This window comes from Acartia tonsa, chromosome 15 (genome assembly GCF_053477335.1).
Source record: "Acartia tonsa isolate MP-2025a chromosome 15, ASM5347733v1, whole genome shotgun sequence".
NCBI lineage: Eukaryota > Metazoa > Arthropoda > Copepoda > Calanoida > Acartiidae > Acartia > Acartia tonsa.
Genome location: NC_137274.1, coordinates 15796253 through 15868341, shown reverse-complemented (window position 1 = coordinate 15868341; position 72089 = coordinate 15796253). Strand labels below are relative to the sequence as shown.

The 72089-nt window shown below is 33.0% G+C and overlaps 2 protein-coding genes and 1 long non-coding RNA gene across 3 annotated transcripts; all 3 read left to right on the top strand.

The window, feature by feature from the left end:
* The first annotated feature begins 27237 nt into the window (after positions 1-27237).
* Positions 27238-30166, top strand: LOC145306946 (uncharacterized). The gene is made up of 3 exons (XR_013875259.1): positions 27238-27298; positions 27752-27877; positions 30084-30166. It is a non-coding gene; the product is annotated as an uncharacterized LOC145306946 (long non-coding RNA).
* Positions 30167-30830: 664 nt separating this feature from the next.
* LOC145306945 (transient receptor potential cation channel protein painless-like) lies at positions 30831-39077 on the top strand. The gene is made up of 9 exons (XM_080149285.1): positions 30831-30838; positions 31303-31438; positions 32089-32225; positions 32592-32633; positions 35077-35187; positions 35504-35582; positions 36642-36722; positions 37830-37912; positions 38551-39077. The coding sequence occupies exons 1-9, from the start codon at positions 30831-30833 to the stop codon at positions 38675-38677; spliced, it is 804 nt and encodes a 267-aa protein (XP_080005411.1). The 3' UTR covers positions 38678-39077.
* Positions 39078-39318: 241 nt separating this feature from the next.
* On the top strand, positions 39319-60980 carry LOC145306944 (transient receptor potential cation channel protein painless-like). Its single transcript, XM_080149284.1, has 13 exons — positions 39319-39392; positions 41263-41400; positions 41815-41905; positions 42244-42314; positions 46290-46340; positions 47147-47186; positions 55012-55123; positions 55742-55856; positions 56115-56197; positions 57608-57722; positions 58078-58173; positions 58860-58934; positions 60713-60980. The coding sequence occupies exons 1-13, from the start codon at positions 39319-39321 to the stop codon at positions 60978-60980; spliced, it is 1329 nt and encodes a 442-aa protein (XP_080005410.1).
* Positions 60981-72089: the final 11109 nt, after the last annotated feature.

The window sequence follows — 72089 nt, the reverse complement described above, 5'->3', positions numbered from 1 at the left end:
AGATTTATTTACATACATATTTGACATTTTAACATATTTTCTGTTGTCGAAATCTCCCGGGAGGGAGAACTATTCTTTAAACAATAAGAATCTGAATTTACAAGTTTCTTCAAAATCATCTTACAATCTGAATATTCATCAAAAGAAACAGACAGATGAACAGGCATTGTTCTACTTTTTAAAGGCGTAGCTTTTCTATAATTAGGATTGGTCCGTCTGTTTGGACCTGCAGGATTATACCTGGAACCTGAAATGGACTTGAACACCTGTATTTAATACAAGGATGTACTACTGGAGGTTATTTTAGTATTTTGGTAAGATAAAATGCTTTGTTTAAGTCAAAACATATTTTTGCTTTTTTCCTGGATGACCCTGCCAGGTTTGCTGGCATCCTGTGCCCGCCAGGATAAAAAAGATCTAACTCTCAGTTATGTGTTATACCCTTACTTAAAAAGTCACGCAGTTTGGGCTTTTTATCTTTCACACACAGAAAATGATATAGAAAAAACCGGAGAGGGGGGGGGGGGCGTTCAACGAATTAGAAAGCTCAGAAACTTTATAATAGTTACCAGAAAGTCCATACGTCCATTTTTTACTTTTTTGACATGAACTTTTTTTATATTAAAATTATCCGATTCATCTATTTTTGGTATATTGATTCCTATTACAACAAGGTACAATGTTATAAGAGAAGCATATCCATAAACAAGTCCAAAAATGTATGTATGTCCCTAAACAGTATCATGTATTTAACCTAAAATTTTGTTTAGATTTATGCAATAAATTCCGCTTATTCAGTTCTGACAATCTATAATCTTAATCTTAACTTTAAGACATACATAACAAGGATGACAACATCCATAAAAGCAAAGCTCTGAAACGGTTGGACAAATGAACATTAACACTTGTAGAGTGTCAGAACTGAATAATATGAATGAAAATGTATAAAAGTCGAAACAAAATTGTAAGTAAATTTGTAGAAAACTGTCTAAATACAGTATATTGTTTAAGGTCATACTTCAATTTTTAAGACTTTATAACATTGTTTTTTGTTGTCTTAGGAATCAGTATTCCAAAAATCAGATTAAAATCACCAAAAATTAGTTGTTAAAATCAACGTGTTTAAAATGGACGTACGGACATTTTGATAATAATTATAGAGTTGGTATGCTTTTTAAATTGTACCCAACTACTACAGGAATCACCATACAAAGTTTGGAATATATAGGACAATTTAAACCTGTTTAAATTGTCCAAAAAAAAGGTAACTGTTTGTGACATATCTAATTATAGAAAAAATCGCTTTTAAAATATATACCTTAGCTTATTTTTGACTCAATACCTTATCAATCAATTAATATTAAAAGTTAAAGCTTGAAAAAAATGATATCAACACTTGCTGAAATTTATTGGGTGTGGAACTAATTTCTACAAATAAAATTTTGATAAGAAATTATCAAAAATTTTAAAAGCAAAGCTTTTCTATAATTAGGGTCATTCTGTTCGTACGTCCGTTAAAGTTAGCTCTGTTTGTTAATTTAAGCAGGTTAGAATTGTTTTTCAAATTCCTATAACAGTTAGGTACGACTTAGAAAGGGCAGCAACTCTATAATTGTCACCAGAAAATACGCCCCTAGAGACATCTAAGGGCACTTGAAGTTGGGTAAGTTGGGTAAGTAACTCCCCATTTTCAATTTTAGTTTTAAAGAACTGAATTTTTTAAATTTTTTTGGTGGGGGGGTTATTTTTTCTAGAGGCAAGTTCTCTTGGGAGGGTGGTGGTACCCTTCCCAAAAATAGTTGAAAACCTTCCCAGGACGTATGATAAGCTACCCTGTAAAGGATAACAATATCGGTTCAGCGGTTAGCGTGATTCTCCGATACAGACAGACAGATAGACAAACAGATTGACATCAAGTTACTTTACTATAAGTATAACAACCGACTGGTTTTACTCAACTGAAACTAAATTTAAAATCCAAGATGAAAGGGGACAATGGGCTGTTTATTACACTAGTCCCCAAAGTTTAAAAATATGTGTTATTACTCGTTGGCTTAAGAACTTAAGATAATTTTAAATGATTGGTTCATAAAGTTAAGTGTTCAAACGTTTTAACCACTATTTTTTATCTACAGAAGGGGTAATATTCTGTATCATCCTTGGGGATGTACATCAATTTATCGGCCATTGTCTTATCCCTTTAGATTGCTGATAAAAATGATTGTTATTGGACTAAATCGTCGCTATTCTATTATTTGTAAAATATGAAAGGAAGTATAATTCTTATCAATTATAATTTTATTCATATTTTTTAATTCTCTCTATGTCTCTTTCTCTCTCTCTCTCTCTCTCTCTCTCTCTCTCTCTCTCTCTCTCTCTCTCACACACATGCACACACACATTCTCTTTCAACCATTCTCTCTAATCACTCTTTATTTATCGATCTATCTCTCTTTCTTTCTTTCTCTTTCTCTCTCTCTCTCTCTCTCTCTCTCTCTCTCTCTCTCTCTCTCTCTCTCTCTCCCTCTTTCTCTCTCTCTTTATCTTAATCTCTCTAATCACTCTCTATTTATTTATCTATCTCTCTTTCTCTCTCTCTCTCGCTCTCACTCTCTCTCTCTCTCTCCCTCTTTCTCTCTCTCTCTCGCTCTCACTCTCTCTCTCTCTCTCCCTCTTTCTCTCTCTCTTTCTCTTAAGCTCTCTAATCACTCTCTATTTATATATCTATCTCTCTTTCTCTCTCTTTCTCTTAATCTCTTTAATCACTCTCTATTTATTTATCTATCTCTTTCTCGCATTCTCTCTTTCTTTCTCTCTCTCTCTCTCTCTCTCTCTCTCTCTCTCTTTCTCTGTCTCATACTCGCGTACACTAAACCCAGGAATAAGGTATAACCAACAAGCGAAATAAATCTAAAATAATATTTGGGGGGCAGATGTAAAGGTTGTCAAGATATGTTGGCCCCCAAACAGCTAAAATAGACGTTTATATTTCGTGTTTTTATTCCAATTAACTTCGCTGTATAAGCTAACCAAAGACCAATTTACTGCAAAGCTGTGTCAAAAATCATCAATGTGACGTCATAATAATGAGTGATTATTTATCTCTTTTTTAGGGGTTTTCTTTCCCACTTCTCTTCTCATCTCCCTCATTTTTATGACGTCACATGGATGATTTTCTTTACATAATGTGGTCTTTGACGTATAAGCTGCGCTATACCAGGTAAATGTCTCCTAGTGGTTTGTTGGCTGCTATGGCCACAACTATGTCTTACATGGATCAATTTTACTAAGGTTCAAGTTTTCTAAAAATCCGCGCTACTCTCTCTCTCTCTCTCTCTCTCTCTCTCTCTCTATCTATCTATCTATCTCTCTCTATCTTTCCCTCATTCTCTTTTTCTCTCATTAATTTATCATGCGCTTTGTTATCTTTCATTTTTATTTTTCTTAATAAATAAAACTAAAGGGTTTCCAAAAAAGAGATGCGTTCATTTTTTTATCAATTATAATTTTATTCATATATTTTTCTCTTTGTCTATTTCTTTATCTCTATGTCTCTTTCTTTATCTCTCTCTCTCTCTCTCTCTCTCATTCTCTCTCTCTCTCTCTCTCTCACACTCTCTCTCTCTCTCTCTCTCTCTCTCTCTCTCTCTCTCTCTCTCTCTCTCTCTCTCTCTCTCTCTCTCTCTCTCTCTCTCTCTCTCTCTCTCTCTCTCTCTCTCTCTCTCTCTCTCTCTCTCTCTCTCTGTCTCTGTCTCTGTCTCTCTCTCTCTCTCTCTCTCTCTCTCTGTCTCTCTCTCTCTCTCTCTCTCTCTCTCTCTCTCTCTCATTAACTCTCTTTTTTTATTCATTCTATTTCTATCTTTTTCTTTCTCTCCTTTATATACATATACAGGGTGCGCCACATAAATCCGGACTTTTTTCAAACAGCCATAGCACCAAAACTACTTGACCAATCATGACGTTTGACCACACTATAAAAAGCTTGGGTAATTACCTTTTTGCCCATAAAAATTTTTAGACGATGGAGGACGTGTTCTCCGAGCTGGCAGCGCTTATGTTCAACATGGCAGAATCGAAACGCGCAGATAGTTTACCCTGGATTCTTGACTAGGGCCCACTAAATGTGACCTCAGCCCATCTGTAGGTGAGGTAGAGTTATGCAACTTGCTGGGGATACTGTTAGATACACAAGTAAGACACTAGAAAAGACTAGAGCTCTCTATCTGAAATGGCTTGGCCGTAGTACTCCATCAAAGTGAAACGTGGCAGATTTTGAGATGTCAAAAACGTCAAAAATCGTGAAAATTCGTGAAAATTTCTCGGTTCTCGACTACATGGGCCCATTTGTAACCTTAAAACTCGTTTTAGACTATGTGTTGCGATGATAACCCTAACTTAATCTTCATGCCATTTCCAAAAAAGTATTGAACGTTGTTCTAGCTTAATTGTGGCCCAAATGAGAGCCGCCGTGTCGAAGAGTAGCTTGAAAGATGGGTGAATTTGGATCCTGCAGTTACTCACGTCCCTAAGGAGATATGGCCTCCCAGCAGCCCCGATCTTCATCCAATTGACTTTTGGGCCTGGAGCGCCATTAAAGCATGAACCAATAGACGCGCCCATACCACAAAGACCTCCCTCATTGCCACTATGAAGGAGAACTTCGCCAGCTTGGACAGGGACATGGTGACCAGGGTCTGGGGGCGGTTCAGGGGGCGGGTAGAGGCGGTGATTGAGGCTGGCGGCGATTTTATTGAATAATCTAATAGTCATATAGCTAGTTTGCTTCCCAGTTTTTAAAATTCAATAAAATCTTTAAAATTGACGATTTTATGTTCATTTTTTTAAAAATAAGAAAAAGTCCGGATTTATGTGGCGCACCCTGTATACTAGCGGCTGCGCCCCTAGCCTCTAGGCGCACTGTATTCGAAAAAGTATAGATTGGATTCAAAACATCTTTAAACAATCCCGATACTTAAATCTGAAAATAGAAGAACCACCACATGAGCTATATAAATCTTACCTTAAAAAGAAAACTTAACTAATTTGGTTTAGTAGTTATTCAGATCTTAAGTTTTAGCTTTTTCTAAATCGTTATTGGAATCATCATGTAAAGTTTGAAATTGAAAGGACAATTCTACCATGTACAGGTGATTCCTGTAGTAGTTTGTACGATTTAGAAAGCATAATATCTCTATAATCATTACACCAAAATGTCCGTACGTCCCAGGGATAAGGGATGGGAAACCTGGCCGAAAATTAGGTCTCAGCCTCCTTTTAAAAGTGATGGGGCAACTTTTCTTTTTTGCCTATAAAATCAACTCATTTTCGCCAGTTCCTCATTGGCTGTAGGCCAATATCCAATAACCTGAAACTTGCTTTTAGCATTAACCAATTATTAATAACAAACGCGTCCCCCAGTTCATTATTGGCTAAATTAATTCAAGCAAACATAAATTTCTGCTATTAGAAAGACAACAATGGAAAGTTTCTGCTATCAGAAGGACAACAATATATATGACGTTCAATCACATCAACTTATTATTAAACCTACACATTAATAAATGTCCATATAGCAAAACATAAATTGAGAGATCGTTTTTTGAAGACTGAGTAGGATTCAACATTTTATACTTTAGAACAATGTGAAAAACTCTATTTAAAAGTTACATTTCATGTGGAATTGATAACCCACCTAAATGATTACAAATACAAAACTAGTTCAATATGTAAATAAAAGTGTACTGTGTTTTGTTAAAAAAAAATTTTCATTAATTTTGGTAAAAATTAATGCACACTTAATTGAACTTTTCTGTTAATATTTAACGTAAAATTAATTTTTTTTTAAATTCTTAATTTATATGTATGCTATGGAACAATTTGTTGATAGAATGTTACCCATGTACTTATTCAAATCTACTTAATTTATTTATTAAAGCTGGGGGGCTAAAGCGGTGTTCATTTCTAAATACAAATTTTGGGGTGAAGTAGATCCCTCCTTAAAATGTTTGAAAATAAATCAGATTTAACCATCTCAAAAAAAACTTTTTTTTAAATGGGGGGGGGGTTGGCGAAGTAATAACGGGATTCTACTTAAAGCCACTAACATATTGGTTCTTTGGAAAATTTTTATTATATTTTATGATTGGTGAAATCAACTACCTGAATTCTATTCTATACTTTTTTTCTTTGCATTCATATAATAGCTATTTCATCATTGTTCATAGTTTTCAAATCTAACTACTGCGTCATCCCGAAACTAGTTTTTTAGGCCTAGTTGGAAAATAGGCCTGGAATAATATTTTCTTACGTTTCCCATCCCTTATCCCTGGTACGTCCATTTTAGATTTTTTACTTTTTTTAACATCAAACTTTTATGTGATAAAATTATATGATTTAACTGATTTTTTGAATACTGATTCTTAGGACAACAAAGTACAATGTTACAAGCAAAGCATCTTTGTAATCAAGTCCTAAAAATATAAGTAAGTCCATAAACATTATCCTGTATCTAAGCAGTTTTCTCAGGCTATGCTTGGGTTTACTTTCAGTGACTTCCCTCATATCAAATCTGGAGCAAATAACACCCTCCCAAGGCCATGACAACAATGGATATATAGAACATATGTGGATATTATGATAGCGGAAAAAATATCGTCAATTCAGGTTGCTAACATCATTTATTGGTCAGTTCATTCATCCAGTATGAGGGGAGGGAAGGGGTAAAGAGTGTAGATGGGGGGAATCGTTATTTAAAGCAGTATATGATAATCTGGTAAAAGATCCAAGTAATAAAAATCCATTATAATAGCAAAGCAAAAAAAATTAAGATATTAATAAAACAAAGGATATGATTCAGTGGCGGAACAATTATCGTCAATTCAAGTTACTAACATCATTTATTGGTCAGTTCATCTTTTAAAAGAATTTAAATCATACCCATAACAAAACAAAAATGTGTAAATATATAAACAAGGATGACAGCATCTTTAAAAGCGAAGCTCTAAAACAAAAGGACAAACGAACATTAACACTTGAAGAGTTTCAGAACTGAATAAACTAAATATTACTGTATAAGAGTCAATAAAAAATTGTAAATAAATACCGACGTTTCTAGGACTTGATTATAGAGATGCTTTGCTTAGACGAAGCCCAATCTGTCCTACTTTTGATTCCTGTGACGTCATAAAAATGAGGGATTATCCATCTCCTTTCTCACTTCTCCTCTCATCTCCCTCATTTTTTTGACGTCACATGAATAAAAAATAGGACAGTTTGGGCTTCGCAGTCCTTCGTTTATATCAAATGAATAGGATAATTTTATCATACAAAATGTACCGTCAAAAAAGTAAAAAAGCAGTTTGTTTCAAATGGACGTTCGGACTTTCTGGCAACGATTATAGAGTTGCTGCGTTTTCTAAGCCGTACCTAACTGTTATAGGAATCAGCATGCAAAGTTTGAAATCGATAGGACAATTCTAATCTGTTTAAATGAAAGAAAAGATCTAATTGTCACGGACGAACGGACGGACGTACGGACCGACCCTGATCATAGAAAAGCTTTGCATTTAAAAATATCAAAATTGGTATCTTGAATAGAAGCCAAGCAAATTCGAACATTCCTTTTCTTACCAACATATCAAATTATAGAGTAGCTTCGCTACTATAAAGTAATAGTGAAACTGAATGAATGGATGTAGGATATATGTGGATACATTGACGGGGGAAAATTTGTCGTCAATTTTGCTATTATCAACCCATTTATAGGTTAGATCTTTCATCTAGTAGGAGGGGAGGGTGTGGATAGGGGGGGGGGGTATTATTATTTCAGCCAGCTGCTAGTATCACTGTATTAGCGTACACAAAAAATCTGGTGCAACATCCAAGTAATAATATATCCAGTACTAAACCTTATCTCTATATTTTTAAAATTAAAGATAAAAAAATTTAAACATTAAATAGTATTGCTTTACATTTAATATTGTTAAAGGTGAAAAAAAACATAAAATTTGTGAAACATATATTCTAATAAGAGTCTGTCTGGTGCCTGTCTGTCTTTTTGTCTGTAATGCACAGATGAGTTATAAAGTGAGAAAACTAAAATTTTATTATTTCCACTTTTACTTTTATGATATAATTATCGTTATCAAAGTGAAAATAAAATTAGTGAAAAATATGTTTTAATAACAGTCTCTCTGTCTGTCTGTCTGTCTATCTGTCTTTCAGTCTTTATGTCTGTCTGCCTGTCTATCTGTAATGCAAAAATATGTTATAAAGTGAGAAAACTAAAATTTTATTATCTTCAATTGTTTACCTTTAAATCAAAACTATTGTTATTAAAAGCGAAGCTGTTTATAATTAGGGTCTGTACGTTCGTCCGTACGTAACAGTTCTTTTTGTTAATTTAGACGTTCTTATCAATTCAAACTTTGAATGATGATTCATATGACAATTAGGTATTAGGATTTAGAAAGCTTAGACAATTTAAAATTGTTACCATTTAAAAGATGCTGATTTTTTACTTTATAGACATCAATTATTTGTATAATATCATTATCCTATTCTTCTTATATTGGGAATAATGATTCCTAGGATCACAACAAGATACAATACCTTAAGCAAAATATCTCTGTAATAAAGGCATAAAAATGTGAGTATATCCTTAAATAGAATCCTGTATTTACGTATTTTTGTAACAAGTTTACCTACAATAATGTTTATATTCTGCTTTTTCAGTTATTACATTCTAAAAGTGTTAATGTTCGTTTTCCCTAGTGTTTCAGAGCTTCGCTTTTATTAATGTTGTCATCCTTGTTTACAAGTTTATATACATTATACAATTTTGTTTAAACTTTAAAATTAACTAGTGATATCGCTCCTAGCCTCTAGGGGCTGCCCCAAAAGGTATTGGGATGTCCTCTTCCTAAATAGAATTACTAGTTCGTAATTTGTTATAAAGAAGGAATTTTTTTTTTGGGGGGGGGTTATATTTTTTCTTTTTGGGGGGTTAGAAGTGTCCCAACTCCCAAGACAAAAGCCTAAAACCATCACAGGACCAGAAGTTATATTCCCTGAAGAATAGAACCAAATCGGTTCAGCGTATACCAAGATCTTAAGCTTCTGACAGACGGACGGACAGACATCGTTTTACTTTATATTATAGATACTAGTTACTTTGCCATTGCCTTTAGGGGAGGGCAGAGGAGGTAAAGAAAATAGCTTAAAATTATCCAAAATATTTGTTGCCAGAAAGCTTGCCTGAAAAGTGCAACCAATTAGGACCAGCATTTTCCGAGGTCTTTATCTTCAGACAAATCGGAATATATTATCGAATTATTGTTATTCAGTTTATACCAACAACGAAATTAATTAGAAAAAAATCTATACGTGGATTTCTGCTGTCATTGCATTGGGGGGCAACACAAAGAAAAATTGACGACATTTCCATCTGCCACACAAATATTATATTAATTCGCAAGTTGATTATATCTTGTTCTTCTGATTGTTATTAAGTGTTCATGTTCTTTTCTTTTTACTTTTTAAAAACGAAGCTTTTCTATAATTATTATAGGTCCGTCCATACGCCCGTATCGGTTAGCTCTCTTCATTAATTTAGAAATTACAAACTTTGCATGGGGATTACTATATCTTTTAGGTACAATTAAGAAAGCGTAGAAACTCTATAATCGTTACCAGAAAGTCAGTTAGTCCGTTTAAAACATGCTGATTTCTAAAAAAAATTGACAACTTTTTTTGTATGATAAAATTATCCTATCCATCTGATTTTTAAAAAAGAAGCTTTTCTATAATTAAGGTCGGTCCGTAGATAACTACTGAACTGATTGATTTCTCTATTTTATGGAATCTTCTTATAGGATGGTTTAATGCTACTTAGTTTATATTTCTAAGTTTAGTTTTAGGCTATTTTCTACCTTTGTATTACTACTTCGAAAACACAGCTTCTAGATGCTAGGAGCTCAACCGCTAGTCCTTATAATAAAGGATCTCCCTAAACGCTGAACCGATTTGGTTCTCTTTGGCAGGGTAGCTTTTCATTGGTCCTGGGAAAGTTTATAACTAATTTGGGGGAGGGTATCACCACCCTCCAAAGAGAAATCGCCGAAAAATACAAAAAAAAATGAAATTTTCTCACAGACGTCGCCAGTATCGTAGAAACATAATGTGGAAAAAAAGGCATTTCTCCATTATTTGAATATATACATATCCCTGTCCACATTTCTCTAGCTCTCCAACTGAGTTAGACCCACACTGATGATCCCGCCACCTTGCCCTGTCCTGCTGATTCCAGAGCCAGTTGATTATTACAGGCCCTTGTGTGAATACCTCACCTTCTGTCTGTATTCGGTTGGTTGCAAGCCTATATGCCTAGGCCGTCGGCAACCATAACTCCCTAGTGTTCGAGTACGTCGTTTCTTGCCTGCCAAGAAACGAGACGCCCTAGCTTTTATTGGCTAACCATTGCTCCTTATCCTATTAATAATACATATATTCAATAACCAGTTCTGCTTTATTTTTTATGTAAATAAACCCTTTTTTTATGTGTTAGATTATTGATATTATATTGCGTCGAAGCTACTCTATACTCGTATTCCGGTCTGTCCGTACATCCCCTCATACGTCAATAATTATACATTTTAAATTAAGTACGGAGGTGGTAACATTATAGAGTTGCTACGCTTTCTAAATTGTACCTAACTATTATAGGAACCATCGTGCAAGGTTTGAAATTAATAGGATGTTTCAAACATGTCTATTTAAACAATCATATCCTACAAAAAAATCCTTTTAAAAAAAGTAAAAAATCAGCATGTCTTAAATGGACGTACGGACATTCGGGTAACGATTATAGTATTGCAATGTTTCATAAATAAATTTGTGGCAGCGATTCTAGCATTTAGGGGTTCTGTATTTGAAGATTGATAAAAGTAGCCTAAAGCCATCCCATGATATCTAAAGATAAAATACATAGTCATGCTTTTTACATCTTACCAAATTACTTTAGGAATCACCATGCAAAGTTTGAAATCAATATGACAATTCTAACATGTCTAACTTAACAAAAAGTGCAAACACCAACAGAAGGACGGACCGACCCTAATTATAGAAAAGCTTCGCTTATAAAAAGTTTGAGATACTAGATTGGTTACTAGCACCTACGCCCCTAGAGGCCTCTAGGGACACGTAAAAATGTTTCTTTTCAATCGATTTTAAAATCAGATATTTACAAAAAATATTTTTTTCGCCAATATATGGTATAGTTAAGTTTTTAATCGCAAAAATGTCCGCAGGGCGGCGTTTTTTTCGATTTCTCTGGGGAGGGTGGTGGAACCTTCCCCAAAATAGTAATAAACCTTCCCAGGACCTATGAAAATATACCATGTTAAGGAAAACCCGATCGGTTCAGCGGTTAGCGAGATCCTGCAGTACAAACATATAAACACACACACAGACAAACTCACAGACATCCTGTTACTTTATCATTGTGATAACAAGTAATTGTACATCAAGACTTTCAATATTCATTCAATTCATAAGAAATACATTTTCCAGTATGGCTTCAAAACTGATTAATATCTGCTGGATTAGAACTGGTTCTCATTCATACGAAAAAACTATTTCGGGTCTAAAAAAGATGGTTTAAATCCTAGAATTGTACATTTTACATTCGTGGAAAGCTGTTTATAATGCGATGCAAGAAATTGCTATTCTAGTATGGCTGGATTAGATTTAGTTCTGAGCCATACTGAAAAATCATGTATCTCATAGTGTAGTAGACAATTTTCCACGAATATTTAAATAACAAGGATGACAAAATCCATAAAAGCAAAGCTCTTGAATCAAAAGGAAGGACATTAGAACAATAAATCTGTCAGTGTCAGTACTTAACAATAAGAACATCAATTAATGAAACTGAACGAAATTGTAAATAAATTTGTTGCTTAGCTTATAATACGTTACCTTGTTGTACCAAGAATCATTATTCTGAACGTCAGATAAATTGGATAATCATATCATACAAAAAATGTTTCACTTTTAGTATTTGATTATAGAGATGCTCTTCTTTTAATATTGTACCTTGTTTTCAAGATGATTCAAGTCCCTCAACAGATTATGACGTCATACGATAAAAGAGAGGCAAGCATAAATTTTACCATTGGTCAATTACAGTGTATACTGACCTCTCATTGGCTATTCTATAGTATGACGACATAATTGGTTGTGGGACTTTAGTCATATTCAATAATTGGATAATTATATCATACAAAAATTTTTGCCAAAAAGTAAAAAATTTGCATTTTTTCAACGTAGGTATGGACTTTCTGTTTAAGATTATAGAGTTGCTACGATTTCTAAATTATACCTAACTGTCATAAGAATCATCATGCAAAGTTTGAAATCGATAGAATAATTCTAACATATCTATTTTAATAATTATATCATACAAAAAATGTTAAAAATCTGCATGTTTTTTAAATGGACGTACAGACTTTTTGGTATCGATTATAGAGTTGCTACGCTTTCTTATCCGTAGCTAACTAATATAGAAATTATCAAGTAAAGTTTGAAATGGATAGGATAATTCTAACATATCTATTTTAATAATTATATCATACAGAAAATGTTGTCAAAAAAAGTAAAAAATTGGCATGTTTTAAAATGATGTATGGTTTCATGGTAAATATTATTGAATTGTTTTCTAATTATATCTTACTGTCATAAGAATCATCATGCAAAGATTGAAATCGATAGAATAATTCTAACACATCTATTTTAATAACTATATCATACAAAAAATGTTGTACAAAATCATAAATACTGCTTGAAAAAAGCTGTACTACGCAATAAAACAATAAAACATCCATAAAAGCGAAACACTGAAACAGTATGACAGACGAACATTAACACTTGTAGAGTGTCAGAACTGAATATACAAAATATGAATATATTAGTTGACAAAATTTACGTAAATTTGTTGCAAAACTTATTTAATCTATTTAAGGACATACTGACATTTTAAGGACTTGATTATAGAGATGCGTCGCACAAAATATTGTACCTTATTGTAATAGGAATCAGTAATCCAAAAATCAGATCAATCAGATAATTTTATCACATAAAAATTTGTTGTTAAAATAGTAAGAAATTCAATATGTTTAAAATTGACGTACGGACATTCTGGTATCGATTATAGAGTTGCTACGCTTTCTAAATCGCACCTAACTACTACAGGAATCACCATGTAAAGTTTGAAATCGATAGGACAATTCTAATATACCTAAATTAACGAAAAAGCTATCCGTTACGGACTGACGGACGGACAGACGGACTGATGGACGAACTGACCGACCGTAATTATAGAAAAGCTTCGCTTTTAAAAAGGCCTATGAGTATGCATTGCTTAATAAACAAATAAAAAAATGTGTTAAAATGTATATGAGTAAGTGTATTTTTATAAGTGTTAAAAAGGTGTTAAAATGTATATGAGTAAGTGTATTTTTATAAGTGTTAAAAAGGTGTTAAAATGTATATGAGTAAGTGTATTTTTATAAGTGTTAAAAAGGTGTTAAAATGTATATGAGTAAGTGTATTTTTATAAGTGTTAAAAAGGTGTTAAAATGTATATGAGTAAGTGTATTTTTATAAGTGTTAAAAAGGTGTTAAAATGTATATGAGTAAGTGTATTTTTATAAGTGTTAAAAAGGTGTTAAAATGTATATGAGTAAGTGTATTTTTATAAGTGTTAAAAAGGTGTTAAAATGTATATGAGTAAGTGTATTTTTATAAGTGTTAAAAAGGTGTTAAAATGTATATGAGTAAGTGTATTTTTATAAGTGTTAAAAAGGTGTTAAAATGTATATGTGTAAGTGTTAAAAATTACTAATACTTACAAGTTATTGCACTGATAAGAATCAATAAGATTTATGTACTTATTCATTAACAAGGATGACAACACCCATAAAAGCGAAGCTCTGAAACGGTAGGACAAACGGACATTAACACTTGCATAGTGTCAGAACTGAATAATCATAATATAAATGTATAAGGGTCAAAGCAAAATTGTAAGTAAATTTGTTGAAAACAAGGATGACAACACCCATAAGAGCGAAGCTCTGAAACGGTAGGACAAACGGACATTAACACTTAAATAGCGTCAGAACTGAATAATCAGAATATAAATGTATTTGTTGAAATTTTATTGAAAAACTGCTTGATGCAGGATAATGTTTATGGACATACTTACATTTTTAGGACTTGATTATAGAGTTGCTTCGCTTATAACATTATACTTTATTGTCCCAGAAATCAATATAACAAAAATCAGATCAATCGGATGATTAGATCGCATAAAAATTTGTTGTTAAAAAAGTAAAAAATCGACATGTTTAAAATAGACGCACGGACATTTTGGTAATGATTATAGAGTTGCTACGCTTTCTAAATCCTACCTAACTACTATAGGAATCACCATGCAAAGTGTGAAATCGATAGGACAATTCTAACATGCCTAAATTAACGAAAAAAGCTATCCAGACGGACGGAACGACCCTAAATATAGAAGAGCTTCGCTTTGAAAAAGGTTACAACATGATCATTATTATACATTCAAGCAGACCTATAAGCACAATATAGTACAAGAATGATTATGTCCATATATCCACAACATACCGTATGATTTAAAGGGATGCTTTTCCTAGAAGTTTCTTGTGAGAACATAAACCCCACCAATAAATTGAAGAGGGGGGGGGGGTAGTAATTTTGTATGTCTAATCCATGCAGGGGTGGTGGGGGGGGGGGGGGCTCTAACCCTGTCGTGCCTTTGTCGTTAGTTACCTAACCCTGTACTATTAACCTGTACCCAATATAACCTAACCTAATTTAATATTAACTTAACACACAAAAAACTTCCTTCAATCTATTTCCAGTAGCAAAGCTACTCTATAATTCACTTAATCTGTCCGCCAGTCCGTCCGTCCGTAATGCTATGGGGAAAACGTGATTTTCTCAGCTCCTTTCAAAGATAGACTGAAATTTTTAGTGTAGATTTCTACGACATATGCTAACCTAATCTATACATTGCTTTGTCCATCTATTGAGATATGCTTATTGGTTGGGGTTGGGTTGGGATCGATTCCTAGTTTTAAAAAAAATTGTGAGTAAATTTGTTGAAAAACTGTTTGATACAGAATAATGTTTATGGACATATTTTTTGGACTTGATTACAGAGTTGCTTAGCTTAAACTATTGTACTTTGTTGTCCAAGGAATCAGTATACCAAAAATCAGATCAATCGGATAATTAGATGAAATAGAAATTTGTGGTTAACCCTTAACGGTCGGGGGGGTCCGGTTTTTTCTATCTCATTTTAAGTGTGTGAAAGATAAAGAGCCAAAACTGCTTTACTTTTTAAGTATGGGTATTAGACTATAAAAGTTTTAAAGATTTTTAATCAATATAATAGATTTGAAATCTGCATAAAATTTTAAGGATTTTTTATAAAATTAGTTTTTTATATAATTCTTTATTTAAAGGCGCAAATACAAATTAAGTTAAATAATTTTGAGATCTGTGATTGGTGGATTGAAAACTATCTGCGCTCTGATTGGAGAAGCTTAAGTGACGTACATCATTCAACCAATTAGAGCGTAGGTAGTTTCCAATCCAGCTATCCTATTGGTCAAAATTTATTAACTTAAATCGTATTTGCGCCTTTAAATAAAGAATTATATAAAAAACGAATTTCATAAAAAATCCTTAAAATTTTATGCAGATTTCAAATCTATTATATTGATTAAAAATCTTTAAAACTTTTATAGTCTAATGGGTATGACACATAAATGAGAGTTAGAATTTTTTGAATATCTCCATCCTGGCGGGCACAGGATGCCAGCAAACCTGGCAGGGTCATCCAGGTAAAGAAAAAAATATTTTTTTTTTGACTAAAACAAAGCATTTTATCATACCAAAATACTAAAAAATCCTCTAGTACTACATCCTTATATGAAATACAAGTGTTCAAGTCACTTTCAGTTTCCAGGTATGATCCTGCAGGTCCTGATCCTCCAGATCTCCAGAAATCTTTAAAAGGCTCCTGTGGCCGCAATTTTTGACTTAGAGGCTTCAAATTTTAAACTTAAGCTTTTCTTACATGTCTACTTAACGTATATAAATTTCATGAAGATCCGCCGTCGTTTTCCCGCAAACCGCCGACTGCGGCGGCTGGCAGCTGCCAAGTACAGCTGCGACCGCTGAAATTTAAATTTTGATATTTCTAATGTAAAATTTACATAAAGATAAACATTTTCTGGAAAAAAAAATTTCTTCTAGCTTCAAAATTAAGAAAATTACAGCCGTTTGAAATTTTTAAGTAAAAAAAGACCTAAAAACAAAATTTGTTAAATAAAAGGGTGAAGGAAGAGAAAATTGACTTAGACTTATAAAAGGTCGGAAATTCATTATCAAACAGGGGACTTGCACAAAAAAAATTTGCCTTCTAGCTCTAATAGGAACTGAGATAATAAGGGGGGCGATGGACGCCCCCCCCCCCGACCGATTAAGGTGCGGCAAGGGGCCCGACTGTAAAGGGTTAAAAAAGTTAAAAATTCAACTTGTTTAAAATGGATGTAAGGACATTTTGGTAATGATTATAGAGTTGCTACGCTTTCTAAATCGTACCTAACTACTACAGGAATTACCATGCAAAGTTTGAAATCAATAGGACAATTCTAACATGCCTAAATAAACAAAAAAGCTATCCGTTACGGACGGACGTACGGACGGACCGACCCTAATTTTAGAAAAGCCTCGCTTTTAAAAAAGGAAATAGATATTGTAGTCATAGGGGAACGGAAGAAAACACCTTTGTTTATAAATAAACTTTATAGGGAGGTGCCTTCTCTAGTCACCATTTACACAAACAACAAACATTTAACTTAACAGTGTAGTATCCTCATACTAAAAAAAACAGGATGTCTGTTTGTGTGTCTGTGTGTTTGTACTGAAGGATCTCGCTAACCGCTGAACCGATCGGGTTCTCCTTTGTCTTAACCTCTTTTCGAGGAAGCTTTGTGTTTATCAAGTTCGAAATTAATTCCTTATCATTATCCTAAAACTAAGCGCAAATGTCGTCCTTTTTGGCTTTCCTTTCATAATGTGGCGCGGCATGGATTGTTTGTATATTTTGATGCGCACGTTCGTTACTTTTGAATGGGATATGAGAGTGTGAAGATTTCGGAGAACAAAATTGGGCCTATCATTGGTCTCATAGTGTGTGAACGACCCTAGTATACCAGGGATTTGAAACCATAAGAACTTCAGGTAGAATTTGTTATTTTTATTAAGAAGAATGGTGTATAGGACGATTATATGTAGTTTTAAAAAAGGCTTTAGCCAGCTAAACATGAAACTTAATAATGATTAATATATGTTTTAGTATTTTTTATGTGCCTTTATTTTTGCATTTAACAATGATTTATTAAACCAAATAATTTTCCTTTAAAGCCAAAGTTTCCAAAGATTCTTTCCCGTAGAGAAAAATGATTTTTAAAAAGCAATTAAGATTACGTGGTTATAAATAACTGGAATTATGAACTAATTGAATTTGTAATTTCAGGACTTTGAAATAATTTCATCAATAAATCTATATTCAAACCTGCTGTTGAAACTTGATGGTTCCTGGTATTGGGGGTTTGTATGTTCGCCAACAGATCTCGAGAACTTCCCGCTAATTCGGAAGTCAAGCTCAACCAAAGTGTCATGGTTGAGACAATTTCAAAGTATCTGATGAATAGGCGTTAGCATTCATCAAGAGATCAATAGCATTCAGTGAATTATTGATGCAATAAACTGTGACAATTTTTCTGTGAAATAAGTACCTAGTGAATCAATATGCCACTAACCAAAAAGCAGAAAATTGAGCGAGCTATCGCTATTGGCAGTGAAAGGCTAGAAGTGTTTGACGAACAATTAAAAGTGTTTTATGACAATCTAAAAGCCTGCCAAAGTTTCAGTTCATGTGAAAATGTGAATGTAAAATCAATTCGTGACATTTTTAGTGAGGTCAAGGACCAATCTGACCTAATAAAAAGTCTAAAACCTGCCGTGGAGACTAGTGAGCTGCGCGAGTTCAAGCGTGATTTGGATGAAGCTAGTGAGCAGAAAACTGTTGCAGATAAAGTTTATGCGTTGTTGGAGCAGTGTACAAAAATTCTGTATTGGCTTGACAATGATTCAGACGACACGAGGTCAAGCACTGTCGCCAGGAACCTTGACGTCATTGAGAAGGTGAAGATGGACATGGGAGTGCTTAAAATTTCCGTGGAGTTGCGCCAAGAAGTACGTGATATGTACCGAAGGCTTAGAGAGATGGAACGTCGTTCATCTAATCTGGATGAGAGTGGGACACCTGCCATGCTCTCCAGAAGTATGTCTGCCGTGGATATTCGGAGTTCCAACCCGCAGTATGGGCGCTGGGACAACAGTTTGTTGCCGTCGTTCGACGGTACTGACACGGATTACCCAAACTTTAAACAGGTCTTTAAGGATCTATGCTCTGGTTACGGATTTGCTGACCAGAGGTTAAGTCTGATGTTGTGTATGGAGAAGGTGATAACCAACCCGGAACTACGCAAGCAAGTGTCAGCGATTAGAGATCATAATGAACAATGGGCGTTTCTTGATCAGATGTTTTTATCAAACACTCGCCGGTTCATGAGGATTTTAACTAAGCTGAACAAGATGAAACCTGTGGATAAACCTGTGGACGTGGTCAGCGCAATTGCTACCTTCAAGAGCATGATGCAGGAGGTAGAAACCATCGTTGGTTCTGCAGCTAAGGATTACAATCACCTAACTCTTATTCATATTTTTAAAGACAAGTGCCCTGAAAATTTGAGAGACAAAATTATGATGGAGCTAGGTAGCATGAACCAACCAGACATCCAGAAGATTGTAGAACTGCTGGAGAGGACCAGGGGTGCCATGTTGGCCGGTGATATGTCCTATGACACTAACGCCGGCAAGAGAAATCGTGACAGAGCTGCCGCCGCGCAAGTATCTGGCCGCAGCGACAATAAGAATGGAAAGGCTGGGAAGGACAAGGCTTCCAAGTGGAACAGTGCATGTCCTGTGGAGAGCTGCAAGGAGAAACACCCGATTTTCCGTTGCCTCACGTTTAAGAAGATGGATGTGGTTGACCGAAAGAAAGTTGTCCAGCAGAAGAAGTTATGTGAACTCTGCCTATGTGACGGCCATACTGCTGACAAGTGTAATAAATCGGATAAGCTTGGTGTTTGTGGTACCAATAATTGCGACAGATACCATTCTAGGTTACTCCATGAGGCCAGTGCTGGTGTGAATACAGTCTACAAGTCAAGTTCTGCACCCAGCCCCTGTACCTTCTTACTTCAGTTAGTTCCTGTTGTAGCACCTGGCGGCGGCACCTGCCACGCCACTGTGATGTTTGACTCTGGGGCAAATTTGCCACTTGTGTCTGAGAAATTATCCAACAAGTTGAAGCTGAAATCTACCGGCAGATATACAACTATTTCTGTAGCTGACGGCAGTGAGTCTTCCTGCCGCAATGTTGTGTTTTATCTGAAGGATAGGGACGGCAATTTGAGGGAGTTTGAGGCAGCTGTCATGCCTACCCTCGGCGGGGCCAACGAGATGCGCTCGGTCCACCCCGAAACTGCCGCCGAGATATTTAAAATGCCGCCAGAAAGGTTTACATATATTAGTGGAGGCTTAGATATCATCATTGGAAATACACATCCTGACGTGTTTCCATCAACCTACCAGAAAGTGGGCCAGTCTATGTTGTGGCGAACCATTTTTGGTAGTGGTTTTATCTGTACGAGTGCTGACGGTGGAGCTGGAGATCAAAAGTCGGCTTATAAGGCTGTCAGTGTCAGTGGAGGCACCTTGCCAGACTTTCTGACGTCTGAATCGTTTGGCGTACAGCCGCAGGCACTTTGTCCAGGATGTACTGCCTGTCAAGAGTGCAAGGCTATGGCCGACGGCACTACCTGGGACCAGCGTGAGAGGCAGAGGATAATTGAGGCAGGTTTAACACTAGACTTGCAGTCCAACAAGTGGACAGGTCAATATGCTTATATTGAAGATCCTCACACTTTACCCTACAATGAGAGTTTAGCCCGCAAAATTGCTGAAAAGGATCGTGCCAAGATGGTCAAGGAAGGTACCTATGGAATGTATGTGGAGGTATTCAACGACGCCATAAAAAGAGGCGTATTTCAAAAAGCCACGCCTGAAGAATTGCAGTATGAAGGACCTAAGTCTTGTTCATCAATAGTGGTTGCCTTCAAGGAGGATTCAAGTTCCACACCCATGAGATTGTGTGCAAATAGTTCTCTGACGTTCAAAGGTACCAGTTTTAATAACATAATGCTGGGAGGCCCGCCGCCAATGCAGAAGATTTTTTATCATTTGATGCTTTTCCGCGGTTACAAGGTTGGTATAACCGCGGATATTTCCAAGTTTTATAACTCCATCCTGGCCACAGAGTTCGACAGCCAGATGAAGAGAGTTTTATTTTCCCCGACGCCAGACGGTCCTCTTGAAATTTACCTGACTAAAGTTGTGAATTTTGGCGAGTTAGCTGCGGGAAATTTGGCAGTTACAGCCCTGAAGTTGACGTCCCGCCTGTTCGGCGGAAAGAGTGAAGCAGAGGTCAAGGAGATGTATGGAGAGGGGCAGATAAACGGTAGTGAAATTGTTGCTAAACCTGAATTATGGAAGGAGCCACAAATACCTACCTACCCTGATGAGGAATTCAAGTTACCTCAGATTCCAGTTGCAGTCAAGCTTGAGAAGCACAGCTTCATAGATGACGTTATTTCGGGAGCAGGATCGAAGCCAGAAGCCAAGGAGATGATGAAAGAGGCCGACAGAATTATCGGCAAAGGTAGTTTTTCCTTCAAACAAGTCATTTATTCTGGAGATGATTGCCAGCCTACCAAGGTTCTCGGGCTGATATGGAAGCCAGCCACCGATGTGTTGTCCATCGCCACAAGAGTCAACCAAGATGGTAAAGTCAAGGGAAAGAAGGTGAAAGAGGATGCTGATTTGTACAACCTCCAGGACGCCTTGGACAAGAATCTGACAAAGAAGATGGTCCACAGGTTCGCCGCCCAAACCTTCGACCCGATCGGGCTTTGCAGCCCTATTCTGTTGAGAATTAAACTTGTCCTGCGGAAAACATGTTTGCTGAATTTGGGCTGGCAAGATTTCATTCCAAAAAGTCTACGGGATGAACTTGTTAAGTCGCTGGAGGACAGAGCTGAGGTCGCTAAATTGGAGTTTGACCGTTGTGTGGTCCCGGAGGAACCAACTGGCCTTCCATCCTTGATGATGTTTTCGGATGGGTCATCAGAGGCTTATGCATGTAATGCATATTTGAGGTGGCCAACTAGACAAGGATTTGAAACGTTTCTGCTAGCCACCAAGTCAAGAGTTGCGCCGGTCAAGTGTGAGTCAATTCCACGCCTTGAATTGATGGGATGCCAGATGTCCACAAGGTTGTCAAAGTCCATCAGAGATGCCCTGCCCTTTGATATTATCAGAGTGATGTACTTTACTGATTCATCGTGTGTTTTATCACAAATAGTTTCCAACAGTGCTATGTTGAACACATTTAATTCTCATCGTATTGGAGAAATTCAATCTGCAACCAACAAGGATGACTGGAGGTGGGTCCCGGGGACGCACAATGTTGCAGATTTGGGCACCAGAAGCACCTGCAAGGTATCAGATTTGGGACCAGGTTCCAGGTACAGATTGGGCCCAGAATGGTTGCGCCGGGATGAAAGTGCGTGGCCGGTGAAAACTGCCGAAGAAGTCAAGCAGGTTTTACCCCCAGAGGAGTTGAATACCAAAATGGTTAAGTTATGTTCAATGAAAGTTGCCGGAGAAGCCGCGGAAGATGTCTTTAGGTTTAAGCACAGGAGATCATTTGGACAGGCCAAACGTATTATGGCAGCTGTCCTGCAAGTTGCGAACACCTGGTTGAAGAAGCTGAAGAGCAGACAAGAAGGTAAGACTACAGCCGCTGGTAGTCATGTAGCAGCCGCAGATTCTGTGTACAAGCCGTCTTTGTACAATTTTATGGCGGCGGCGGAACTTTTCATTGTGTCACGAAGCCAAGAGGATGAGTGGATAAATGACGCTAAAGGCAATTATGCGTCATTGAATCCATTAGTGCATGAAGTATCATTGACCTGGCCTGTCGTTGGTCCCGGAGGAAATTATGTGACCAGGGAGATGAGAATACTTAAAATGGTTGGTCGTGGAGAGCCCGTCATTGACGCCATTACTGGTGGCCGTAAAATGATATTTGAGGACATGCCAGGTTTAATAATTTTGGAGCCTGGTAATTGGTTAGCTGCTGTTTTTATGAGAGAAGCGCATGTTGAGCTTCACTCTGGAGTCCGTGGAACTTTAGCTGAGAGCCGCCGTTGGTGCTGGATTGTGAAGGCAAGGAGGTTGTCCATCATGGAGGTGAAGAAGTGTTGGCCCTGCAGTGTTGAGAGGGCTAAGGAATGTCGTACTACCATGAAGGATGTGTTACCTGACAAGTTGGTCCCGAGCAGGCCTTTTGAAGCTGTGCAAGTCGACCTGATGGGTCCGCTGGTTACGAGGAGAGCTGCCGCCAAAACGAGGAGTCAGACAGCAACGAAGAAGGTGTGGGTGTTCGTGGTGGTCTGCAGGTTCTCAGGGGCGTTATGGTTAGATGCCTTGGAAAAGTATGATACCAGCAGTATCCTGTTGTCCCTACGCAAGTTGGAAGCTGTTCATTGTCTGCCGAAGGTCATAGTGAGCGACATGGGCACACAATTATCCGGTGCTCGCAAGGTTTTAGAGCAGAAGTTGGGCAGCCAGGTAGAGTTTTCTTGGTCTCAGATCCCGGCCCGAGCCCACCATTTCATTGGGCAAGCTGAGAAAATGGTGGGATTGACCAAGAGATTGCTGTCCAAGAAGTTAGTGAATAGTTCTGTTAATTTCAACGAGCTCCTGGTGCTATTGGCGGAGGTTAGCAAGTTGATGAATAGCAGACCATTGACGATAGAAGCTGCGAACGACGTGGAGAATTGGCGGCTGATTACCCCTGGCCAGCTGCTGGGAAATGTTGACCGCCAGCCGTTGTGCAATGTGGCGATGAAACCGGAGGACCAAATTTCCTCCAGGTTGAAGTTGTTAGAAGATTTGTCTGCCCAGTTTTGGACTGCCTACCGCCAGGAGATCCTGCCGAAGATATTACGGATGTCCAAGTGGAAGGATGAGATGGCGGAGCCACTAGCTGACGGAGATATAGTTCTGGTTACGAGTACCAATCCGCTGATGAGATGTTTGAGGATGGGCCGAGTGACGAGAATTGAGGATGGGAGAAAGACTGCAAGAGTCTTGTTCAGGCTGACAGATAAATCTCCCCTGGAAGAACATGCTGTATCAGTCAGGCAGTTGTTAAAAATTATGATTAATAATTGATTCTTATTTTATGGAAATTGAGATTTTTTTTTTAGTAAAAAAGCCACATTTTTCATATGCCTATTTTTATGCCTAAAATAAGAATCAAATGAAATGCGATTAAATTTTATTCTATTTCATATGCTCAAATTTAATTTTATTGAGTTTAATTTCTTTTCAAAAGTACAATTCATCATAAAACTTACCTGAAAAGTTTAACAAAAAGGAATAAATGTGTCGAGGTTGCGTGATTAGATATTTATTCTAAGAAAAAAATCAAGTATTTTTTTTAGCAGATTTTTTTAAATTATATATGAATTTCAATCAAGTAAAACATTTTTTATTCAGATCAAGGAATGATTGAAAATTCATATTTAAAGTCTCATATTTTTTTTACAAAGAAAAATTGGTATTTTTTTCATAGTTTCAATGAAAATTCTAACAAAAGATATTATTATTTTGCTATTCTTTAAGTATTAAAAAGTTTTATTGTTGATTAAGATATTACAGTTCTTATTCATTAGGTTTGAAAAACTTTCTGCCCAAGGATTTTGAAATATTTTTTCTTACTACTCTTTTGATGCTTAACAAATTTAATTTTAAGTACCTATAAATCTTAATTTTCTTGTCTAAGATTTATTTCGTTTTATTTTACCATTATTGTTTACATTTCAACCTGATTTTGTAGGTACTTATTGATTTATTAATAATGATTTATTACCTATTGATTATGAAATGATTATTATTTAGTATAAGTTGTTATATTTACAACATCATGATTAATAGGATTATCTATTTTAGGATTGTGTATGTGATCTTGTGATTGTCATGTGCATGGAATGTTGTATGGTACGAACCAATCCCCATCCTTCTATCCTAAAATGTGAGGTATTATGAGTCCTAGTGAGGAGTATAATATTGTGTATGCATTTCACGGGGTTTCATTTAGTTAGGAGCAAAATTGTCACGTTTTCGGGATGTGGCCATTCTCATGCGATTATGGTGAGTTGAGTTTAGTGAGAAATGTTGCTAGTGCTCAGCGCAAAAAACCTTGAATCTCGTTAAGGAAGTTAATTTGACTTTCAAACGGGGGGTGTGTCTTAACCTCTTTTCGAGGAAGCTTTGTGTTTATCAAGTTCGAAATTAATTCCTTATCATTATCCTAAAACTAAGCGCAAATGTCGTCCTTTTTGGCTTTCCTTTCATAATGTGGCGCGGCATGGATTGTTTGTATATTTTGATGCGCACGTTCGTTACTTTTGAATGGGATATGAGAGTGTGAAGATTTCGGAGAACAAAATTGGGCCTATCATTGGTCTCATAGTGTGTGAACGACCCTAGTATACCAGGGATTTGAAACCATAAGAACTTCAGGTAGAATTTGTTATTTTTATTAAGAAGAATGGTGTATAGGACGATTATATGTAGTTTTAAAAAAGGCTTTAGCCAGCTAAACATGAAACTTAATAATGATTAATATATGTTTTAGTATTTTTTATGTGCCTTTATTTTTGCATTTAACAATGATTTATTAAACCAAATAATTTTCCTTTAAAGCCAAAGTTTCCAAAGATTCTTTCCCGTAGAGAAAAATGATTTTTAAAAAGCAATTAAGATTACGTGGTTATAAATAACTGGAATTATGAACTAATTGAATTTGTAATTTCAGGACTTTGAAATAATTTCATCAATAAATCTATATTCAAACCTGCTGTTGAAACTTGATGGTTCCTGGTATTGGGGGTTTGTATGTTCGCCAACAGATCTCGAGAACTTCCCGCTAATTCGGAAGTCAAGCTCAACCAAAGTGTCATGGTTGAGACATCCTTAACAGGGTAGCTTCTCATAGGTCCCAGAAAGTTTTATAACTATTTTGGGGGAGGGTATCACCACCCTCCCAAGAGAAATCGCCCCTAGAAACAAATTACCCCCACTAGAAAAAAATTTAAATCTTTTTAAGTAAAGATAAAAATTGGGGAGGGGTGTACTTCATTTCTCTATTAGTATTTTTATACCATACATTCTATACATAATGTTCAAAAGTATTTTCATATCAAACAGGAAATGAATAAACCTATGCCTATAATCTAAAGTTGAAAACTAAATTGAATGAGAAGAGCTAACTTAGAAGTTCAGATGTACATACCCTACTTATAGAAAAGCTTCGCTTTTTAACAAATTGCCTTGAAATAAAATAATGTTTTATTTTAAAGCTTAACTTAATCTAAATCAAAAGCAAAATTTTACAAATTCTAAGAGTATACCACCTATGTACTTATTCAGATCTCGGTTTTTGCTGTTTGATTTACTATTTTTCTTTATAAGATAAAAGGGATGCTTGCAAGATTATTTAATTCGCTATAATATAAAGATAAATTTTTTTCAAACCGCGAAATCTGGGATATGAAATTTGCGTCAAACGTCCAACCTGAAAGTGGGGAAGAGAATAAGGGATGGGGTAGAACCGGTTATAATAATGTTTTATTTCTCGACTTTAACTTAATCTCTATCAAAATTTCAGGTTGGGGGGAGGGAGGAAGGGGGAAGTTAAAATTTAATAGGTTACAAAAAAGGGATGAAGGGTAAGAAAATTCCGAAGATAGAAATGACGCAAATGAGTACAAAAGATGCGCAAATTTTGATCTCAATTTTCACGTTTTTTTTTTTAAATGCAATATATAATAGTATAAAAATTATATAAAAATAGCTATTAAAACAATTTTCAAGCATAACTTATTAGGAGGCTAACAAAAGAAAAATATGTTTATCATATGCAATTCGTGATCAAACACCTAATTGAAAAAAAATGCAAGACTTAGCTTTTATTTTTCTTTTTTTATTTCTCCACCAAAATAGATATAAACTTTCCCAGGACATATAAGCTACATTGTAAAGGAGAACCATATCGGTTCATCGGTTAGCGGGATACTTGGTGCAAAAAAACAGACAGATAGACTCAGAGACATTATGTTACTTATATATAAGGATACGTAAGTCCCCTTTTGTCTTCTGTACAATTTTAAACAGCATTAAGATCATCCAAGATTTTCCTTTTGTTAGGATAAATATCTGGTTGGGGAGAGGGAGGGGTAATAAGGCACATGAATTGCTAAAATCTTTTTAACAGCCCCCTCCCCCCTCCAAAAAAAAGACATTTAAGAGATTTATGTGTTGGGAGGGGTAATGACACCCCAAAGCAGAGGATGAAAATTTCCTTTTGGAGGGAGTGGAGTTTCAATTTTTGGTATTTTTACATTAAGCAACGATTTTTTAAAAAATACTCTGTAAATATTATATAATGCAGCTCTTAGTAGATGAGGCAAACTCATCCTACCCCCTCAATGAACAAGAGGTACCAGGCAACCTTGAATGCTTTATAAAATATCTTAGAATCACAAATTGATTTAACATTAACAAAAAATTTGTCAAATAAGAACAGTATTTATTTTCTAAACAAGTATAACAACATCCATTTGTAGCAAAGTACAAAAAAATAATGGACAATAAAGTCTTTTTTGCCTTTGCCTAACCCCTTTGGAGAGGCACTAGCGCTATTGGGTTTAAATCTGCAAGTTACCATAATTAAAATATTGCCTAACTTAATTATAATGTTACATAACCTAATTAAAATATTACCTCATCTTATTAAAATATTACCTAACCTAACCTAGGTTAAAAACTAATTTATTAAAAAATTTTACTATAAGTCTCTTTTTGTAGTAAACATAAAATTGCTTTAGATTTATAAATATGCTGTAATGCTGATTTAATTTCTGTTGGCTCTGGTCAAACTAATCAGGTAGTAATATGTTTTTACAGGCAATAAGATTTTTATACTCTCCTTACAAGTTATACATATATACATTTCGCCACGACTTGTATCGATAATGTACTTCCAGATGACAGATATTTAGGATGGGAGGGGTGTCAAAATATTCAAAAGTTAAACAAGCATCCTGTCACATTTTAGTTCAGCAAGCAATTAGTTCAGAGAGAAATACAGATGGACAGAAACCAACATAGATGTCTCAGCTAAGTTTAAATGGATTGGTTGTTTGATTGATGGTGTAATAGAGGGATTAGACAACTGTCAATGGGATGGTGAGGGTAATTTTAGGGCGTGCAAGGGGGAGGGGAGGGGTAAGGAATGCCCCCCCCCCCCAAAAAAAAAAAGATAAAAAGCTTAAACTTTTAGTTTTACATATTGTCAAGATTTTTCATTAATTAATTCAGAAAAAATTTTTTTTTAAAGAAATGGCTACCAGTGAAGAGGATAAAAAGAAATTTCAGCTTTTTTGCTATGAGGGGGATGTAGATGGAGTTACTCAACTATTGACACAAGATCCTACTCTCATCAAATATGCAGATGACGAAACAGGTGAAGTAAATAAGAAATAAAGAACCTAAACAAGAAGGTCATTTAAAATCATGATTTAAAAGAAACAACTACAAGTAGAATAAATAATGATTTTTCTAAATTATCTGTTCTCTAATTATTACTATAACGCTATAACTTATTGTAATAGGAATCAGTATTAAAAAAATCTGATGTTTTAAATGGACGTACGGACTTTCTGGTAACGATTATAGAGTTACTGTGCTTTCTTAGCCGTAACTAACGGGAATCAGCATGCAAAGTTTGAAATTGACAGGACAATTTTAGCCTGTTTAAATTAAAGAAAAGAGATAACTGTAACGGGCATACGGACGGACCGACCTTAAATATAGAAAAGATTCGCTTTTAAAAAGAAAAAATGAAGTATATACCACTGGTGCTGCAACCACTACATTTTAAATTAAATGCCTTAAAAAAATTGAGGGGGATTTTTTTTAGATAGCTTAAAACCACCACAGGACCAGAAGATATATTTTCTGAAGAGCAGAATTCAATTGGTTTATTGGTTACCAAGATCGTAAGGGACGGACGGACAGACAACAAGTTACATTGTATTATATATTAACACCCAGTGATATAAGACACAAAACAATAACCAATTAATGTATGTACATCCCTATTATTGATACATTAAATTACATTACAAAATTAATCGTCTGTAGATGACAATTAGTGGTTGAAAAGTTTTGACACTCAACTTAATATAGCAACCAATAAAAATTCAACAAAATTTCCTAAAGTTGTTATGCTAACGAATATAAAAATGTTATAAACAGCCTAATGTCCCCTCCCTTCCTAAATAAAACTGCTGACTCATATAAAACTTTTGGGGGCTTATCCCTCCCTCCCTGCCCTCTGGGGCAGAAAGGGGGAGGGATTAGCTCCCGCCAGATGATAGGGTCACAGATCTATCAATTAAAACAAAAGATAGATATAAAACATTCTAATTAAATAGGCAACACAGTTTTTATACCAAACAAAATCTTAGGAGCAAAGCCACTCAATAATTCACTAGTGACTTGTCTCCTTACTACAAATTGGTGCTATGACCGTTTGACCGCTCCCTGACCAATTTTATGACCAATTATTTGTCTGGCTTTTACCATAGACATTATCCCGTCCTGTTTTAAGAAAATTTTGTTAAAATTTTTACCCCCAGCCAAAATATGGTCGATATATGCAAAAAAAAATGACCTCTGCAAATTATTTTTTCTGTAAACAAAAATTGCGATGGTACAAGCACTGCAAAGTTTTTAAAATATGCATAAAGACTGGTTTTAAAGTTCTTGTACCATCTCAATTTTAAAGATTTTTACAAAATTTCAATTCTAGTGTGTTGATATAAACCTGCAATTTACCCAAAAAATGGGGGCTGTCTAAATTATAACATATGAAAAATTGCCAATTGGAAACATAAATAATAGGGTTGGGCTGTATTGGACGAATACGGATATCTCGTATTCAGTTTTATATCGACACACTAGAATTGAAATTTTTGAAAATCTTTAAAATAGAGATGGTACAAACTTCTGCAAAAAGACCCGTTTTTAAAGCTTTTGTTTCATCTCAATTTTAGAGATTTTTACAAAATCTAAATTCTAGGGTGTCAATAAAACTTGAATATTTTATCTCTGGCATTATAAATCAGCTGGATATCCGTATCCGTCCAATCCGGCTATTATAGGGTCGCTATTATTTATGTTTGCAATTTGGCAAATTTTACTTTAGGAGATTACTTGCTACACCTTCGTCCTTCATATATTATAATTTAGATGGCCCCCATTTTTTTTGGTAAATTTCAGGTTTATATCACCACACTAGAATTAAAAATTTTGTAAAAATCTTTAAAATTGAGATGGTACAAAAGCTTTCAAAATCTGAGACTCTCAAATGCTGGAAAATAGTATTTATTGTGCTTTCCCTCAAAGTGCCCATCAAGCTTTGGCCTGATTGGAGCTCTAATGCAGTTGGGACATCTAAATATAATTGGAATTACCTAACCCTGTGGGGCTACGCTGGATCCAATATCTAACTGCTAAGTAAAAAGTATGCACACAAAAAAACTCTTTTTTTAATGTATTTCTGTTGCTATGCTCGACAAAGCACTTTAGGTGAAACCACCAATTGTCTAATAACTTGAAAAATAAGTTTCCCATTTTTATAACAAAACACCATATATTTATTTTAGGAGCTAGTGCTGATGTATCCTCCAGGGAAGGAGTGGATCTTAACAGTCCACCAGTTATCATTGCTGCTGAAAGGAAATATTGATTTAATATTTATCATGAATTAGAGAGCTGAGGTTCATTGGTCATAAACCATCAAATAAAAAAATGACAAAGCTGTTTTTATGTTTTTATATCTTATATTGCAAGACTGACAGGCAGACACACCAAGTAATATATATACCAGATGATCTTTAGTAAAAGGAATCTTTACAAAACAATTCAGCTTTTTTTTTGAGTAATATACAATAAAATTTTCAAAATAGCATAAGAGACTGAATAACAGACAACGGTCATCTAGACTTACCAAATTAATTATAAAGTAGCTTTACTACTAAAAATGATTAATAGCTAAAGTAAATACAGCCTTTTGACAGGCACGTAACATAAATTGAAAAAGTTTGTTTGTAAGATAAAAGAGAAGTAATTAGGTAAGGGAGGGGAGAGGGAAGTTTGTACACTTATAGAAAATGAAATTCAGTATCAAAATTTGCCCTGGATGGTTTGCTTGTTTTTATAGTTACCAACCTTATGGCAATTTCTTTGTAGACACTACATGTAAGATTAACTTGGGCACTTACTTTCTAGGAACTACTGAGGTAAAAATTATCCTGTTGTTATATCTTTAAAAAATATTTTTAAAAATAAGTAGTTAGGGGTGGTTTTACCCCACTGGCCTCTAGGAGGATAGTGCTATAATGAAATCTTAAATGGTAAGGTACTTTTAAAGTTTACATAAAAAAATTAAGCTTGTTATCTGTAAAAAAAAAAAGGGCCCAGAATTCATATTTTTTAGGGGGGAGGGGGGAGTTTTTGTTTTAACCCAATGGCCCTTGGAAGGAAAGTGCCATAATGAAATATGTGATATTTACTTAGTTCAGTCATATGAAAATGTTTACATTAAAAAATCAGCTTTATATGCATAAAAATAATCTCAGAACTCATAATTTTATTGCTTGATGGGTCTTTTGCCCCACTAACCCTACAAAGAAAAGTCCCAAAATTCAATGTTCAAAGTTTTACCTGGAGATCCAATCATGTAAGAGAGTTTACAAAAGAATTAGGTTGATAACTATAAAAATAAGCCCAACCATGCAGGGCAAGTGTACAATCTTCCCCCCTTCCCCTTATTATGCATTCCTTGCAAAAATAATCATAAAATTAACGTTTAAAATATGACAGAGGTCATGTGGAAGTATTGAGGGTACTGTGTGATTATAAAGCTGACTTTACTGTCCAGAAGAGAGATACAAGAGAGACAGTGCTCCACAGAGTTCTAGCCAAAGATTCCACAGCTTCTTCAGATGAAAATCATTTGGTTAGTTTTTGATATTATGCTTTTGTATTTTGGGGTTTGTTTAACGGTGAACATGGAATTGCATATTAGTTTTTAGGCTAAGTTTTGCTAATTATTTATTATTAATTTGTGCAAGTTTCATGTACTTGTTTTATCAATCTTATAGAATTAGAATTGTAATAACAATTTGATGTATTAGTTCACCAAATTAACCGCTTGGCATCTCAAGATGAAAACAGAGAGAAACGAAAATAATGGCGTTTAATCTAATAGTTATCATGTAAAAATAATTATATTTTACATTGTTTCCGTGTCTTAATCATATCAAGAGTGTTATAAACTGCGTAATTTATTTGTAAAGTAATAAGAAATTTAAATTGTAATATGCAAATTACGGGTCCTCCTTCATGTCAAAGTGACCTTCATTGGTCTGGGATGCAGGTTTCTAATCTGTATGCTTTGAGAGGCTCAGTGGTTCAATTCCACCTCCTGGGCGATATTAATTTTTATTTTCATAATCTCACCCAAAGCCTGCCCCCTTTAATAAATAGTGAATAAAAATATCACTTTTTTAATATCAGGGTATTTGAGTACTGCAGTCCTTATACTTCATTACCAATTTTAAATGCTGTGCTACTCATCAGAACATACATAATAGTCCTTGTTATTAGGAATGTTTAGAGTACCTGCTAACAAGCAATGAGGAGCCTATAAGATCAGCAGTCAGTACTATTATAAACAAGAAGGATTTGAATGGCAATACTGCACTACATGCAGCTACTCAGAAGTGGGACCAGACAGTTGTTAGGTAAGAGTTTTAGATACAATGATAAACAGTCAGCCTTATCTGTATAATCTAAGATCTTGAAATCGACTGGAAATTGATAGGGAAGTTAATAAATTGTCCTCGGTATGTTTTAGGTTATTTTGTCAGATATAATATCCCGTCCTTTTATTTTATCAACAGTATCTTTGTAATTTATATATATTGTATAGAAAGTTAGATAAACTAATTTTATGATTTTTATTTTAATATTTGTGGAAAATTGGCGATCTATGATATGATGCCATACACGATTTTTCAGTATTGCTTCCAATCCAATTATTATCCACTAGATCAAAACTGGTTCTTGTTGTTTTTTTTCTTTAAATATTTTATTTTCTAAATTTTTAGGAAATTGCTGAATAGAGGAGCAAGTATTGGAATTAAAAACAGGTAATTATCTATGAGGTCTTAAGATTTATAAGTGGAGAAACACAAACCATATATTAAGCTCTCTCCCTTTTGATTTTGTAGGTTGTGGACATACATCAAACAGATGGTGTTTGAATAATTAGTCCAAAAAACAAGAATTTGAATTATTTTCTTGGTGCCCTATCCTTTCAATAGGATCTTGGACAAAGTAGCTTCGGACAAAGTAGCTTCAGGACAAAGTAGCTTCAGGACAAAGTAGCTTCGGACAAAGTAGCTTCAGACAAAGTAGCCTCTACTGTTAATAAAGGTCATGGCCACAGCGCTCGGCCCCCTGTCTTGCCTAGCCGCGGGCGCTCAGCCCCCTAGCCTATAACCTAACCTGACCTAACCTAAAAATTGTAAAAACATCATTTTAGAAATTGTAAAAACAATATTAAAAATTGTAAAAATCTACCAACCACTTTTTGTGAAATCCACAAAATTCCAACCCACCTATGTATTAACATTTGAGGATATTTTACTTTAATAAATGTCCTGAGGCTAACATAGGTTAGGTTATAGACTAGGGGGCCGAGCGCTGCGGCCATGACCTTTATTACTATTGGAGACTATTTTTCTTAAGAAGCTACTTTTCTTAAGTAAATGTCCTGAAGCTACTTTGTCCTGAAGCTACTTTGTCCTGAAGCTACTTTGTCCGAAGCTACTTTGTCTGAAGCTACATTGTCCGAAGCTACTTTGTCCAAGATCCCTTCAATATACATATTCAGTAGGTGGGGAGACATACCTGTAGAGAAGATCAAAAACACAATTTATTTTTAGTGTCCATTGGGCCATTCCTTTAATACAGGGTGTTTTTGTTTAATAGGACAAAAGTATTGCTCAATATAACCCACTTGCCATTGAAAGAAATTAATAATCTATATCTTAATTTCTTCATTGGGTTAAGACATTTTATGTTATGTTGAGCTACATGGTAAATTGTCCAAACTTACTTAAACTTTTCAACGTAGCTTCTATACTACAAATAGCATGAATATGATACATATATTTCCAAACATTAGAGTTTATGACAAATCTAACGATATGCGTAGCATTTTTCTACTATTAACACAAGCCGCGCAATTTAAAACTGCATGCATTTTGGCACATTCTTTAAATTTGTCATGATCCAAAAATAGGTACTTTGGAAAAACTGGATTTTAAGGCATAATTTGTTAAAAATCGCTAAGTATTGTTTTCTTATACAAAATGTCCCAACCCAATGAAGTGGGTTATATGTATTAAGCAATACTTTTGTCCTGTTAAAAAAAAAACTCTTTCATATTTTAGATTTAAAAGAAAAATTAAGATAATTTTTCTTAGCGTGATTCTTCGCTACAGACAAAAAATCTTACTATTTATATTATAGAATATGTTGGGAACAATACTATGGTAAATAAATTACGACACTAACCCTTTAATTATTTTTCAAAAACTATAAAAAAAAATTATTGTGCACAACCCCTTTAATGTTATTGTTTGAGAGACATATTAACCCTTAACAGTCAGGCCCCTTGCCGCACCTTAATCGGTCGGTCTATTATCTCAGTTACTAAAAGAGCTAGAGGGGTAAATTTTTTTGTGTGCAAGTCCCCTGTTTGATAATGAATTTCCGACCTTAAGTAAGTCAAAGTCAATTTTTGCTTCCTTCACCCTTTTATTCAACAACCTTTGTTTTTAGCTCCTTTTTTACTTAAAAATTACAAACGGCTGTAATTTTCTTATTTTTGAAGCTAGAAGAATTTTTTTTGCAGAAAATGTTCATCTTTATGTAAATTTTATATTAGAAATATCAAAATATAAATTTCAGCGGCCACAGCTGTATTTGGCAGCTGCCAACCGCTGCAGTCGGGAAAACGACGGCAAATCTGTATGAAAAGCTTAAGTTTAAAATTTGAAGTCGCTAAGTCAAAAATTGCAGTCACAGGATCCTTTTAAATATTTCTGGAGACCTGAAGGATCAGGACCTGCAGGATCATACCTGGAACCTGAAATTGACTTGAACACCTGTATTTAATATAAAATTGTACTACTAGATGATATTTTATTATTTTGGTAAGATAAAATGCTTTGTTTAAGTCAAAAAAAATTGCTCTTTATCTGGATGACCCTGCCAGGTTTGCTGGCATCCTGTGCCCGCCAGGATGGAGATATTCAAAAAATTCCAACTCTCAGTTATATGTCATACCCATACTTAAAAGTCACGCAGTTTGGGCTCTTTATCTTTCACACACAGAAAAAGAGAACCGGAGGGGGGGGGGGGCGTTCAACGTATTAATAGAGAAGATAGAAAACACATTACCTTATCATTGTTAGTTTCCATTTCCTTCACATATAGTTTGTAGACATAAATCAAAATGCTGGACCTTGAATCTTTTCTCCAAAAACATGAACTATTTTCTTGGTGCCCATACCAATGTTACAGGTGGGGAGACATCCCATTGGAGAAGATTGAACCGTCAACTATGGAATCATTTCTTGATGAACATTGTCTTGAGTCCAAATATGATATCCATCATGATGATTTTACTATCAAGTAAGTTTAACTTTTTTATACATTGCATTGGCAAAGTTAATCGAAAAATTATCTTTCTTAAAAAATAAAATTTTGTTTTTATTTTGTTTCTTATAAAAAACGATCTTAAAGGATAATACAATAGACGATATATTGATAACCCATATTCTGTATTTTTAAATTACTAGTTGATAAGTTTGAACCAATCAATCAATATTTATTTTTAAATAACAAATTTTTGAGAAAATATGTTTATAACACATTAGATAGTAAATTGAAATAATTTCCAGTCTCCTGAAATCTGAATCACGTGACTCTCCTCTAATTATTATTCCAGGTTTAAATATGAATTCCTTGCACCACCAGAAGAAAACTTACCAGAGGAAGAACAGGGACCTATTGATGAAGAAACTCTGGTGGAAAAAAAAACACAAAAATATTATTATCCTTATACTAAAGTAACAGGATGTTTGTTTGTCTGTGTGTGTATCTGTGTATCTGTGTGTCTGTGTGTCTGTACCAAAGGATCTCGCTAACCGCTGAACCGATTGGGTTCGCCTTAACAGGGTAGATTCTCATATGTCCCGGGAAGGTTTTTAACTATTTTGGGGGAGGGTACCACCACCCTCCCAAGAGAAATCACAATAAAATCGAAAATTTTAAAGATATTTTCGCCGCATAGTGTCGCTACCGTAGTCTTGCTAGCATAGTCGCGCTGTGTAGAAGTATGAATTTAAGAGCTGATAACATAGACAAATTATTTCTCAAATTAGATATTTAGAATAAATTAAAAACATTTAAATGCCACTAGAGGCCTCTAGGGGCGTGGCCGCTAGTTCATATAAAAAGTGGCAGGATGTCTCACTGTCTGTGTGTAGTGAAGTTTCTCTCTAATCTGTGAACTGATATGATTTTCCATTAAAATGAAGCGTCTTATAGATTTCAGGAAAGTTTATTACTACTTAATAAAAAATAAACAGTTCCCCCTCCATTTTTTTACTTTTGATTTTTAAAACTATTACCTATTGAATATGATTTTCGAGAGGCATCTAGGAAGTCGCTAGCATCATTTACAGAAACAATATGTTGCATTGTTGATTTCTTCATGAGTTTGTATTATTGTTTGTTGTAGTTGAAAATTCTAAAAAAATAATTAAAGGGAAAAGTTATACAAAAGTTTTGCAATCAAAGGATCGGTTGTCTCTGTCTGTAACGCTCTTCATACTAATGTTTACTACTAGAATAGATATATGGCACACTCTCTAAATCAACTAATAGGGAAAAAAAGAAGACAGTTATTTTTTTTATTTATTAGTTTGCTATAAATAGTCTCATTTCTTAGGATAAAGCTTCGCTGGGTTGCATTATTTCTTTGCTTGTGTAATGTGAAGTATATGACAAGTTAGGGCTTTCAAGCAAACAACATGAAATAAAATGGTCAGTTGTCTGTAATGCTATACTTACATTTATTTTAGGAGTTATCTAGTGGAGGAAGAGGAAAGGAAAGGATTGCAGTACCAGAAACAGTGAGTCTCCTTTACATGGCCTTAAATAAGGTAGGACAATCATCAGGGATCTAAAGGGATAAGACAATGACAGATAAATTGATGAAGATACGCTAATCATTGTACACCAAATTACCCTTTCTATTACAATTAGTGGTTGAAACGTTTGGACACTAAACTTAAGAAAGCAAACAGTTCACTAAAGTCTCCAAAGTTAAGCCAACGAATAAGAAACCTATATTATATAACTTTGTGAAGTAGTGTAATAAACTGCCCATTGTTCCATCCCTCCCAGGAAATCATAAGTCATCAATTATTGAAAAATACATGGTAGAAAATTGAATTTTTCTAATATTGCTTAAATAAATGCAGCTAATTATAACAGGAAAAAACACAAAAATTATTAAAGAACCTGTCTAACTTTTGCAATTTTTTTAACCCATTGGTGACAAGCTCCCAAGGTTCAAAGTTTTGATTCAGTGGGGTTCAACAAAATAGATTTTTTTGATAATTACTAAACATAATTCAAATAGTAAGGTGTCAAATCAAAGATCTTACTATTTTTATTCATAATAGGAATTTTCTTCTTTTTTGCAATTTAGTACCTTAAAACCAACTGAATTAGAAAAAAAAACTTAAATTACCTAAAAAATTAATCATTACTTTTTTCAATTTTGCTTAGAATGGATTTGTAATATTTTTCTCATTCTAAAGGTATATTTGAACACACATTTTTTATGCCTGAGTTAGAATATATTTAAGTACAAAATTTTCATTCACCGAGATTAAAAAATTTATTTTTTCAATAATTACCCGACAGAATTCAAAAAGAGGTGTCAAAATAAAGATCTTACTATCTTTGTTCAAAATGGCAATCGGCTTCTTTCTTTGTTGCATTTTAGTAATTTAAAACCAACATAATTTAAAAATGAACCTAAATTACTTTAAAAATAAGAGGTTTACAAAAAAAAACAATTGCCTATTTAAATTCTATGAATCATTTTACATCTACTACTTACTAAAAACACAGACTGGCTATTTTTTTTTAAATTCACAAAAGTTGGGACACGTTCTAAATCGACAAAAACAACCATTGTAATGAAGCTTACAAATGTTTCATTTTGTTGTGTGAATTAAATATTTTTCTAATGAATTTAGGACCACTGGCATTTGTTGAAGCACCCTGTAATCACAAGTTTCATATATTTGAAATGGACCAAGATTAGAAAATATTTTAACAGGTATAATAATTCTTATATTTTAGAGGGTCTTACAGCAAACCTTGCTTAGACCTGTGGTGAATTCTTTAAAAAAATTTGCCTCACTAAAATTAGTAAGGCTCACTAAAACTTTAGAGGGTATAATTTGCCTCACTAAAATCTTAGGCAAAAGTTTTTTTTAAGAATTCACCTCTAAATTTATTTAGTCCATGCATTTTATCTTATCATGAAAAGCTGTTTTGTCTAAGCAATGGATCTCGCTAACAGCTCAACCAATATGGTTCTCTGTTACATCTTCTTATAGGACCAGGGAAGGTTTTTTACTATTTTGGATTAGGGTATCATACCTAAATAAAAATGACCCACCCTTAAAAATAGTTTTCTTTTTAAAACTTAACTTAAAAATGGGTAGGGGGGGTAGACGATCCCCCCCCCCACTAAAAGTGCCCCAAATGCTTCTGGGGGTGTAGACGCTAGTATACATAAAATGTAAATTGTTGCTTTTAGAAATGGCGTTTATTAAGCATGTTGTAAAAGAGCTAATTTACATTAAATTATATCTATAACTTTACTACTAGTAATTTATAATTACCAAATTATACCAAATGTGGCGTTATGTTTAATTTGGCTGCAAAACTTTACCTAGAAATATGTTTCAGGAATCTGCGATTTTTCGCATTGTTTGTGATGATCTGCACTTGGTACGTATTCGAAAAGTATGGCGGTCAGTCTATTCGTGGAGAAGATGGTACTGTTGAATTCATGCACATGGGATATACAAAATGATTAATGATTACTTTTACATCAGTAAAATTTATTTTTATTGAGATTCAAGCATTGTTCGATGCATGCTGTTTCTAATATATATTATGCTTTAGTTGTTAGCAACAAAGAAAATATTTATTTTTGTTCAAGACACTTTCCTAAAAAACAACTTTAAGAGCGAGAAAAAATGCTGAAATCAAGGGGAAATTTTATTCCAATGCAATGCAGATTTATGATCACTCTTAACTATACTCATCTAACTATTAAAGAACAAGAATGACAACAAAAATAAAAAGGATGGACAAACGAACGATAACCCTTGTAAAGTTTCAAAACTTAATAAGTAGAACATTAATTTGTAAGTCTAAACAAAATTGAACATATATTTGTTGCAAAATTGAATAAATACAAGATACTGCATCAGGACATACTTTCATATTTAGGATTTAGGTAAAAAGATGCTCTACGTAAATATGTGCAGATTTGTGAAGATTATATGTGAAGATTATAGAGTTGCTAAACTTTCTAAATTGTACTAAGTTGTTAAAGAAATCATCATGCAAAGTTTACAATCGATAGAATGTAGTAATTCACCAAAAGAGCTAACCATACGGATTATAGAAAAGCTATGATTTTTAAAGAAATTATTTGTATATGCCATAATGTCTTCAGGTTTTTCAAAATTTTACTGGAGGTATGTTACTAATGATTATTTGGGACTGGTTTCTGGATTATGGTAAGTAGACTTATTTTTATTAGTGCAGCTACTCTAAAACTAAAAAATTAGCGCATCTATTCTACAATTAGATCATGTAGTCCATCTCAAAACATTGAAATCATAACTATCTTTTACATGATTATACCCAAATTAAATAATACAGGGGAAAATTGTACAAATTTTATAAATTTTTACCTTGGTTCATACATATAAAGAAAGAAATCAAGCTAATTTTTAAACAAGAATGACAACATCCATAAAAGCGAAGCTCTGTAAAGGTAGTTTAAACAAACATTTACACTTAGTATAGTGTCAGAACTGAATAATGAGAATGTAAATGTATAAAAGTCTTACGAAAAAAATTGTAAGTAAATTTTTCGGAATATAAATGTGTAAAGGTTAAACCAAATTGTAAGTGAATTTGTCAAAGTACAGGCCATACTAACATTTTAAGACTTGATTATAGAGATGCTTTGCTTATAACATTGTACAAATATGTCCCAGGAATCATTATTCCAAAAATCAGATCAATCGGATTATTATATGACTTAACAATTTGTTGACAAAAAATTTAAAATAGACATGCGGACATTCTTGTAACAATTATAGAGTTGCTACTCTTTTTAAATTGTACATAACTACTACAGGAATCAACATGCTAAGTTTCAAATCTATAGGACAATTCTAATATGCCTAAATTAATGAAAAAAAGCTATATGTTCCGGACGGACGGATGGACCAACCCTAACTATAGAAAAGATTCGCTTTTAGAAAATATAAATTGTATTCTAGTGGAACTGGTTAAAGATTCGAGTCAACAAAATCCATCAAAATGTAAACATGCAGCTAAATTATTTCTCAGGCATGTATACATTACTTAGCGCAGCTACTCTATGATCAAAGTACTTCTATACGTCCAAAACTATAAATATTTTAAATAATGTTAAAATATTTTTTATGTGTTATGATGAACAGTCACTAAACTATCATGGATAAGACAATGTACGATAAGTACATGCACGACCCAATTTCAAACAAATTTGCCCTAATAAAAAATAAAATCACTGTTGCTGAACTATTCCAAGTTCCAACTGAAAAATTTATTTTGCCTAATGAGTATATCTTCTGATATTCTTAGCATTATGAATTGGCTAGGGATGATGTAGTATTGATGGACAGCCAGACAAGACCAGTATCTGTAAAAAAGCTATGCTCCTGTTAATAGTTTTGTTTGTTGTCTGCATATCACAATACAAGATCCTGTCATACATGATCTGTGTTATTGATTTGGTTACCAGAAGGGGTTGTCACCCCTTCACCCCCCCCTCATCAGCCTGGCCTCCCCCTTCGACTGCAAGGCTATCAACACCACCCCAACCACTGGGGATAAGAGTTCCAAGCCCTCCTTCATCAGATAGACACACATCCTATTTGTTGTCACAAGACTAATCCAGCCTTCCCTTTTATCACCTATCTCTACCAATCACCCCTATTCTTATCTATCTATTGTGTTGTTCTGTGGTCTATCCTTCCTCTCCCGGACAGAGATAGACATCCACCTCACCATTGTAAATATCTATGTTTTGCTTATATGATTAAACTTTGCCTATCTTTATGCTGCATCTATGCATCTTATTGTGTTATTGTAAATAGTTAGTAACTTGACCACTCTTAAACATCCAACCTAAAATTTGAGCTTGGTTTCTGGTTTCTGTTACTATATATTAGTGTAGCTGATCTATAATTAGTAAAGTGTAGGTCCATCTGTCTACATTGCTTGTTGTTTAAAGAACCCCCGAAGCCTGTCAACGGGGACACACTCCTTCAATGTAAAGTAATTTGGAAGCCTGGTTGTAGTTAATATCTTTCTAATATCATTGTAATTTAGGAATTGGTTTGATCTGGTTTATGTAGGTAGCCTGGTTGTAGTTAATATTTTCGGCACCAGATGTCTTTGGTGGGCTCTTATAATTCTACTCATTGGGCTCATTGCCAGAGAATTATTTCAGATGGCTGTGTCGCTCAGGTATTGTTTTAGAAAAAACATTTCATTTAAAAAAAGAAAGTAGTGGAATGAGGTATTTTATTTTAACCTTTTGACTTTAAGACCTAGTTTACTCCATTAAGTTTAAATAAAGGGCAGACAAATTGGCAGTTAATCTTAAAGTACCTAATTGAGCACGGAATACAACCCCCCCCCCCCCCCATGTATTGAAATAAATTTAAGCAGGAGTGTAGTTATTTATATTGTCAGGTGGCTGGTTATGGCACTACAGGTATACACTATGTAGTGTTAGTGCTAAGAAATAAAATAAAAACTCCAATCACAAACTTATTTTTAAATTTCAAGGTTTCAGTGCACTTATAAAGGGAAAGCATCAATTTTAGTTATAACATCGCTGCTATTTTAACTAAGAAATGATTATTAACAAATTTTCAGGAGATATTATACGGACCGACAAAATTGGGTTGAGCAATTCATGATATTACTAGTATTTGCGACACCTGACATCCCACAACCTGCGGATTTAGTAAGATTAATTTTATCAAGGATCTAAAAGGATAAGACAATGACCAATAGATTGATATACATCCCCAATGATGATACATAAAATTACCCTTTCTGTTGAAACGTTTTGACATCTAACTTAATGAACCAACCAATTAAAATTTAATAAAAGTCCGCATAATTGTTATGCCAATGAATAAGAAAACGTTATTATGAAGCTTTGGAGACTAGTATAACAAACAGTCCCTTCATGTAATATTATGCATGGTACTGAAATATTCTTAAATGTGTAATATCTAAAATATAATCTTTTTAACTTTTTGTTATTGCCATGTTTTGCTTACTTTTTGCTGTTTTTAGGACCCAGAAAATGAAGAATTTAAAGCATTTTTGGATAAAGTGGAAGGGGGACGACAGTGTGCTTGTATAGGGTAAAAATGAATTTCTATTTTGATTTCATAAACAGCACCCTTATTCATTAAGGTAGTAGAATGTGCGTTTGTTAGACCTGTTACTCAAAATACCCTTATTCGAATTTCATTCTTCTGCTAACCTAAAAAGTTACTTTAGGGGCCTAGAAATATATGTAAAAAAATCCAGCTCTTTATCTCTACTGGCGACCTAGCGCCAGGCATGTAAAATATCAACAGATAACGGTAGCACGGCGGTTTTAACAATATCTCAGCAATGTGCAGGTTTTAATCTCTTCTGCATATTTCAATTTAAACACATAAGGTCAAAGATATATTATCCAAAAAATCTTTTGTCAAAGTCTACTCTAAACCTAGCGCCAGTCAGTTTTCTAAAATCATGCATTTTATACTTGTGAAAAAGAAATTGCCAGCGCTAGGTGTAGAGTAGGCTTTGACAAAAGATTTTGGGATATCATATCTTTGGCCCTATGTTGAAATATACAGAACTTCTAAATTCATCTTCTAAGCAATTCTCCTAAGCATTTTAATTTTTTTATGAAATAACGGGATTTCAAAACTGCTCTTTGAAAAGGCCTAAAAAATATCTTTTTTTGTCACTTTTTTCTCTGTTTTTAGTTACAACTTATTGTGATATTATTCACAGTTGAAAAATATCAGCGCCTCCAGCACCAAAACTGGCAAAAACCGGCAGTCAACCTTCTGTGCTCCTACTTTAGTAGTTATCTCAAGAAGTAAAAGAGATATCACACAATAAAAAGCAAAGTTGGTCAAAATTAGATGTATGTGAGCATTTTAAGCCACTAAACCTTAAAGTCAGAGGTGAAGAAGTATTAAAACAGTTTGAGGTGAATTCTTAAAAAACTTTCCCTCACTGAATTTCACCCATTCTTTTTCCCCACTATTTACCCTCTTTTTTACCCCCATTTTTTTGGCCCATTAAATGGGGGAAATGTGATTTCCAGTCTTAAAAAGAAATTAATTGGAATGAACAGTGAGGCAATTTAATGGGGCAAAAGAGTGGAGGAGAGTGTGTGTATTTTCTCTGTATTTTTCACGCACATCTACACAACGGCGCAAATATACAGACACTCAAATTGAAAGCAATAGATGGATAGAAGTAGGTAAGAGATAGAGAAAAATGATATTTAAAAACCATTTATCACTGATTAATGTGTCTTTTGTACTATGACTGACAGACAAAGAGACTAAGTAAATACATACTGTATAATCATTCTGTACCAGAAAATCTTCACCAAAACTTCATCACTTTACCAGCTGAGATAAATTCATGTTAACCTATTTAGTTCCTCAACAACAGACGAATGAACATAAATAATTATAGACTAGCTGCACTACTATTTATATATTAGCTTTGCTTCGCTACTAATAAAAAACAGGAAAGACAGAAATTCATTAATTATATATTGGAAAAAGGAATAGTTAAATGACCCATACTCCTAAAATGAAATTTTTTTAGATGTAATTAGACTTATATAAAAATGTATATAATATATTTTTAAGATGTTAGAAAACAACTTTGCTTCATATACCTGATACTTAAGAATGTTATTATTGTTTTTTTTTTAAATTAGAAAATCTTAACACGCCTAATGTGTACAAAATTTAGATTTAAAGATACAACTAAATAATATGAACACATATTTTTTTATAATATACTGAGCTCCATGTTAATCAATTACAGGATTAATAATTTTCCTCTCTTTATTCCTAGATAAGCAGGAAATAGGATTGGCTAAGATATTGTTTTACGGAGATATGATGAATTAATTGGATGTATAATGATTGGCGGGGGGAGGGTTAAACAGAAAATGCCATTAACCCTTTAACAGTCGGCTCTTGCTGCACCTTAAACAGTCAGGGGTGGGGGGGGGGGTGTTCAACGCCCTCCCCCCCTATTATCTCAGTTCCCATTAGAGCTAAAGGGATAAAAAAATTTTGTGCAAGTCCCCTGATTAATAATGAATTTTCGACCTTAAGTAAGTCAAAGTCAATTTTCGCTTCCTTTACCCTTTTATTTAACAACCTTTGTTTTTAGGTCCTTTTTTACCTAAAAATTTCAAACAGCTGTAATTTTCTTTTTTTTGAAGCTAGAAGAACAATTTTTTGCAGAAAATGTTTATCTTTATTCAAATTTTATATTAAAAATATCAAAATATAAATTTCAGCGGCCACAGCTGTACTGGGCAGCTGTCAGCCGCGGCAGTCGGCGAGAAAACGGTGGCGGATCTGTATGAAATTTTGCTACGTTATGTAGACATGTAAGAAAAGCTTTTAAAATTTGACGTCTCTAAGTCAAAAATTGCGGGCACAGGAACCTTTTAAAGATTTCTGAAGACCTTGAGGATCAGGGCCTGCAGGATCATACCTGTAATCTGAAATTGACTTGAACACCTGTATTTCATATGAGAATGTACTACTAGAGGATATTTTAGTATTTTGGTAAGATAAAATTCTTTGTTTAAGTCCAAAAAATAATTTTGCTCTTTACCTGGATGACCCTGCCGGTTTGCTGGCATCCTGTGCCCGCCAGGATGGGATATTCAAAAAATTCTAACTCTCAATTATGTGTCATACCCAAACTTAAAAAGTCACGCAGTTTGGGCTCTTTATCTTTCACACACAAAAAATGAGATAGTAAAAACCGGAGGGGGGGGGAGGTGTTCAACGCCCCCCCCCCCCCCGACCATTAAGGGTTAATTCTTGGGGTGGATATTAATGGGTTAAGAAAAAAAATAATTATATCAAAATTAGTTTTCTTGCTTCCATAATATAAGTAAATAAAGTAGATCAACATTTCAGTAAATATCAAAATCTTAATTTATCTTTGCAGGCTGCCAGGGTGTTGGTACCCTCCCCAAAACTAGTTAAAAACCCAACCAGGACATATTTTAAGCTACACTTACAAGGAGAATCATATTGGTTCATCAGTTAGCAAGACTTGTGAGTTAATTATTGTGTTTTCATGTATAGGGGGGTATCTCCCCCCCCCCCCCCAACAGATTTCAGGGGTGGGAATACATGAAAACACAATAATCAACTCACAAGTCTTACCCCTGGGTTGATAATTTGGGGGGGTGAGATAAAAAAAGTGCGGGGCACTTTGTGAGCCATTTTATCCCCCTAAAACAAATTAAGTTTTTTTTTAAATTTTGACCAACTTTGCTTTTTATTTTGTGTTGATATCTCTTTCAACTCCTGAGATAAATAACGTAGCCTAAGAAGGTGGCAAGTAGGGTGTACTAAAATGCATATTACTTTTTGACTTAAAGGTTTAGTGGTTTAAGATATTCTCATACATCTAGTTTTTTTTAATTTTGACCAACTTTGCTTTTTATTGTGTGTCGATATCTCTTTTACCTCTTGAGATAATTACTGTTGGCTGAATAGGGGGGCAAGTAGGGGCACAGACGTTTAACTGCCGGTTTTGGTGCTGGAGGCGCCAATTTTTTTAGAAGAGAATAATATCTTAATCAGTTAAAAAGTTGCACTTAAAAACTGCACCCCAGTTTTAGTGATATTAAAATTGTTGAAAAAAAGATATCATATACTACATTAGAATTAATACACAGTACAACAATAAGGGAAGGGGTTGGAGCTGATCTGCTAGTTTACGTAATAAAGTATCAGAAAATGATTATTTCTGTACACGTAAGAGTTGTAACCTTTTTTGAATTTCAAAAAGGCATATTTTAAAAAGAAATTATCTAGTTTGATTTTATTTCAATATGGTGGAATGACATGTTCTGCTAATTGAATTTACTTACCTCAGTCTATTAATTCAAAATTTTCCCTGCGGGGATTTTCATACCTGAAAGATTGTTATTAGTAATTTAAAAATTTGTCAAATTGTGATTCTTTGAACTTTGCAAAGCGTTTAATAAAAAACTTACCAACGTAATTATAAAAAAGGCTTTTTTTAAAAAAAACAATGAAAATTAATTCTAATTTTAGTTTACTGTTAGCTTGGATAGTACTTATAACCATTATTGCCAGACATCCAAGGTAATGCTTTAGCATGAAATATAACACACCTTTTAGCGTTCAGGTAGGTGTGAACCTAACCACATCCTATACATACAGAATTTGACTGCTGCTAAATTTGGCTATATATAGTTACACAAAATTAAGATTTCCAGAAAAGTATCTAAAATCAAAAGTTATTATGTTTTTCTGGTAGGGGTGAGCAGTCACAAATCCCTACTTCATGGCGCGGTTCCGACAGATCCCATTGACAAAAAAGTTAGCAGCCAGAATAAAACTCAAGTGTTACTTGTAGAAAGAGTATATTTGAACTGATTTAAATAGTCAAGTACAATGGATAGATAGATAGCAAAAAGGGTAGGATTAAATAATAGTGATGGGTGGTGTTGAGCTGGTGCTTGAAGATGGGGGTGGTGAAGGGTGGTGAATCTGCTAGGTATTAGAAAAGGGGAAGGCTCCTCAGTCCATGAAGATAGGGGTGGTGGGTAGGGAATGGGAGTAATAATCCCCACACCCTCTAGGGGGGGGGGGGGCGTTGACTGCCTAAAAATAGTTAGCAGACAAAGGTCTATTATCTGGTGGTCTAAATTTAGAAAGTTTATGGTGATAAACAATCAGCTCATAAACTGACCGCAGTCTGTCCAACTACAGACCGTCAGTCTACCAAATTTTCAATGGTGCAATTAACATTTGTAGATGAACCAAAGTTTAGCTGTCTATGTAACATATATCCATTATTCCAAACATCCAAACAGCAATATCCATAATTTTACCAAAGCAGGACAACATTTACTCTCAGGAATTTACCTATAATATTTTTTTTATAGGTTAAATACCGTAAATGTTTATGTGAGGATGTTTGATAAGGTAAAGTTTTTTTTTATGGATTGTAATCTTAAATAGTCTCTAAAACGTTTTTTAAACAGGTTGTCTTAATTTTTTGAGAATTTTAAATTTTAAATCTTGATAACTGTGTCCAAACATTTCTACCAGTTATTCTAATCTACAAAAGTATTTACCTAGGGTGTACATCAATTTATCGTTCATTGTCTTATCATTTATTCCTAGAATTTCTGCCTTATAACATGATTTTCTGTTAATATATCTACATTTTAAAGGACCACTCTCAACGTCACAAAAAATGGTTTTACATATTATAGCTCCCATAGGGCCTATATGAAATGATGAAGACCACTTTCTCCAACAATTTGGGGTTGGAGATTCTGAATCTGGCGTCCATTTTGATCTAGCTGACCTCCTTCATGGCAAAAAATGGCGCCAAAGTTGACTACCCTTTGAAAAATCTGTGAACAACACTTTTATAAAAAAAATCTACCAAATTATTTTGATCACAAGATATATATATAGAATGTAGATAGTTTTAGGCACCTTAACTGTCCAATTTGGTCAATTTGGAGCAAAATTAGAAAGATTTATATGAAGATACTTGTAATTTTCTCTAAAAAATCTAATTTTATGTTTCAACTTTTTGATGTGTAAAAGATGATTTTACAGCAATACTTTGAAATAGGATATCTTAAAAAGTATTAAAGCTAGAAAAATGTTAGAGACCTTTTGAAAGCTCCAATATCTGTCATTTCAACTGTAATGTGAGCAAATTTGCATGATAAACATGAAAGACAAAATAAGACAATAAAGCAGGTTAGGTGAAGGTAGTCTAAAAATAAAAGTAAAATTTGATCACCAAAAGTAATTTTAAAATTTTCTACTATGGAAAGGTACTAACTCAATTTAAGGAAAGCATATCCTGAACTTACCATAAGGTCCCAGTACATCCTGTGTACACCGTTTCCGCAGGTTTTTTTTCTAACCTAACACGCCTTTGGGTGGGGTGTGAAAGGAGAACCATAATGGTTAAGCTGTTAGCATGATTCTTTAGATATGCAATCTAGGACGTATATAAAGCCTGTATAAAATAGAGAATTCATTAAGTTCAGTCATTGAGATAACTTATATAAAATAGGATAGACAAGACAAATTAAGAGTAGCAGTATTAAAAAAAAGACAAGACAAATATTCAAAAACCTTACTCTAAAGAACCATATTAAAAATTAAAGATGATTATAAATTATTTCACCTTCACATTTCAGAAAAAATAATCAATTATAGTAAAGTAACAGGACCTGAGTGTGTGTATGTGTGTCTGTCAATCTGAACCGCAGGATCTCGCTAACCCCTGAAATGATTTATTTCTTTTTTACCATGTAGCTTCTCATAGTTCCTGCAAAGGTTTAGAACTATTTTGAGGTAGGGTACCACCACCCTCCCAAGAAAAATCGCCCCTAGAAAAAAAATTCTCCCCCCCCCAATCAATTTTTTTTTTTAAAACTAAAATTAACCCATTCGTTCCCACAAGTCAATAAACCTACGTCAAAGTAGCCCCTCTTTAGATGGCTTTAAAAATTTACAAGAATGATCAATTAAAAAAATGAAAATAAATATTGAAAGATTATTGTCAAGACTTATATTTTAGACTTTAAAAATATTAAAATAATAAAAAACTAATTAAAATTTGATTGTTTTATTGGAGAGCTTAATCCTAAATAGAAAATTGAGAGGGTAACAATTTTTATGGCTATAAATCAATCAAAAGATATGGTGTTTATACAAATTTTCTTGAATGTTGTATCTATCATCAATCTAAAAATTTAGATTATTGAAAAATTTGTAAGGGCATCCTAAAATTTCATGGAGAAAAAATCCTTTGAAAAAGTTACATAGTTTAGTTTACGCATGGCTTAAAATTCCCCCATAGTATTTGTAGTAATGATATATGTTATAATGAATACAAATCCCCATACATTATGCCCTAAAATCATGTTTTGAAAGTTTGGTCAGTCCTTAAATATTTATATTTTTATTATTTGTGAAAAAATATTTTCAAAATTATTTTAAAAAGCCAAAACTTAATTTAAATTCTATCTGTCTAATTGAAAATGTATTCATTAAAAAAAACAGTATTTATTGCAATAGTATTATAATTCCCTAAAGCTATGTACAAGGCCACTTCTATAAATATAAAAATATATGATTTGTACTCTTACTCAAAAGAATAAGTTTGATTTAAAAATCGAACCTTCAATTGTAAAATAATTAGGAAGAGGGTCAAAGTGAAGAATAATGACGACAATATTCATAAGCAGCAAAGACAAACAAATCATACAGTAAAAATCAGACAATGTGGGAAATTTTATCATGTTCAGTATTCATAAAAAACAGATAGAAAGATGATGGATACTTTGAGAATTACAGTTTCTTAATGATAGATGAACGGACATATATAATTATTATACTATTTATATAGTAGCTTTGCTTCACTAGTAATAAAAATAGGAAGGACAGACATAGTGATAAGTTGGAAAAAGGGATAGATAAATGACCTAGTCTATTGAAATTAAATTCTTTTTTTTAAAAACATAATCAGACTAATATAAAGAATGTATATAATGTATATCTATGAAGTTAGAAAACAACTTTCCTTCATATACCTGATACTTAAAATTTATTTTGGTATTTTACAACAAAAAAATATCTTAAACTCCAAACCATTTTTTAAGTGTACAACATTTAGATTTAAAGATACAACTAAATATTATTAAATTATATTAAAGATCTATGTCAATGATTTTCGAGATAAATAATTTTCCTATACCATTAGAGACAGAGTCCTAGATGCTAGGGGCGAAATTGCTAGTAATTTTAAAAGAAATGGTATTTAAAACCATCTGATAACAGGGTTGGGAGTAGCCTAACGTCAATATTTTCTGTCATAGTGGTCATAACAAAAAAAAATCTTTTGATTTGTATGCAAATCATCCCTAGTAATTAGAGTGTCAGAAAAAGTTTTAATTTTCAAGTAATTCTTGGGGTGGATATTAATGGGGGGATTGGTCAATCCTTCCATCCCCCCCCCCCCCCAAACCAACCCAAATTAAAAAACCGACAAATTTTTTTTAATATTTTCTTTTTATATCTAAAATAAGTTGAGGAAAGGCAGTCATATAGAGAACATGTCTCTCTGTGCAAACATTAAAATAATTAAAAATGTGATACTAGTGCGTGACTAAATTAAACACATTTCAAAATGAAACTAAATTTTTTGCTAACAATTGTGGCAAGTTTTTTTTTCAAAAGTACTCAGATCAACTCACAAAACACAAAAGGTAAAATTAGTAAAATAAACATAAAACAAAAATATTATGATATACAAACTGAAATAGTAAATCTAAACATATAAACACAATATGCCCAATCCGCTGCTAATCTACTCTTACTCTTACAAAATCAGACTTTTTAAAATTAGAACAATCCCAAAAAAGAATGTTAAAATTGTTAGGGATGCACATTATTTGTCTGCAGGACAAGCCTTGATTAGAAGCTCCAGAAGTAAGTAATCCTAACTTAAACATCGAAAGAGAAATGGATACACACAGAAAATAAAGATATTTATGTAAAGTACATTCCTTAATAAAAATGTTAAATATTTCTTTATTTTCATATATAATAATTCATTTTAAATGAAATAACAACTTATTTCTTCTTACGCAACAAGAATCTGCTTAATAAGCATATCAAATATAACATTCATAAATAAAAAGTTTAACATTTAAAATTTTTTAAAATCCTCTCATTTATTTCAGGAAAAAAAGACTTGTTATCATAAAATAAATTACTTTAAAAAGACAAATTACTAAAAATACTAAAATTACTAAAATACACTAAAAAAAAAAACTAAACAAATACCTAAACTACAAAAAATGACAAACATAAAAATAAACACTAAAAAAAAATACTTTACAAAAAAAATTACACTTTAAAAATACACTATAAAATAATACACTTTTAAAGTAAAAAATATGCAAAAATATAGACCTACATAAAAAAAAACTTGACTTAACTAAAAAATACTCTAACACAATAAAAAAATGAAATTATCAGCAAAAGTAGGTTTATATCAGCCTTCCTTTTCTCATCTCATAGGAAGCCTGCTGGTTTTCTTAAGCTTGGTGTAGCTTTAAAGCACTTTAAACTGTAGCCCTGTAAATTCGAAACTGGTCAACTGTAAGACTCCACTGATTGAAGCATATCATAGGAGGGTGTTGACCATGGTCTGCATGTAACATAAATTATAAATTTTTATAAAATTGTAATCTTATTAAATGTAGATTCGAAAATATATATTATTATATATATATATATAACTCAATTATTAATCCATTTTGAGGATCTACTTAGTAACAGAATGACAACATCCATAAGTAGTGAAGACTTAAAAATCATGGATGTGAATACAAACAAGAAGATTTAAAAAGCATTTGTTAAAATCAAGAATGGGTTATTGAAGAAAAAAAGGAAAACGAAACCTCTCCATCGTGCAGTGTTTCTCTCTCTGTCTCTTTCTCTTCTTCTCTCTCTCTCTCTCTTTTGTTCTCTCTCTCTCACTCTCCCTCTCTCTCTCTCTCTCTCTCTCTCTCTCTCTCTCTATCTCTCTCTCTCTCTCTCTCTCTCTCTCCTCTCTCATAAAAACATAAACATAAAAAACATTTATTCAGTGACAGATTACGCCCCGTCTTACAAAGCAGTACATACAATAGAACACCAGGCTACTGCTTAGTACCAGGTGTACTTTACAAGTTTTCATAATATTTATAAAATTGCATGACTAACACTAGATGTTATGTGTGGCACTGATTAGGCTTCCCTAAAAGTAGGAATATGCGTATCTGAGATGTTTGCATTGCCTTTTTTAGGTTGGCATTAACCCATAAGTGCTGAGCGCCACTTTTATGGGCCGATCGAGCTGAAAATCTCAGAGAAGCTTTATAATGGTAAAAACGGAATTCCATTTTTTTGTTTTGCTCTATTGGCGTGCACAGGAAAGTTGCAAAAAAAACGGTTCAGCCTGGCCATAAATACCAACCAGGCATTATGACCCGTTTTGGGCGGTTTCCCCGGGTATTAAAACCCGGTTTTGTAGTAAAAACCCGTTTTTTTCGACCAAAAATCGAAAAATGTAATTTTTGAACGCCCAAAGTGAGATGAACACTTTTTAAAACTTTGATACGATCCATAATTGAAAACTACACAACCTCATGTAATCTATAGAGCTACAAGTAATATACGAAGCGATTTATTTCAAATTTAGTGTTTCTACTATAGGTACCATCCTTTTCGGTTAAAAAAACCCAGTTTAAAAGACACACACTACAAAAAAAGAACATATAAAATTTGGGTGTTACATATCAGAAAACGAGCATAAAACTATTGAGTGACACATATAGAGATTACTAGGGTTATTAGGGTGGCTCAAACCCTTACTAATGACGTAAACTGTTATTTTTATTGGTTAAAAAGTTAAAACCGGGTAATAAAAACCGGTAATTAAAACTGTCGGGTATTTATGGCCAAGCCGAACCGGGTCATAAAAAATGATAATTTGAATGAAACGAATTCACAAATAGATGTACTTGTCAATAAACATTAGATTTCACACAAAAAATCAGCGACTTTACTATAAAAACAAAAAAGTTAGAAGGGGTATTTTGAATTTTCATGATTTTCAAATTTTGTTGAGCTATACCAGGGGGAAATGAAAGCCAGGGTAGTAGAGGGGGGATTCATACTGAGAATGATGCAATTATGAAGCCGGAAACCGGTTTTTTTTTCATTTTTCGGAACCGGTTCGGCACTAATGGGTTAAGTTAACAAGAAAAATAAAAAATAATAATGTCAAAATAAATGTAGGTAAAATTAAATGGACAGGGGAAAAAGAGAAGGAAAGAAGGGTTACAACAAATTTCAAGGCTAGTTTTTCTTCAATTTTAAAACCATTTCTGTAAATAATAATGTAAGGTTTTTAATAAATCCAGGCAAATCAATATATTTTAAGTACATTCATTACATTCTTCAATATTACATATAGATTTAAAAAGTTCATCTTTAAGATTTAATGCAAATGTTTATTTAGGAATATTCTCATTTAAAAGATCTTTTTCATGACAAAAATTATTCCATAGTCTTTGAAATCAAAATAATGGAAACCTTTCAATTTTTTAAAATTTGGCTATTAGAATATAAAACTCATTAGAATTTCTTAGTTGTCTCTGATTTCTTAGATTATTTCTAATCCATACACCATCTCTTTCTAACATACTTTCTCTTTATCTCTCTATTTCTCTTTTTATCTCTCTCTTTCTTCCTTTCTCTCTCTTTCATTCTCTTGCTCTCCCTTAACCCTTAACCCCCCTTCCGGTTTTTTCTATCTCATTTTTTGTGTGTGAAAGATAAAGAGCCCAAACTGCGTGACTTTTTAAGTATGGGTATGAGATATAACTGAGAGTTGGAATTTTTTGACTATATCCATCCTGGCGGGCACAGGATGCCAGCAAACCTTGCTGGGTCATCCAGGTAAAAAGCAAAAATATTTTTTTGACTTAAACAAAGCATTTTATCTTACCAAAATACTAAAATATTCTCTAGTAGTACCTCCTAATATGAAATACAGGTGTTCAAATCAATTTCAGGTTCCAGGTATGATCCTGCAGGTCCTGATCCTCAAGGTCTCTAGAAATCTTTAAAAGGCTCCTGTGGCCGCAATTTTTGACTTAGAGACTTTAAATTTAAAACTTAAGCTTTTCTTACATGTTTACATAATATATTTTTCCCACCGACCGCCGACTGCGGCGGCTGGCAGCTACCAAGTACAGCTGCGGCAGCTGATTATATAAAATTTACATAAAGATAAACATTTTCTGCAAAAAAATTTTCTTCTAGCTTCAAAAATAAGAAAATTACAGCACTTTGAAATTTTTAAGTAAAAAAAGACCTAAAAACAAAGGTTGTTAAATAAAAGGGTGAAGGAAGCGAAAATTGACTTTGACCTACTGAAGGTCGGAAATTCATTATCATACAGGGGACGTACACACAAAAAAAGTTTAGCCCTCTAGCTCTAATAGGAACTGAGATAATTAAGGTGCGGCAAGGGGACCGACTGTTAAGGGTTAAATTCTTTCTATCTCATTCCATCTTTCTCTCTCTCTCTCTCTCTCTTCTTCTCTATCTCTCTCTCTTCTCTCTCTCTCTCTCTTCTCTCTCTCTCTCTCTCTTCTCTCTCTTTCTCTCTCTCTCTTCTCTCTCTCTTCTCTCTTTCTCTTTTTCTTTCTAAAACACTTGCTCTTTATAACTCTTACTATCTTTTTTCTCTTTTTATCTCTCTCTTTCTTCCTTTCTTTCTCTTTCATTCTCTTGCTCTCCCTTGAATTCTCTCTATCTCATTCCATCTCTCTCTCTCTCTATCTGTATAATTATATATTATATAATATGTAAGGTCTTCTATTCTATCCAAAAAATTTATTTTTTTTCTCTCACCTTTTTAATTATCTCATTATTTCTTTCTTTATTTTTATTTCCTTTTAATTTAAGTTGGGGATTTTTTTTCCTAAAATTGTCATTCGCAGATTTTTCAAAGGGTAGTCAACTTTGGCGCCACTTTGTCCATGAAGGAGGCTAGCTACATCAAAATGGACGCCAGATTCGGAATCTCCGACCCCAAATTGTTGGAGAAAGTGGTCTCATTATTTCATTTAGGCCTTATGGGAGCTATAATATGTAAAACCATTTTTTGTGACGTTCAGGGTGGTCCTTTGGAAAAAAATAATCAAAACAATTGCAGGTGTTGTCGACCTTCTCTTTCCTCCTGATGCTGTTCATGTTCGTCCTGGTGGCCTCTGGACTTGGATTCTATATCATGCTTCACAATGACTTCAAATACTCACAACATAAAGGTAAATAAGAGAAAAAGAAGAAATACATGTTGATAAATAGCACTGAAATAACAAGATATACAAACACTGTAGCTTGATTTGATTTCTATATTTTACATAATCAAATTAAAGATAATGTCAAATAACATAGGTAAACATTTTTCTGGAAATTGATATGATTTTAAAACCAAAACATTTGTTTGTAAAAAGAAAATATTTTTTTTTTCATTTATAAAATAAATTTACAATGTAAAAAAAATTCCGGCACAATATGTTTTGCCATATTCAAAAGTACACTAATTAAACCTACTAGTTGAAGTCAAATCTCTTGTTAAAGTTCTTTTTGATAAGACCAAAAAGTTCAGTGGTTTAGACGGATAGACAAAGAGACATTGTTCTAATTTGCATTATGGCAGCTGTAACCAACAACTGAATTTATTCCAAAAAATAGATGGTAACTTTAGCTGATATTTTTGTGATTTTTTGGGAGGAGAGGTAAGCTTTTTTTTAAATGACAACCTTTTCATCTGTCCCTCCCCAAAATATTTTTTTAGATTTATTTGCTTGTTGGTTATACCTTATTCCTGGTATCATATTTAGATAGTTAAAATTTGTTTCTCCATCCTATTATCAATTCAGAGGAAGATTATAAATTCTTTAACACTCCTTGGTTGGCTATGGTCAAGGTGTCAGCTATGTTTGTTGGAGAATTAGAGTTCTCAGATATTCCATTAAACTGGAACCGTCCAGGAAGGTAATAAGTGTATGATTTGTAACGATTAAAATAGCAAAACAAAACAGAATTAAAGATTAAGAATTATTTTTTTCTTCAAATTCATATGAGATCAGCAAGATAGGTTGGGTATGGGTAAGGTATCGTGAGCGATAATACATTGGAGGATAAATTGATTTACACCCCACAAATATTAGATTGTAATTATTGACGGAAAAGATTTGTTAATAATGGCTAAATAATTTTGTTACCTACTTTCATTTTTATACACTTTTTCAGTTACATTTTCTTCTTGGGATTTGTGTTTATTGTGGTTGTTGTTCTCATGAATCTCCTGAATGGTTTAGCTGTTTCTGACACAGGTAAATATATATTACAACATAGCTATCTGGTCCATGAACATATTTTATTTTTTAAATAGTCCGATAATTATGTAAGTTCCATTTAGTAAAATTTATAGTAGATAACTATTTTATTATTGTAAAGAAAGTGCCCTAACTTTTTGATGTTTTTTTAAAACAGCTAGTCGGTACTTTTATTAAATAGTAGATTAAAATAATCCATAGAATTTAGATATGCAATCGTTTTCACACATTTATTTAACAACCTTTGATTTTAGGTCTGTCTTTACTTATAAATTTCAAACTGCTGTAATTTTTTTATTTTTGAAGCTAGAAAAAAATTTTTTTTGCAGAAAATGTTTATCTTTATGTAAATTTTATATTAAATATATCAAAGGTTAAGTTTAAAAATTGAAGTCTCTAAATAAAAATTGCGGTCACAGGAGCCTTTTAAAGATTTCTGTAGACCTGGAGGATCAGGAGCTGCAGGATCATACCAGGAACCTGAAATTGACACCTATATTTCATGCAAGGATTTAATTCTAGAGGATATTTTAGTATTTTGGTAAGATTAAATGCTTTTTTTATGTAAAAAATATTTTTGCTCTTTATCTGAATGACCCTGTCAGGTTTGCTGGCATCCTGTGCCCGCCAGGATGGAGATTAAGAGATATAAGTTTTTCGGAATTGTAATGTACGGAGTAGATTTGAAATCTGCATCAAATTTTAAGGATTTTTTATAAAATTCGTTTTTTGTATAATTTTTTATCTAAAAGCGGAAATACAAATTAAGTTAATTAATTTTGGCATCTGTGATTGGTGGATTTAAAAAATCTGCGCTCTGATTGGATGTCGTACATCATTCAACCAATTAGAGCGCAGGTAGTTTAAAATCCACCTATCCTATGGGTCAAAATTAATTAACTTAAAATGTATTTTCGCTTTTAGATAAAGAATTTTACAAAAAACGAATTTTATAAAAAATCCTTAAAATTTGATGCAGATTTCAAATCTACTCCCTACATTAAAATTCCGGAAAACTTATATCTCTTAATGGAGATATTAAAAAAATTCCAACTCTCAGTTATGTATCATACCCATATTTAAGCAAAACTTTGAACTTAGATACATCCTAACACAGGCATAAAAAATATGTGTACATATATACCTTTAGAATGAGAAAAATATTAAGAATCTATTCTAAGCAAAATTGAAAAAAAGTAATAAAACTATAATAAAAAAATATAAATTTATTTTTATTGTTATAAAATATCACAAAAGTTAGGACTCCTTCTTTAGATATTGATTTGTATACAACTTTTTAAGAAATCAACCACCTTTGGTTAAAAATATTTTTTTATACAAACAAATCATTTTATGTTACCAAAAATATAATAAATATAATAGTCATAATAAATCCATTTGTTGCAGGAGCTATCCAGGAGCAGAGTGAGATATTTAGCTACCTGTCCCAGTTGGAAACTATAAGCTACACAGAATTAATCCTTTTGGGGGATCCTTTAAATTGTTTCGCTGAGTGGCCAAGGTTTTGTCATCTTTGTCATTTGTTTTTGTAGTGCAGATGCTGATTGAAAGGTCTTTACGACACAAGAAGTAACCATTAAAGCTATGGCTAATCTAAAAGTTTTGAATTTCCTTGACAAAAAAAATACCTTTTAACAGACTGCCCCAAAAAACAATTATTTTTTTCTTTTATAACCAGTCTCAACAACGACTAACCCTTAAATTTAGACCCGTTTGGCTGTTTTAAAAACTTAAGGTTAAGAAATGTTTGTAGGGTATAACCTTATGTAGTAAAGCCATAGATATAATGGTTGAAGTTACTTATGCTTTCATAGTGACTGTATCATATATTAATTTGGTTTGTTATTACTCGCTAGAGTTGAAGGGACCATATTTTGGTGGTTTACAAATGAAAGTAAAAGTTGTCTCCGCCTGGTTTACAAAAATAGTTCTGCAAGAAGAATATTACAAAAGTAAGTTTTCCAATTTCTTTTTTCAGCTTTTACATTTACCATAATAACAGAGCAGAGCTGCATTTTTTATGCACATTTCATAAATAGATGAAAATATTAATTGGCGCCGCCAACTGCCGATCTTTGAGGGTTAATTAAGATTTGTTTATTAATTGGGGTGTTGGATCGATTCCTAGATTTTTAGGTTTTCAAGATTTTCAATTTTCATTCATGACTGATGGCTGAAATTATAAAGGAATAAATATATACATATTTTACATATTTTCATCAAGTTTCATCAAGATTTGTCCATTGACTGCGGTGCTAGATCGATTCCTAAATTTTTAATTATCGTGATTTTAAAGGTTTGGTTATTTGCCTATTTTATAAAGTTTAATGTTCAATGTTTATTGTATGACACTACTCTAAAGTAAATTTTTTCCTGATATCCATTCATAATTTTTGAGCTACTTATGGATGTTGTCATCCTTTTTTTTGTATAAGTTCTCTATGTTAGGAAAGCTAATGTAATGGAATAATTTAGACTATTTTTCTACCAAATCTTCACCTTTGAATACGGAGCCCATAGTCCCATGGATGCATCCATGGGACTATGCTAGGGTGGCAGCGGCTAGCAAGAACATAAGCCACTGAACCTTTTTATGGGACTACTTTATTTTTACTTAAAACATAATTATTTGTTTTAGATTAACAGGTGCTACTAATCTTCTCCTGTTTCCTAAATATCTCATGGACAAGGAGTGGTCTTATAAACCTAACAGGTATATTTTTATGTTATTTCCAGGAATATTAAGAGATAAGACAATAAATAAACAATTTATACAACCATCTGCTCCAATATTTAGGGTTTGTACAATCCTATCAAGATTTAATATTTAAATCAAGCAAAGAGATATTGTGTCGCTTATTTAAAAATATTACCTTATATTTTGCTTGTTATATAAATACCTTTTTCCTGCATTAATTCGATTATTTTTGATTTCAGAAAAATGACTTTATTTCGTTATCTGACCAGACTGCCCATAGATATAATCATTAGTGCCAGGTTTGTTTCTTTAGATTTCTCAAAACAGTAAAAACGAAAAAGCTCCTCATTTGTTTATGTTCTGTATTAGTTTTTGTAGGAATGCTTAAGGGTTGGCTCGTCCATGTTTCATACAAGGGTGTTGTTTCTTAATAAGACAGAAATATTACTTAATTTAACCCACTTTCCATTGACATTTTTGGATCATGGCAAATTTAAAGGGTGTGCAAAAATGCATACATTTTTAAAATTTAAATTCCACAGCTTGTATTAATAGTAGAAAAATGTTATGCACACCGCTAGAATTGTCATAAACTCAGGTGTTTAGATATTAAAGATCTTTTCCTGTGCTACGCATAGTTCAGGAGCTGAGTTACGTGGTAAAATGTCCCTACTGACTTTTTTACCTTTCTTACATTTTCCAACGTAGCTTCTATACTTTAAATAGCATAAGTATGAAACACATATTTCCAAAAACTAAAGTATATGACAATTCTAACGGTATGCATAGCATTTTTCTACTATTAACACAAGCTGCGTAATTTGAATTTTAAAAATGTATGCATTTTTTTTACACCCTATAAATTTGTTATGATCCAAAAATCTTCCAAAAATAGGTACTTTGTAAAAACCGGTATTTAAGAAATAGTTTGTTGAAAATTGTTGTATTTTTTTCTTACACAAAATTCCCCAACCCAATGAAGAAATTAAGATATAGATTATTAACTTCTGTCAATGTCAAGTGGGTTTAATCAAGTAATATTGTTGTCTTCAGGGGTGTCCAAGCTTTTTTTTTGGGGGGGGGGGGTAAAATTTTTTTAAAGGGGGGGGGTAATTCGGTTTTGGGGGGGGGGTAGAATGGCACGCGAAGCGCGCCGCGAATTTTTTTACCCCCCTTGAAATTTTTATCCCGGGGGTAAAATTTGCTTGGGGGGGGGGGTAATTACTCCCCCCTGAAATCTGTTGGCAGGGGTAAAATTTGTTTACCCCCCCCCCCTCCAAATTTACTCCCGGGGTAAAATTTTTGGGGGGGGTAATTTAAATTTTATTATAAATGTAGTATTAAAAATGCGCAAGAAGCGCGCAAAAATTTTGTTTGTTAGAGATATTTTATTTTGGGAGGGTATTTACCCCCCCAAAATTATTTGGGGGGGGGGGGTTAATATCCCCTCCTAAATGGTTAGGGTAGGGGTAAATTTTAAATGGGGGGGGGGGGTAATCGCCAATTACCCCCCCCCCCTTGGACGTCTATGGTTGTCTTATCAAAAAAAAAACACCCTGTATAACTATAATACTGCATAACTCTTTGCTTTGCCTTTCAAAATGGATGGAAAGTAAACAAGTTAATTGTGAATTATGCCTTATTAGAAATCAAAAATAGGTGAAGGTGGAGGGGGGGGGGGCGGTAGGCTTCTAGGAGGAGGGGTTATTAAAAAGAAAGGTATTCCTCGTATTTTACATTTCAGACACCTCTACACCCCCTTTCCTCGATTTTTACATTATTTTCATTTTTAGAAAATTGGTCTTAAAGAAAGAGCAAGAAAAGAAATCTGTGACACTTGAATCTAGAATTCAAATCTTGGAAGATAAACTTGAATCTAGAATTCAAAGCTTGGAAGATAAACTTGAATCTAGAAGAATTCAAAGCTTGGAAAATAATATTGAATCTAGAATTAAAACCTTGGAAGATAAACTTGAATCTAAAAATCAAATCTTGGAAGAAAAACTTGATTTGATCCTACAAGAGCTTAATCAAATTAACCAGAAAAGAAGCTGCAGCTAAATTTAACCAGTAAGCAGCTTGTTCGGGGCAAGATTAAAGCATTACCTAAATAAAGATAAACCAGTTTAAAGCATTTGTGTCTGAAATAACCAGTTTGTACTTAGTTGTATATCAAAAGCAGCTTTATTTATGCTTAATAATCCAGTATAAAGCTAGAATTTGACAGTAAACAGTTGACATCTAAAATTAACTAAAAATCATCTGAATGGCCTTTGTCATGGAGCTCTTTAAAGTTCCTATAAGAATAACGTCATATTGGCCTTCCATTGGTCAATTAAAATGTATACTGACCTGCCATTGGTAATCTAATCTGGGTTTTAAACTATCATTTTTCATTTTTTAAAGGCTCTATAAAGAGCTTCTTTTATAATCGGATAGCGTGTTGGAAGTTTTAAACAGCAAAAATAGAACAGTAAATTGTTTAATGGCAGCTAAAATTAATCAGTAAGCAACAAATTAGCTACCAACTAAAATAAAATTATAATATTTATTTTTTGCACAGAAAAGTAAAATTTATATTTTCAAAAAAAAATATAATTTTATGATTATCTCAAAATCTTAATTGCAATAGTCATAATAGTAACTATGTATGTTGTGCAGCTTTTTATAAGTAATATTTAACCATTTATATAATCCTTATAATCGATGTGCATAAAAAAATAACACTTTAAAAGTATTTTTTTTATATTTGCTGGTACCATAAAAGCTTTACTTCAATTATTTAGAGTAAGAAGGATATTTCAATTGAAGAAAAACTTTATTGCCTAAAATTTTTTTTTCTTGTTATGATCTTGTTGTACAACCTCACCTTTTTCTTGCAAGACCTGTAGAGTAGCTTTGCTCCTCAGCTCAAATAAAAATGTCGGCATTGGTAGAGGAGAAGCTATTGCGTAGATAGTTATTGATTATTTTGTATAGCATTCTAACTAATGATGGTTTGATCTTTATTATTCCCTATAAAAGGGATTTTTTTTGTTTTCCTGGCCCTACCCATTTCAGGATAGGGCCAGACATGTATACAAACTATTGTAATCAGTTCTTATGTAGTATACCATTTGAGTTTGCCTATTCTTATGCTGCACCCATGTTTTATATTGTATTATTGGAGAAGAAAAAAATTTAAAAATAAAAATTAAAGATAATATGTTGTTTTACTTTTCAATATCATTGAAAATAGTGAGTAATTTGACCACTCTTCTACATAATTTGTCGAGAAAATCTTTTTTAAATATTCGAAAAATAAATGTCCCAGAATAGGTTTTCCAAATACATAAAGCATTTTATATAATTGTTTCATTTTCTATGCCTAATTAAGTTTTTAAAAAACGCATTTCTCTTGAAACACCCTGTACAATAAACATCCAACCCAAGCGTAGCTGATCTATAATTAGTAAGGTGTACGTCCGTCTGTCTACGTTGCTTGTTATTTAAAGAACCCAGAAGCCTATCAACAGGGACACAAAATATTAAAGAAAATTACATTAAGGTAAAATTTTTACATTAAAATGTAACTTAGTAATAAAAACTGCCATAACAAAAATTATTGAAAATTTCTTACCCGCATTTTTATTACATTTTAAATGACACAATTTTCTGTAAAGCTTAATATTGGTCAAAGGCAGGCTTAAAGCCATTTTCAAGATTTTTTACCAACCCCAGAAAAAGTTATCAATTTTTTTATTAGTCTAACTTTTTATATCCTCTTACTGCGTTTTTAAAAATTCTACCTATGTAACTAGTAATATAAATAATATGATATGAAAAAAAATTATTTATATATTCCAAAAAAAATATTATTAAACCATAAAATCAATAATAATTTTCTAAAATTAAATTTGTTTCATTATGTATTGATTGAAATATTATCTTATGATATGTTATCAATGTTTCAAATAATCGTAATTCTAGCCAATAAATTAAAACAAATGTTCATTGTTCTTTTAAAACTTTAGCTGTTCTATAATTAGGGTCCATCTGTTTGCATGTCTGTAACGGATAGGTCTCATCGTTAATTTAGGCATGTCAAAGTTGACCAATTATCTCAAACTTTGCACGATGATTCTTATGACAGTTAGGTACTATTTAGAAATTTTGTGATAATGATTTCTACTTTTCCTATTACTTTAATTAACGCAATTTTGCAACAAATTTATGTACAATGTATTTAGACTCACAAATTAATGTTCTGCTTGTTTAATTCTTAAACTCTACAAGAGTTATTATTTTTTTGTTCTTCCTTTTGATTTTAAAGCTTTGCTTTCATAGATGTATCCTTGATTCCCTGTACAGAATGCTCGTTATAAAGCTCTAACGTAGAATATATGACTTTTTAAGTATGGGTATAACACATAACTGACAATTGGAATTTTTTGAATACCTCCATCCTGGAGGGCACAGGATGCCAGCAAACCTGGCAGGTTAATCCAGGTAAAGAACAAAACTATTTTTTGACTTAAACAAAGCATTTTATCTTTAAAAAATACTAAAATATCCTTAAGTATTACATTCCTATGTTAAATACAGGTGTTCAAGTCAATTTCAGGTTTTAGGTATGATCCTGCAGGTCCTGATTCTCCAGGTCTCCATAAATCTTTAAAAGGCTCCTGTGGCCGCAATTTTTGACTTAGAGACTTCAAATTTCAAACTTAAGCTTTTCTTACATGTCTACACAATGTATTAAAATATCATAAAGATCCGCCGCTGTTTTCCCGCCGACTGCGGCGGCTGCAAAGTACAGCTGCGGCAGCTGAAATTTTTATTTTGATATTTCAAATATAAATTTTACATAAAGATAAATATTTTCTGCAAAAAAAAATTCTTCTAGCTTTTAAAAAAAGAAAATTACAGCCGTTTGAAATTTTTAAGTAAAATAGGACCTAAAAACAAAGGTTGTTTAATAAAAGGGTGAAGGAAGCGAAAATTGACTTTGACTTAATTAAGGTCGGAAATTTATTATAACACAGGGGACTTGCACAAAACTCTAGCTCTAATAGGAACTGATTAAGGTGAGGAAAGGGGCCCGACTGTTAAGGGTTAAAGAAGATGAAAATTGGGACAAAAGAACGAACAAAAAAATTCAGCGAAGGTTGAATTAATGTAATTTTTGTCGCGTCCTTTACATTTAATGTTTTTTTTTTTCTGGCGGTAATCAAAATGTTGATTGATTATAAATTGCCTTCTTAGCTGGGATGAAAGAGGTTATTCATGTCTGCTATTGCTGTTGGAGAAGTGATGAGTTCGATTTTTGGCCTTAGCAGCTAGCGTCATAACTTAAAATATAAATATGATAAATGTGGAAGGAAAGGGCATCTGCCCTCTATTTCAAATTTGAATTTTTAAAAGATTATAACTTTATGGAAGGGGGTTTAATTTTTTAAGGTTATTTCTATTGGGAGTGTGGTGGTACCCCCCCCCTCCAAAAAAAAAAAAAAAAGTTTTACACCTTTTCAGAACCTAACAGAAGCTATATTGGAGAACCTTATCAGTTTAGCAGATCCTTCATTACACACAGACAGATATCAATGACGTCTAAGGGGGGGGAGGGGTAAAGTGGTGATTATCCCCCCCCCCCCAAATGATTTTTTTTCATTTTACCCCCCCCCCCCCAATAAACAAATAAAATTTACCCCAACTATTTAAGAGAGGGTATTTATTGCATCACATAACAAGCAGATTGAGTTCTATAGATGATCACTTAAAATTAAAGGAGAAAATTTGTCCAATCAAGATATATAAAAAGTAACAGGAAGTCTATGTGTCTGTCCGTTTGTACCAAAGGTTATTGCAAAACTGATATGGTTCTTCTTTACAGCTTATGATATGTCCTTGGGAAGGTTTTTAGCTATTTTTGAGGGAGTTTATTGTCACCCTCTCAACAGAAATCGTTCCTAGAAAAAATGCCCCCCCCCTTAAAAAAAAACTTCTTAAAACTAAAATCCCCCCCCATCTTTTATTTTATGAGCTTTTGAAATAATGAATATTTTTATTCGGATTAAAAATGCATTTTTTATATATTTATCAAAATTTGAATGTTTCAAGTTCAATTTTAATGCTTATCAACAAAATATTTTCCGGTACTTTCACAGAAATTTCTGGTTGAGCACTTTACTCCCCCCCCCCCCTCTTCCCCTCAAGGAGGGAGGGGTGTTGGGGATGTTTTTTTAATTTTAAACCCTGATGGATCTAAACCTTTGGTGACCTAAACCTTAGGTACATCCCAGGTAAAAATTGTAAGGAATCTTTAAATGTACGTACAGACTTTTTAGTAACGCTTATAGAATTTCTAAATCGCACCTAACTGTTACATAAATCATCATACAAAATTTGAAATCGATAGGACAATTCTAACCGGTTTAAATTAATGAAAAGAGATAACCATTTCAGATGGACCGACTCTAATTATATAAAAGCTTTAAGAACCTAATTTGATTATAGAGTAGATGCTTGTTGGTCAACAGAACTCGCAAAAAATATGTTTGTCTATAAAAATATCTGAGAGAAAGACTTTTGTTTAAAGATATTGATTTATAGGCATCTATAATACAAAGTAGAATAATGTCTGTCCGTCTGTCCCTTAAGATCTTGGTAACCACTGAACCGATCGGATTCTACTCTTCAGGAAGTATACCTGCTGGTCCTGTGGTGGTTTTAGGCTATTTTCTTGGGGTATGGGGGGAAGGGGTACAAAAAATTTAAAATTGAAGAAAAAATCGTAACATGATAATTCCCCTTCATCTTATCCCTTAAGATCCCTGATAATAAATAGCATGTGGTCGCTAACCTCACCCCTACATCCTGCAGTAGGATCCAAGTCGCCAGTAGAATTTTGATACACAGTATTCCTGCCTGTAATGTTATAAAGATATCCTGTTATTTTAATAGCTGAAGAGAAAAATTCGGCTATGGCGGAATCACCGCTGTTTCAATATACGAAAGATTTTGTTATCAAATCTGGTATTAATTTTATTATTTCCATCTTAATATTCATGGAAAATTGTCTGTAATATGATGCTTTACATAATTATTCAGTGTGGCTGAAAACCGGTTCTAATCCAGCGAATATTAATTGGTTTTGAAGCCGAACTATAAATGATTTCAAATTTTTGAATTTTGTGAGAAAATGTAGAGATAAAAAAATAAAAAAATTGTGACGTTGATAAACGTTCATAGAAGCTTAGATGTGTTATAACTGTAGTAGAATCCTTATATAAAAGTAACAGGGTGTTTGAGAGTTTGTCTGTTTGTAATAAAGGATCTCGATAACCACTGAACTAATATGGTTTGAATTGAATTGGTATGGTTCTCCTTTACAGGTTAGCTTTTCATAGGTCCTGGGAAGGTTTAAAACTATTTTTGGGGAAGGTACCAACACCCTCTCAAGTGAAATCGTCCCTAGAAAATCCCACCCCCCCAAAAAAAAATTTCTTTTAAAATCTTAATTGGGTTATTGAATTCAACTCCTCCCTCCTCAAGTTCTCCTAGAGGTCTCTAGGGGCGTAGCCGTTAGTTTGTATATAATTAATTAAAATTTAATTTAAAATTTTGAAAAAGGAAGCAATAATTTGATAAGATGCTTTAACAATTACTAATCAACAAGGATAAATAGATGGGTTGATAACAAATTTTCTCTTTTAGTTTGTACAAACCAATCGAGATCTACTAAGGTTGTTATTAGGCTGTTACGTCATACAGTCTTGAAGATATAGGAGCATATGTTAAGTAATCTTGCAAAAATATCACGCCTCAAAAAGAAATGCCTAGAATAGTCATGATATTCAAAATATAGTTTTTCATTTTTAATTCTACTGACCTAAAAAGTTACAGGTTATAGGCAAGGGGGCCGAGCGCCCGCGACTAGGCAGGCCAGGGGGCCAAGCTTTGCGGCCATGACCTTTTAGCATTAAGACTTTTCGAATGTTGAACTTTATTATCGATTTTTAGTATATTATTTTTCGTGGTTTTTCGCGGTTTTTTTCCGCAGTTTTGTAACATTTGCGGTTTTGTTACATTCGCGGTTTTGTAATGTCGCAGTTTTGTAATTTTCATGGTTTTGTAATGTTGCAATTTTGTTATTGTCGCGGTTTTGTATCCACTCCTAGAGGCATAATAGAGACCACCATGGGACACCTCTTAACTAAAAAAAAATTTAGATATTATAAGACTTGTAGGCAAATTCAAAGGAAGAGATTAAGGTATTAAACACATTTTAACTTTGAATATTCTACATTTTAGAACAAAATTAATATTTTCTTTTAAAGTAATTATGTCCATGACTTTACTAAAATCAAAAAGAAAAAAAAAATGATAATATTTAATGACAAAAAGAAATATTTCTGATACACTATCAATTTTCAATTTAGGATGGTATTTATTCATTAAAACAAACCTCATGATTTTTTTATTTGTATTTCTACCTCATAGAGAAGTCGCGCTGTTTGAGGGAAGTTTTAATTTCTTATCAAAACTAATTTTTTTTAGATTCCAATTATTTGTATAATTGTTTTTACTTTAGGCTTAACAGAATAATCAAACAGTAATACTTATTCTATATATTTATTTCAAACAAGGATATCAACATCTAAATAGTGAAGCATAACAAGTGAGGGATAAAAAATACAGAAACAGAGTGTCTAGGTTTTCCATTTTATCAGGCATCTTTGAATGTTTTTGTGCTTTACTACTTATGGATGTTGTCATTCTTGTTTTAAATTTAAACCAAACATTTGTCAGATAGGAACAGAATTAAGTTTATTATAGTTTTAAGAAAAATAATTAAAGCTAATGATAATAAAAAGTGATAATAACAATCTTATAATTTTATTGGGATGAAATTCACAAATTCAACCATAAAGTTGGTGCATTCCTTTAAAGTGAATATCAAGCAAAGAATTATTTATTTTGTATTTTAAAGTGGATATTTTTGGGTATTGAGGGGAAGTCTTTTATGACTAACCCCTTCAAGGAGTACAAACACTAATGGTCCTATACCTGCAATGCCCTACAATATCTCAAATATTACCTAACCTAACCTTGTGTAAAACACTAATACATGAAAAACTAAATCCATAAAAAAATTCAGTGATCAGTGTCTTTTTTTGTTGTAAACATAGAATTGCTTTAGATTTATGAATATGGTGCAATGCTGATTTGATTTCTCTTGGCTCTGGTCAAACTAATCAGGTAGTAATATGTTATTTTAATATTCTCCATTGAGACCTAAATCAGGAGATGAAAGATGACAGATATTTATAGGATGGGAGGGGTGTCAACATATTCAAAATTCAAACATGCATCCTGACTGTCACATATTAGTTCTGAAATTCATTCAGACAGGCATATAGATGGACAGAAACTAAAATAAATTTTTCATTTTAAATGGATTGGTTGTTTGATTGATGGTGTAATATAGGGATTAGACCCAAGGACATCAGAGCCTATTTTATTTGGGAATGGTAAAAAATTGTAAGGTGGGGGTAAAATGGTGCAAGGACTGGAGGGGTAAATACCTTCTCCTAAAAGGTTGAGGGGGCCTATGTCATCCACAATGTAGGGGTAAATTTTAAATGGGAGTGGTAAAATAAATAAAAAATTTCTACTGCATCCCAAAATTTGTTTAGGGGGAGTAAAACCCTTTATCCCCCAATCTTTTAGATATTTCTGATTAGGGGATGTGGATGGTTATAGGAAAATTAATCTTTAGAGTGGAACAAACCCCTAGGTTATAGGGCATCCAAGAAGTTGGAGAGGGGTAAAGGATGTACCCCCTAAAAAAAACTTTTAACTTTTACATGTATACTATATGATACAAAATAATGAATAATGTTAATTTAGTACAAAATTAAAGTCCTTGAATAATTGTTATTCAAATCAGAAATAAACCTATTTCTTTTTTTTAGAAATGGCTACCAGTGAAGAGGATAAAGAGGAATTTATGGACTTGTTCTATGATGGGGATTTAGATGGAGTTGCTCAACTATTGAGCCAAGATCCTACTCTCATCACATGTAAAGATGAGGAAACAGGTGAAGTACTGAAACAGGAAAGGTCATTTACATTGTATATCTTGCATTGATTTAATAGAAACAAAGTAGTAGAATAAATAACAATAGATAGACATTTGAATATATATATTAATTGTTAGATAGATAGAAAGAAGATAGATTTAAAGAATGATGAAATATAAATATACATAAATAAACTATTAAATATTGACAGACAAAAAAGACGACACATAGATAGAAATAGAGAAAAATATGTTGTAAATTGACTAATAAATATTGATTATAATGATTATAATTATATTCAGGTGATACACCATTGTTGGCTGCCTCATATGGAGGACATCTCCCTGTGGTACAATATTTAGTGGAGAAAGGAGCTGATCTTAAAGAAAGAGATAAAAATGGTAAGTTTTTTTATTTAGCAGTGTCTATAGAAAGAAACAGATAGATAGATAGATAGATAGATAGATAATTAGATAGAAAGATAGATAGATAGATAGATAGATAGATAGAAAGATGGATAGGCTGATAAATATTGAAACAAAAATGATAATGATAATAATTATATTCAGGTGATACACCATTGTTGGATGCCTCATATGGAGGACATCTCCCTGTGGTACAATATTTAGTGGAGAAAGGTGCTGATCTTAAAGAAAGAAATAATAATGGTAAGTTTTATTATTTAGTAGTGTCTATAGGAAGAAACAGATAGATAGATAGATAGATAGATAGATAGATAGATAGATAGATAGATAGATAGATAGATAGATAGATAGATAGATAGATAGATAGATAGATAGATAGATAGATAGATAGATAGATAGATAGATAGATAGATAGATAGATAGATAGATAGATAAATAGATAGATAGATAGATAGATAGATAGATAGATAGATAGATAGATAGATAGATAGATAGATAGATAGATAGATAGATAGATAAATAGATAGATAGATAAATAGATAGATAGATAGATAGATAGATAGATAGATAGATAGATAGATAGATAGATAGATAGATAGATAGATAGATAGATAGATAGATAGATAGATAGATAGATAGATAGATAGATAGATAGATAGATAGATAGATAGATAGATAGATAGATAGATAGATAGATAGATAGATAGATAGATAGATAGATAGATAGATAGATAGATAGATAGATAGATAGATAGATTCAGGTTCTACACCATTGTTGGCTGCCTCACTTGAAGGACATCTCCCTGTGGCACAATATTTAGTGGAGAAAGGTGCTGATCATAAAGAAAGAAATAATAATGGTAAGTTTTATTATTTAGTAGTGTCTATAGGAAGAAATAGATAGATAGATAGATTTATAGATAAATAGACAGATAGATAGATAGATAGATAGATAGATAGATAGATAGATAGATAGATAGATAGATAGATAGATAGATAGATAAATAGATAGATAGATAGATAGATAGATAGATAGATAGATAGATAGATAGATAGATAGATAGATAGATAGATAGATAGATAGATAGATAGATAGATAGATAGATAGATAGATAGATACATAGATAGATAGATAGATAGATAGATAGATAGATAGATGGATAGATAGATAGATAGAAAGATGGATAGGCTGATAAATATTAAAACAAAAATGATAATGATTATTATTATATTCAGGTTCTACACCATTGTTGGCTGCCTCACTTGAAGGACATCTCCCTGTGGCACAATATTTAGTGGAGAAAGGTGCTGATCTTAAAGAAAGAAATAATAATGGTAAGTTTTATTATTTAGTAGTGTCTATAGGAAGAAATAGATAGATAGATAGATTTATAGATAAATAGACAGATAGATAGATAGATAGATAGATAGATAAATAGATAGATAGATAGATAGATAGATAGATAGATAGATAGATAGATAGATAGATAGATAGATAGATAGATAGATAGATAGATAGATAGATAGATAGATAGATAGATAGATAGATAGATAGATAGATAGATAGATAGATAGATAGATAGATAGATAGATAGATAGATAGATAGATAGATAGATAGATAGATAGATAGATAGATAGATAGATAGATAGATAGATAGATAGATAGATAGATAGATAGATAGATAGATAGATAGATAGATAGATAGATAGATAGATAGATAGATAGATAGATAGATAGATAGATAGATAGATAGATAGATAGATAGATAGATAGATAGATAGATAGATAGATAGATAGATAGATAGATAGATAGATAGATAGATAGATAGATAGATAGATAGATAGATAGATAGATAGATAGATAGATAGATAGATAGATAGATAGATAGATAGATAGATAGATAGATAGATAGATAGATAGATAGATAGATAGATAGATAGATAGATAGATAGATAGATAGATAGATAGATAGATAGATAGATAGATAGATAGATAGATAGATAGATAGATAGATAGATAGATAGATAGATAGATAGATAGATAGATAGATAGATAGATAGATAGATAGATAGATAGATAGATAGATAGATAGATAGATAGATAGATAGATAGATAGATAGATAGATAGATAGATAGATAGATAGATAGATAGATATATAGATAGATAGATAGATAGATAGATAGATAGATAGATAGATAGATAGATAGATAGATGGATAGATAGATAGATAGAAAGATGGATAGGCTGATAAATATTAAAACAAAAATGATAATGATTATTATTATATTCAGGTTCTACACCATTGATGGCTGCCTCACTTGAAGGACATCTCCCTGTGGTACAATATTTAGTGGAGAAAGGAGCTGATCTTAAAGAAAGAGATAATAATGGTAAGTTTTTTTATTTAGCAGTGTCTATAGAAAGAAACAGATAGATAGATAGATAGATAGATAGATAATTAGATAGAAAGATAGATAGATAGATAGATAGATAGATAGAAAGATGGATAGGCTGATAAATATTGAAACAAAAATGATAATGATAATAATTATATTCAGGTGATACACCATTGTTGGATGCCTCATATGGAGGACATCTCCCTGTGGTACAATATTTAGTGGAGAAAGGTGCTGATCTTAAAGAAAGAAATAATAATGGTAAGTTTTATTATTTAGTA

Bases quoted from the DNA above. Each gene is read 5' to 3' on its own strand.
- LOC145306945 (XM_080149285.1), top strand. The intron at 32,634-35,076 runs GTAATTATCTAT...CCAATGTTACAG, and splicing joins AGTATTGGAATTAAAAACAG to GTGGGGAGACATCCCATTGG. The intron at 36,723-37,829 runs GTAGGACAATCA...TAATGAATTTAG, and splicing joins TTTACATGGCCTTAAATAAG to GACCACTGGCATTTGTTGAA.
- LOC145306944 (XM_080149284.1), top strand. From the start codon at position 39,319: ATGTCTTCAGGTTTTTCAAAATTTTACTGGAGGTATGTTACTAATGAT. The intron at 58,174-58,859 runs GTAAGTTTTCCA...TATTTGTTTTAG, and splicing joins GCAAGAAGAATATTACAAAA to ATTAACAGGTGCTACTAATC. The intron at 58,935-60,712 runs GTATATTTTTAT...TTTCATTTTTAG, and splicing joins TGGTCTTATAAACCTAACAG to AAAATTGGTCTTAAAGAAAG.